General features: G+C 41.4%; 1 protein-coding gene and 1 pseudogene across 4 annotated transcripts; one reads left to right on the plus strand and one right to left on the minus strand.

The window, feature by feature from the left end:
* Positions 1-3514: 3514 nt before the first annotated feature.
* Positions 3515-50714, plus strand: TMEM170B (transmembrane protein 170B). Of its 4 annotated transcripts, none has more exons than XM_049105931.1 (4): positions 3515-3819; positions 19657-19827; positions 42213-42324; positions 48858-50714. In XM_049105931.1, the coding sequence occupies exons 1-3, from the start codon at positions 3723-3725 to the stop codon at positions 42311-42313; spliced, it is 369 nt and encodes a 122-aa protein (XP_048961888.1). In that variant the 5' UTR covers positions 3515-3722; the 3' UTR covers positions 42314-42324; positions 48858-50714. The 4 variants fall into 4 exon arrangements, with proteins under 4 accessions (XP_048961888.1, XP_035566572.1, XP_025300189.2 ...); XM_035710679.2 differs by lacking the exon at positions 48858-50714 and adding an exon at positions 45871-46887; XM_025444404.3 differs by lacking the exons at positions 42213-42324; positions 48858-50714 and adding an exon at positions 29405-37240.
* A 12422-nt stretch (positions 50715-63136) lies between these two features.
* Positions 63137-65385, minus strand: LOC118353375 (transcription initiation factor TFIID subunit 13-like; annotated as a pseudogene).
* Positions 65386-72089: the final 6704 nt, after the last annotated feature.

The following is a 72089-nucleotide window of genomic DNA, read 5'->3' on the forward strand; positions in this document are numbered from 1 at the left end:
TCATTTGATATGCCAATAGATTTTGAAAGCTTTCTTCTGGGCCCTCTCTGGACAATAAATAGGATGCCTAAGTGAGGATGTCCCCTCACTTGCAAGTGAAAAATAAACCAGAAACTGTTTGTGAATTGGGCATAAGGGCACAAGATTGAAAAACACCTCTAGGATTCATTTGGGGGCATTCCCTACTTCTGTAATGTGGCAAAGCCATTCCTTGATGGTTACATTAATTCAGTATCAAAAATCTGCAAGGAAACAAGTTATGCAAGTGACTTCTATTGGCATTAACTCGGTTTGGAGTTTCATAACTCTGGCTATTGGGAAAAGGTTCAATTCTCTTAAGAATATAGGCTTCCACATGGTGGGTATCATTAGCTTTATTGAGGCAAACACAAATTAGATGCAATGCATTAGCCTAGAGAGTAGAGACCTTGTTCATCTTCCAATCCTATAGATAATGCCTAGCATAGAACATTACGGCTAGTAGGTGCCAAAAAAAAAAAAAAAAAAGCATATTCAGCTGAACTGAAAAAGAAGGAAAATTGTCGGGTTATCAAAGCACTGATCAACTTAAGGCTTCACTTCTGTGTCTTACTATCTCATTTCCTGAAATTGCTTAGGTTTAGTTTTAAAAATTATGTGAAACAAGAAAAATGCCGACTTTTCTATGAAGTTCATTCAATTATTCATTCAGCTAATATTTATTGAATATCATGTGCCCCAAGTCCTGAATGTTTTAAATGTATGCTACTATGTTTAAATAATAGTATGTAACCATAAGAACCCCAATGGATTCCGTGTAAACTGACTTAAAAGTTCCTGATGGGAGAGTTTAATGAGCTGTTGCTACAAACAAACGCTTCATGGAATGTGCTCACGTTCTCTAATTACACTAAGCAAATAACGCCAAGTTTCTTAATGTTGCCATTAGGTCACCTGCACATCCCCATTCAAACTTTAAATTATGGAGTTAATCGCTGAGGTGAGAAAGATTGTGTCATTTGCAAGAAAGAATTCATAGACTAGGAATTCAAAAACTGGGCTCTGAAGGGGTGTCACCTCTGTCAAATCACTTAATTCTGCAGGATTAGTTTTCCGCAAGTGCCTCTTTCAAAGTCTGATATTCTATAACCTTTAATTAAAATCGAATACTTCTAAATTGTAGGAAGAAGATAAATTCTACAATGAGTTTTGACTCAATTCCTATTAATGATGCAAAAATTCATGAGAAAATGCTCTGCATCACTGGCCATCAGGGAAATGCAAATCAAAGCCACAATGAGATACCACCTCACACCAGTGAGAATGGGGAAAATTAACAAGACAGGAAACAACCAATGTTGGAGAGGATGTGGAGAAAGGGGAACCCTCTTGCACTGTTGGTGGGAATGTGAACTGGGGCAGCCAGTCTGGAAAACTGTGTGGAGGTTCCTCAAAGAGTTAAAAATAGACCTGCCCTACGACCCAGCAATTGCACTGCTGGGGATTTACCCCAAAGATACAGATGCAGTGAAACGCCGGGACACCTGCACCCCGACGTTTCTAGCAGCAATGGCCACAATAGCCAAACTGTGGAAGGAGCCTCGGTGTCCATAGAAAGATGATGAACAAAGAAGATGTGATCTATGTATACAATGGAATATTCCTCAGCCGTTAGAAATGACAAATACCCACCATTTGCTTCAACGTGGATGGAACTGGAGGGTATGATGCTGAGTGATTTAAGTCAATCGGAAAAGGACAAACATCATATGGTCTCATTCATTTGGGGAATATAAAAATTAGTGAAAGGGAATAAAGGGAAAGGAGAGAAAATGAGTGAAAATATCAGTGAGGATGACACAACATGAGAGACTCCTAACTCTGGGAAATGAACAAGGGGTAGTGGAAGGGGAGGTGGGCGGGGGGTGGGGGTGACTGGGTGACAGGCGCTGAGGGGGGCATTTGGCGGGATGAGCACTGGGTGTTATGCTAAATGTTGGCAAATTGAACTCCAATAAAAAACGATGCAAAAATTTCCCTCTCTTGGGATATCAGATAATACATACATACAACAATTACATACATGTAAAATCATTTTTAAAGTGGTCAGCAAGACCACCGTTTCACAGGTGATTCAGTCCTTCTGTGCTTTTGCCAAATATACTTGGTGATTTACCTAAAACACGAACTTCTTTCCTTCTCTTCGTAGCTTTTCTTTTCCAGGAGCCAGAGGGGTTGAAAAAGGCTGGAGGGGAGGAGGGGGTTGCCTAGTGCCTAGTGCATGTTTGCGTTGTCGCCAAAATTTGGTTTTTATTCTTCCAGGTAAAAGGTTTCACACTTCAAGGAGTTTAATTTGCTGTGGTTGTAATTCAGCTCCTGGGCCAATGCTGGACACAGAGAAAGGCAGCAAACCACGGGAAGAGAGTATTATTTCAGTCGTAGGGGGGAGTAAAAAATAACGGAGACTTTCACGATTTAGATACAAAGAAATATTGCAAAGAAAAAGGAGCTAGACCGAGGGGATGGCGTGGAGGAGTAGGACACCTGCCGATCCCTGTGTCAATAGGTGATCTCAGATGCTGGAGCCACGGGAGGCCCATGTTCTGGAAGCTGGAAGGACAGGATGAATGATAAAGCGGGTCTATTTCTGTTTTAGCGGCTGGAAAATATATTCTGCAGGTAGTGACCTCGTCAGATCAGCTGACTCACTTAAAAAAAAAAACAACACACACACACACACACACACACACACACACACACACAAAAACCTGCAAATGGATATATTTAAGACGTTGAGATCTTTACGCCCTGCAAACAACTTGCACGCCAACGTCTTTACGATCAAATGCATTTTGGGGGCCGGCGATCTGGGAGGCCACAGCACGCACCCACGTGCTCCCCCCAGCCCGGCTCCCCACCGCGCGGGCCCGGCTGCAGCGACCGGGCTCCGGGGGCGGGCAGGGGGCGGAGACTGTTCCCTCGGAGCAGCCAATCAGCAGCCGGGCCGGGCGGTGGCGCTAGTGACGTAGGCGGCGCTTCCCTCCGCCCCACTGCGGGCCGCCGCTCGGCGCCGTCAGCCACGCGAGCCCGCGCGCGCGGGGAGGGGGGGAGGGGGAGGGCGCCGGGGGCCGGCCGGCTGTCGGAGGGCGGCGGGTCGCGGGGAGGGGAGTGAGCATGCGCAGCGGCTCCGGGCTCGGCGCGGGGGGGGGGGGCGGGGGCTCCCGGGCGCGTGCGCGCGCAGCAGCGGCCCGCCGGCGGCCGCGGGCGGAGGGGGCGGTTCCTCGAGTGTCGGCGGCCGGAGGGTGGGCAGGTCGGCGGCAGGTGCCGCTGCGGCGGGCGCCGCAGCCTCGTGCGGGCCGCGGGCCTCCCGGAGCCCCGGCGGCGATGAGCTGGGCCCCGTCGGGGGCCGCCCGAGCCGTCCGCGCGCCGCCGCGGGCCTCCCCGCGTGACCTCGGCCTCCGCGCGGCGCGGGGCTGCCCCTGAGGGAGCGGCAGCGCCCGGCCCGGCCCCCGCCCGCCCGCCCGCCGTCCTCGATGTCTCCCCGGCGGGGAGGGGGCTGCCTGGGAGACGCGCCGAGCCGCCCCCCCCGGACGCCCGTCGGCGGCCGCCGCAGCAGCGCCCGGCAGCCTTCCCCGGCGGCGGCGGCCTGGAGGAGCCGCGCAGCCGCCGCCGCCCCCGGAGCCTCGCAGCCGCCGCCGCCACCCGGCGCCCGAGGAGAGGGCGGCGGGCGCCCCCCGGGGAGGATGAAGGCGGAGGGGGGCGACCACTCCATGATCAACCTGTCGGTGCAGCAGGTCCTGAGCCTCTGGGCCCACGGGACGGTGCTCAGGAACCTCACGGGTAATTGAGGCCCCGGCGCGGGGGGGGGGGGGGGGGGGCGGGGGGGCCCGACCCCGCAGGTGCCCGCCCGCGGCCCCGGGGCGTGTGGCTGCGTGTGGCTGCGGAGCCCCGGGCGCCCCCGCGGACGCGCACCCCGCTTCCCGCCGGCCGGCGAGCTGCACCTGTGAACCGTGGTTGCTCCAGGTGACTGCGGAGGTGGGTCGCGCTGGGTCCCGGGCCGGGCCCAGGGTCTCGTGGCCTCGGAGCGTGTCAGCTCTGACCCTGCATCTCTCTCCTCCTTTTCCTTTTGTCTGTCTGCCTCTGGCCCCCGACATTCGATGATTTCTTTTCCCCCCTGCGTTTGTCAAGGCTGTCAAGGGGGAGTTGGACTTAACTACATCGTAATAATTAACCTCGATTTTAGTTGCGGAAGGGAGCAGTAGTAGTCCTCTTTATCGACTCTAGATTCGGTTGCAGGTGGTTTGTTGATGTGGACATCCTTATACCCCGCGTTCTGAATTCAAAACAAACAACAACAACAACAAAACACTCTTTATTTGGAGAGTAGTGGTTAGAAGAAAGATTCGGTTGCAATTTGGTGACTCCTCCGTGTCTGCTTCTCGGAGAAAGAACTTAAAAACATACTCCGGATTTAATTCTTGAAAACGTGTAAGGCCAATTTTGGTAGGACATTTGAAATGCATTATATCACGAAAAAAAAAAAAAGAAATGCATTATATCAAACTGGTTAAGAATGTGAAGAGTATTTTAACGAATATAACCTGTCCTGACAGGTTAACTACCTGTATGTGTATGATATAGATACTGTATATCGTATATGTTTATATATGATACTATGTAGAATAGTAACACATATTTACATATTTATTATAAAACCTGGCAAGATAATGGAATTCAGATACGTGTAGAGAAAAATTTTATGGGATTTTATACCGCAGGAAGACTTTAAAGACACTGATTTTCTTGAATATGGGAACTATGCAATTAATACAGATTCTGGATTGATTTGTAGTGTCCTCACTTTTAATCTGTGGTTATTTAACTTGGAGCACACTGACCTTATGTGATGGTTGAGGATCGGGAACATGTTCTTATTTCTAAAAAAAAAAAAAAAAAAAAATTGACTTGAAGACCATTTCATGATTCAATTGAATTTGGAGATAGCCTACGTTATCTTACTTTTCTGGCTTTGCTCCTTTTTATCCACGGTTTGTAGTTCAAATGCTGTATCAGTAGTGTTTGTAGGAGTGAAGTGAAAAGTGAGAATACATATTTGTGTTTGTTAAGGACTGGTTTAGCTCATCATTTATTTAGAGAGAATTAGTTTGGGGAGCCATAGAGTAGCGTAAAATGTAACTTACCACTTGGCTAGATTTAGCAATATTTTTTAAATGTTTACTTTAGGATTCCAGTCATTATAGTGCCTTCTAGTTCCATGGGTCAACCAGTAGGCTGATAATAGTAGTTTCAACCCAGGGTTAGCTCTCATTATCTCTAATACAATTTTAATAATTGTCAGCTGCTCATTAGACTTTGCCATTTCGTAAAGGTTATGCTAAACATCCAAAACGAGTTCCTCAGGTGGGGCATGAGGACCTCTTCTAGGAAGTAACGAGCCTGAATATACAAAATTCTGCTTGTCAGGGTAGAAATGGAGGAAGATGTAAATTAAAAATACACTTCACCAGCAGGTGAGTGTACCACATGATGGGACCACTTCACTTCTAAAAAAGTGGATTCTGGATATGGTCACATTGTGATGTGATGTGGTTCACTGTGGCCTTCTCACTCATGCTGGTGACCTTAGTGATCCCACATGTGGCTTGGTCATTAGTCAAGAGATGCTCCCCACAGAGCCATTTAGAGTTTGGTCTATTAAAAACACCTAAAACAAGACTACCGCCACTTAGTGCCTGCTATGTATCAGTTACTTTACATATATTATTTCTAATCTGAAGAATAACTTTCCAAAGTAGAATTGCAGAGAACCCCAGAAAGGCAAAGGATGTTGCCCCAAATCATATTGCTAGTAAATGGCCAAGCGAAGCTTTCCACCTTGGCTTTGCCCGCAAAACTACTCTTTCTCCGTTACTTTCTTCAGGCAGAATGAGTTACTGCTTCACTCTGCTACCTCTGCTCCATATGTGTGCTTTTATTATTATATTTTTCAATGACATTATTTTTATAGGTCTCTTCTAGACTGTGAGCTTTTGGATGGTGGGTCACTGTCATAATCACGGAATTTTGGAATGTTAGCATTATTCTACATAGCACATCTAAATACTGAATACATGTTTATTGAATTGCATTTCTAAAATAATTATTAACAGTTGCATTAGTTAAAAATTCTAGTTGCATTTGTTTCCAGGTACATCTATTGGAGTGAAATGCTGTTAACTAGGAATGAGTTACTTAAGCAACTTTTATAGATAGGTGATACACCGTTAAGCTACATAAATACTTATTAAATGAACTTTTCTGTGCTAGTTATCATGCTTTCATGTATTTTATTTAATCTTTTCAATAATCTTGAAAGAGATTATTGTTTATGGATTCAGACATTGAAGCTAAGAGTAACTTGCTTAGCTCTGATAGCTAATAAGTGAAAAATTACTACCTTTTTTCAGATCATGATAACACATTAACTCAGAAGGTATGTTTGTTATCATGATAAACTTGGAAATGAAAGAGATAATACAGAAAAGAGCATAGTTTAGAACCAGGCTGATTTGGATTTATGAAATGATTATGTGAAGGATTTGCAGAAATCTGGTTAATAGAACCTTTGGTTAATTTAAAAACAAAAAACAAAAAACAAAAGGAGAAGGTATTCTCATCTCTATTTTTTTCCCTTCTACTAACAGAAATAACAGATGTCATTTACTCTTCTCTTTGTATTTTATCCTAAAAAAAGGTGAAGCGGGAAAATTTTTATATTGACTTTTTCCCCCTTAGACACTGACCTTTAGGAAACAGTGTTGTGTATGTATTACTTTGATGGAAATACATTTTTTAAAAAATTAAAAAATAAGAACTAGAAACTAGAACAAGCTTTAGAACTAGAAGTTATGTAGTTTGACTACTTCATTTTAGAAATCTGATGTATCACATCATTGAAGTGACATGGCCCAGATCCGTTATGCAGTGACAGAGGGCAGGCCTAGAGATGATGTTCAGTGACTCTTAGTTCTGTGCCTTTCGTTTTATTCCACATGGATTCTTAACTCGGGCATGTTTGGTGATAAATCTTTAGGTACTTAAGAATAGCCTGGTATTATTTGCCCCCAGAAGCCTCAGAACATGTGAATGGAGCTAGTTTTTGTCCAGTAAATAAAAGTACTGGAAAATGCAAGACATTATTGAATAATAATACTTTCCCCAAATTTTAAGTTGCCATTGCCTGTGTAAAAGTTAGTGATCTATATTTATTATATGTGTAGTTTTAGAAATTCTACCAAGTTTGGTCTGCTGTTTATTTTTTTCTCCTTTCTGAAGACACTAGTATAGAACTAATGTCTATATAGAACAGATTTTCCTGGCGATCCCATCTCCTCCTTAAATCACCATTGCTAGAGTTCTCTTCTGTACCCATCACTTTCCAAAGTGCATAATTCACAGGATTCTAAAATTGTTAATAGTGTATAGGTTATTATATGCTTCTTCAGCTTACTAGAGATAAATTCTTTCCTTTCTTTGTGAAACAGTTTTTCTTTCTCTATATATGTTCTAAATCCCACTCCCCTAATCTAAAATTACAGTCCATATGCACGTATTCTTTCAGTTTTATGAGTAATTTAACTTAAATAATCTACAGTGAAATATATTCCTTTGCTTTACTTTTATTTTCGTCAACTACTTTGGCTCCCAATTTTGTGTTCTGACCCAAATTTGGTTGCTAAGAGTTTAGAGAAAAATTTTTTACTTAGAAAAATGCAGGATCCCTAAACCCATGGGTAAACACAGAGTCAGGCTGGTACTGGGAAAAGAATAATTGGTCCCTGGGAAAAAAGGCACAGGCTGGCCTCAGGCTCATCTCCTTTCTCCATGTCAGTTGCAAATGTGGAGCAGGTGCTCCCCTCTTCTATTGGTACAGACATTGAGAAGCTGGGAATTCAAACTTGAATGAAGGTCAGATGTCTTTTTGTGTGCATAAAATATATATGTGCTTATTTTTATGTTATACATGCACACTATTATAGTTCCCTTCCAGATTTTATAGTTGCTAAGCTATTTAGTGTTAGTATTGATTGTTGGAAAAAAAAAAAAGGAAAAAGAGAAAGGTGGAGGGAAGTGTGTATCCACTGCGTGTAGTTGGGATTGTTCACACTCACACTGGTATATAGCCAGCACCTTCCTTCAGTATGCTTTCAAGAAAGTGTGCAGCTTTCTGGGATACCCTGCACCCCAGCTCCCTTGTGGATTAAGTTCCTCCTTGTAAATGCTCAATTAATTATAGGAGGTTTTTCTGAAATATAGGTGAAAAATTCTTTACTCTTTTGTGGTACAGTCAATTAACTACTATAAACTATTGTAGTTTATAGGAGTTCACTTTTTGGAAGTTTTACCTGTATATCTTACTGAGAATGAAGCTTACTGAAAATGAAGTTACTGTAATTTTTCAAAAACCAGAGTTGTCATCTGCAGGTTCTTACTGTCTTAATCTCCATCTCATTATCTTTGAATCATGTATCCATATCCTCTGGCAATAGCAAGTGAGAGGTCTAGATGACATTTCTTAAACCTAAAGCAATTTCTGGGTAAATCTTAGGACAGTGTAAGCTGTAATTCTGACTCTTTAATAGACGTAATGTAAATTATCTTTGCTTTTTTTTGATGAAAGGAAGGACCAGAAAAGTAAGATAACTTATGGAGAGTCAAAATAACTAGAGATATTTGTCTTGTAGAAAGGAAGCCTAAACAGAAGAGGAAGGGCGAGTCAGGGATAGGGAGGAGGCAGTGAAACCAGGAAAGGAAATTGAGATTAAGAATAGTTAGATGTAAATTACGAAGGTCCTGGAGAAAACAGGGGCAGTAATCATTTTGACATTGGCCATGGCAACATTTTTTTTCTAGATTTGTCTCCTTGCGCAAGGGAAACAAAAGCAAAATTACACTATTGGGACTATACTAAAATAAAAGCTTCCGTGCAGCGAAGGAAGCCCATCAACAAAATGAAAAGGGAACCTATTGAATGGGAGAAGATACTTGCAAATGATATATCTGATAAAGGATTAATATCCAAAATATCTAAGGAACATAATTAACACCAAAAAATGAATAATCCAATTAAAAAATGGTCAGAGGACGACCTAAATAGACATTTTTCCAAGGAAGATCTACAGATGGCCAACAGACACATGAAAAATACTCAATGTCACTCATCATCATGGAAATGCAAATCAAAACTACAATGACTAAGCACCTATATCTGTTAGACTGGCTAGAATCAAAACGACAATAAATAACAAGTGTTGGTGAGGATGTTAATAAAAAAGAACCCTCATGCGCTGTTGGTAGGAATGCAAACTGGTACAGCCACTGTGGAAAACAGTATGGAGGGTCCTTAAAAACTTAAAAATGGAAATACCGTATGAGCTAGTGATTCTACTACTGGTATTTACCCAAAGAAAATGAAAGCACTAGTCCAAAAGATACATGCAGCCCTATTGTTACTGCAGTTTATTTACAATAGCCAAGATATGGAAGTTACCCAAGTGTTTATTGATCGATGAATGGATAGAGAAGACCTGGTGTATATGTGCAATGTGATTATTAGCTATAAAAAAAAGAATAAGATCTTGCCATTTGCAACAATATGGATGGACCTAGAGGATATTATGCTGAGTGAAATAAGTCCGTTAAGTCAGAGAAAGACAAATACCTATGGTTTTACTTATATGTGGAATCTAAAACCAAAACAAACCAACCAACAAGCAGAAACAGACCGATAAGTACAGGGAACAATCTGATGGTTGCCGGAGAGGGAGATGGAGGGATGGACAAGATAGATAAAGGGGAGGGGGAGAAACAGGCGTCTGGTTATGGAATGAATAAGTCACCCCCATAAAAGGTATAGAATATGGAATTAGAATGGTATTGTAATAGTGTTGTATGGGGACAGATGATAGCTATACTTGTGAGTATTAGCACAATGTATAGACTTGCCCAATCACTATGTTGTGTACCTGAAACTAATGTAACATTATATTTAAACTATACTTTAAAAAGCATGTCAGAGGTAAGAAGAGAGCCCTGAGAGTGTATAGCATGTTGAATTTACCATAGTATCAGATGAGAAATTCTAAGAAATACCAAAATTCTAAAATGATTATGTTCCTTGAATATTTACTACGTGCAAGATCCTGTGCAAAGCATTTTGCATGCATCTCTTCTCCTATAATTGAAGTGGCCACGTTACTTAACGCTTTATTAAATGTATGTGATTATATCAGGTATGATAGGCTAATTGTGTTTTTAATGGCTAAATATTTTAGCAATAAAAGTTAATCATAGAATAAACAGTGGCAGTGGAAACACTCGAAAAATGTCTCATTAGACTATCAAATTTCAGTAACCTTAGCTAAATAAATTAAGCTTGAAAAGGAGATTTTTCATCAACCTTCATACAAATGTGAAGAACCAAACTTTTACCTGGGTCCAGTTGCATGTGTTCTTATAAATCTCGGGGTATAATCCAGGAGGTCTTTTTTGTAAGAGTGAAGTGGTGCAGTAGAAGCTTTTGAAAAGCAGGGGATACCTGTATACTACTCTCAAATATCAATGTCTAGTTAAGATGTTTTTGTCAGTGTTGTGAAACTGGATTTTCGTGATAAAATTCCTCCCCTCTCCCATTTACTTTAATGCAACATAGTTTCTGAACTTTGCTGCATATCAGAATCACCTGAGTTTGGTTAAAGGTGCAGATCCAGGGTCCCAGTCCATATTTATGGAATTAGGATTTTTGAAAGCAGAGCCTATGAAGCTGCATCTTTACCTAGCTCTTCTGGGTGATTCTGTTATTGAGAGGTCAAGAATTGGGAACACCTGATTTTTAAAAATTAAGTTTTCTGTGATCAATTCATAGCTGTTGTGATATATTAAGCAAATTAAAATGGAGAATTTGGTATAACTCAGGACTTACAAAATTTTCAATATAAACAATTCATTTACTTCCCAGAGGATGCTCATACCCAGTTTTAAAACAGTGACAGTCTTTTAACATGTATTATTAATATTATTATTAATATTTTAAATATTTTAATTTGTTCTTTATATGAACTATTAGCTATGAAGAAAAATTCCTATTAAATGGTTGTATTTTGAAAATTCAAGATGGCTTAGGTATATTAGACCTGAAGTATGCGGGAGAATGTGACATTAACAATATTTATGTAAACACTTAGATACTGTGCAGTTACTGGAATTTTTCCCTTCAGAATAATTTGCATTCTGTTAGTTTTTTGTATGCAAATGGAGAGCCTAAAGAAGCAATAGGACCCTTAAATTTATGGGTCAAGAAGCTGAGTTTCATACTTGACTACAACTACTTGGTTTTTGCATGTTAGACAAACCATGTTTCCCATGCTCTGGTTTCTTGTGTGTAATGCAGTCTGATGCCAGCAGCTCTCATGTTGATGTTAAGGGAAAGCTGATTTAGAAATTAGAAAGTTCAGAGGGAAAAGTTTAGTTAACTATGAGTTAAGAAAAGCACTTACCAATTTGCATATAAACTTGTTTCTTTAATCTTTAAAAATAAGAGACTTTCTTTTCAAGTGGGGCTTCCTCAGACTTTTAATAGGCTGATTCGGAAGTGTGAGGCTTAGGACCTAGAAAATCTTTGTTCTCTGAGCACCATTTAATAGCTCTTAGGATTAAGCCTTCTTAGGACTTGTTTAGGAAACTCTGGATTCAGTGTCTGCAGATCCCTTCCAGGTCTGGAATTATGTCTTTGTTTTACTTTGTTTTGCTTATCTGTGTGTGGCATAACTGCTTCCACAGGGTTACTGTCAGTGATATCCAAGCTGTGGTGCATCACTTGTTGGATTTTCTCAGTTGTGCTTTTATTTTCTGGTCTGTCATTTACTCGGTCCTTTCTTTAGATTTAAGAATTTGTTACATTGAGAATTTCATCGTAAGTTAATGCTCAGTGATGTAAAAAGTTCACATTTTTCACTGTTCAGTATCCCTTGAAAATACTGTATCATGAGATTGTAAAACATTTTATCAATTGCTGAGAAATTTTCTTTAGATCAGTGACTGATTCAAACAAACATGTTGTTACTTTTTTAGTATGGCACGTATAATTTAAGATACTTGAAGGCATATAAGTAATAACAATTGAAACCATTGTATAAGGCTATGTTATAATTTCATAATAGATTCAGATTTTGACATTTAATTCTTATACTTTTATAACTGAGTAGTGGATCAATTATGAGGAAGAACAAATTGATTGACATCTTTTAGGAAGACAGTACTATGGCTTGACTATAGAAGTCTGAACTATTTAAAATGGCCTTCACCTGATTTCTTTAAAGCAGTAATATTCTGATTGTTTTAAATTTAAAAAACTTGCTTTTTAAAAGAAATTTCTTTTACTACTCAATGATAAGTACTGTAATTTACAGTTTGAAATTATATAATTAGCTGGCAAAAGGGTAATTTAGTATAAGTGGGTAATAAGTGTTGCCATAAGCTTTGAGAAAGGCGATGTATTACGGCAGCCCTTTTAAGTATCACTATTAAATTTAAAAACTAGTGTTTTTGGTTTTTGCTCTCTTTCAGAAGCAGAAGCAGACAGCTATTAAATATTTACTATAGTTTCAACTTCTATGTTAAATGAGGTTTCAAGTGGATAAATACAGCAACTCATTTTTAAATCTGGTTAATATAGTAAGAATGATTAAAAATAAAAAAATTGTTCTTTACATTTACCTTTATTTTAACTTTATTTTTGTTCATTTCTTTGTGTAGAGTTAAGGTTCTATTTACTATCATATTCCCTCTGTCTGAAGAGTTTCCTTTAGTATGTCTTGTAGGTCTGCTGGCAATGAATTCTCCCAGCTTTTTTTCCTTCTGAAAAAAAATCTTCATTTCACCTTCAGTTTTAAAAGCTATTTCTCCTGAATATAGATTTTTGGCTTTATAGGGTTTTTTTCCCCCTTTAAGTCTTAAAAAAAAAAAAAAAGTCACTATTGTCTTCTGATTTGGTAGTTTCTGAAAAGAAGTTTGCTGTATCTTTTTATCTGTTTCTATATATGTATTCTCTCCCCTTTCAATATTTTCCCTTTATCTTGGAGTTTTAGTCATTTCACTATGTTATATTTTGGTATCTGTGTGTGGCTTATTTTTTTTATTGTGTTTCGGTTATTTTGGGAAGTCTTTATCTTGCTTGAGATTCTCTGGGAGTCTTAGATTTGTGGTTTGGTATCTTTCATTATTTTTAGAAAATTTTCGGCCACTATCCCTTCAAATATTTTTCTTCTCCGTTCTCTTTTTATTCTCCTCTGGGACTCCAATTACAAGTAAGTTAAACCATTTGAAATTGTTCCCTAGCTCTTGGATGGATGAACTCATTTTTTTATGTATCCTCCTCCTTTTGTCCTATTCTTTTTTCTCTCATATTTTAGTTTGAATAGTTTTTTTTGGCCCATCTGTAAGTTTGTTGATTCTTTGCTTAACTGTGTCAGGTCTGTTGGCGAGACCTGACAGGAATTTTTCATCTCAGATATTACGATTTTTATTGTTGATTAAAAAAAAAATTCTGGTATTTCCATTGGGCTTTTACTTGGAATTTCCATTTTTCTGTTAAAATTCCGCATCTGTTCATGTCAGTTTTCCACCTTTTCCATGATAGCCTTTAACATGTAAATTATAGTAATTTTAAAGTCCTTATCTGGTTGTTGTGAAATCTGAGTCATTTTTGACTTTGGTTCTGTTGATTGCTTTGTTTCTTGACAGTGGATTGTTTCTCCTATTTTCTTTCTTTCTTTCTTTCTTTCTTTCTTTCTTTCTTTCTTTTTTTTTTAAGATTTATTTATTCATTAGAGACAGGCACACACACAGAGGCAGAGACACAGGCAGAGGGAGAAGCAGGCTCCATGCAGGGAGCCTGATGGGGGACTTGATCCTGGGTCTCCAGGATCACGCCCTGGGCTGAAGGCAGTGCTAAGCCTTCAGCTGCCCATTTCCTATTTCCTTTACCCTCTTCTACCTCCAATATGCTTATCAATTGGTTAAATTAAAATAATTTTTAAAAATTATTTAATTAAATTATTATTTAATTGAATAAATTATTTATTTAATTAAATTAATTAAAGTTCTGCAGTAAATATTTTCAGCTTTGCAGGCCGTATGATCTCTGTTATAACTACTCAGCTTCGCTTTCATAGCTTGAAAGTAGCCATCGACACTATATATGAGTCTGACTGTGTTTCAGTAAAATTTTATGGACACTGAAATTCAAAATCTGTGTAATTTTGATGTGTTGTGAAATACTGTTCTTTTGATTTTCAACCACTTCAAAATGTAGACACTGTTCTTAGCTCACAGGCTATACATAATAGGTGGTAGGCCAGGTTTATTTAGCTCATGGACCCTACTTTGCTGACCTCTGATCTAGGGGACTTTTTTCAAATTATAAATGCATCATCTCCCTGAGAGTCTAGTAAGCCACCTATGTGGGACACATCCCCAAATTGAGAAACCACTGAGATTGGAAACTAAGGGAAGTGACTTCCATACCTTAGGTCTGCTGGAATGAGAACAGAGCTTGAGATAACTTAGTGTGAACATAGACTATTTAAACATATAATGTGGACCATTTCTATAAAGAAGGTAGAAATAATACAGCTTCAAAGTATGGTCATACTGGCATGGTATTTTCAGCTTGAGGCTCAGAGTATATTGAGCACACAGTAATGGTTCAGTATCTTTAATGATTTTATTAGAAGAGTGAGATATTCTCTGGGATTTTTTTTAATTTAAAAAAATTTTTTAAAGATTTTATTTATTTATTCATGAGAGACACACACAGAGAGAGAGAGAGAGAGGCAGAGGCACAGGCAGAGGGAGAAGCAGGCTCCATGCAGGGAGCCGATGTGGGACTCGATCCTGGGTCTCCAGGATCACACCCTGGGCTGAAGGCAGCGCTAAACCGCTGAGCCACCTGGGCTGCCCTATTCTCTGGGATTAAAAAAATTTTGTGTTTGTCTAATGAGATGGTTTTGTTTTTATGACTTTGGATTTTTTAATAAGTATCTCTGACGTAACTGTAGCCTAGAGTAGTGATTTCTATTTCTCTTGCGTGTTATTATTTGGTAGAGTTGATGAAAATGTTGTTGTTTAGGTCTTACCTCTGGAGATTGCTTTAGTTGTTCAATGGGAAATTCTCGTGAGCAGCCCGGGTTGAGAGCCTTTGGCCTAGTAGAGATCTTCTTTGATGAATTTTAGAATGAAAAATTATTTTTTAAAGATAGTATGTGGCAAAATTTAAAAAGTATTTTTCAGACAGGTGCTTAAAAAATAAAAAATGAAGAATGTATAAAATAATATCATACATCTCCTATCTTTAAGAGATAGCCATTGGCAAGCTTTCCATTTGTGCATTTTCTGTACATATGCAAACATATTTTTAAGCAAATAGGATCATACGGTATGTACCATTCTTTGACTTGTTTTTACTCAGTTAATATATTTTAGACATCTAGAGAAAATCATTTCTCATAAATAATTTTGTCCAAGGATTAAAAACAAAAGTACAAAAGATAATTTTTGAGCTACTTGGCAACGGGGGCTGATGAGAGATACAGATTGGGAGCAGGGCTATTTCTAGTATTGTTTGGAGGCCGAGACACATCACAGCTCTCCAGTGTAACAATCCAGGCAAAATTCGTTTAGGATGAAGATTATTGGACAGATTTTAACAGAGAAAAATAATGAGAGGACTTTATAAGGTGTGCCCAGGAAGAAGGAATATTTCCTTTCATGAATGAAGGCGATTGTATGGATGGCAGGCTTTATAGTGTTCTATTTTGTGCACTGTATTTTTAAAATTTTGTTTCGCATCTTGCTTAGCATTAGCAAAGTCTCCCTCTGGCCTATCCTCCTTTCACTGTTGCTCAATTGCTGGAAGCTTGGATTAGGTGGGATGTGGGTAGACCGGGAGCACTGGGCCTGTGGATGTCCACGTTAGCTGGATGCCCTAGACAATTTAAGGAAAAGTGGTGGTATCCCACGCCAGTCCTCTTAGCACCTGCCCTTCCTCCAGGGCTCTTGGACATCTGTTCTTGCTCTGCTTTTGGGATCCTGCAGTTCTCTTCACCTGAACTAACCCGGTAGGTTTCCTGTGTTTGCCAGTAGCGAGCAGGGCTTTAGACAGACTTGCTTATGCAGAATAGAACAAGATCTCCAGAGGCCCTGTCCACGGACCAGGTTGTGTGCATCTATCAGGTAATTCACAACCATAGTGATAACATGAAACCTGTTAGTTATAGATACTCTTAGCAGAGTTCAATTTTTTCCAAGATAAATAAATAAGATTGTTTTAAAAAGCTAGAAACATGAAAATAGATTTGAGTTTAGGTAGTTCATGCTCAGTCTGCTTAAGGGATAACCTGGCCTAGTCATTAGAGGACCATTTGAGGTTCTATTTTAGTTGTTTGATTCTTTGATATCTTGGGGCTTTATAAAACATTAAACATAAAATTTTACATTTTCAAATGATCAGGCAGATTTATTGTTGAGGCCAGTAACTGTGGAGTCTCTAGGCAGACACCATTACTTACAGTCTCTCACTCGTCTTAGATGGAGTCAAGAATTTTTTCACTCTTTTTGTATTTCAAGGACAGCAAAGAAAAGTGCTTTGTGGGGCAAATCTGGTAAGCTGTCAAAAGTGGGCTTGGGACACAAGGCAGATGACTGGCTGCTTATGAGTATGTGCCTATTGCTATAGAGCCTTTTTGGTCTCAGAGCTCCCTTGACGAAAATGCCCCCATGTTATTATTCCCTTATACTCCTACTTTTTAAGGATCACTTCGAAAAATTTTATCTTTTAAAATAGACACATCTTCTGAGCAGGTTAAGCCTTTTCTTTCATGCATTTATTATAAATTGAAGCTATTTGTTTGGGAGTGATAGCATGAAAACACTACTCTCCTGAAAGCTAGAAGAGAAAAACCGTAAGATGCAAGCTTCGTCTACTTTTCCTTAATGACCAGTGTCTTTCTCTCATGCCATTGGAAGCATGCATGGTACTTCAGCAAATACTGGAAAATATATCCGATGTCTCTTCCTTCCAGTGTTTTCACATTAACTGAGTCCATTCTAAGTGTTAATTCTTAAGAATTTGGCAGGGTGAAAAGGCTTTTATTTTTTACATCTGTTTTCTGTATATCATTCTTTTTAAAAAAAATTAAACTTTTTACTTTGAGATGATTAAGAGTCACATGCCTTTTGTTAACAAATAATGTGGAGAGAACCCATGTACCTTCTACCCAGTTTATGCATTGGGAGCATCTTGGGAACCACAGTGTAATATCAAAACCATGATAGTGACATTGACCCACCAACCTTACTCAGAGTTCGCTAATATTACTTGTGTATGTGTGTGTGTATTTATTATGTGTGTGTATTTATTTCTCTATGGTTTTGTCACTCATATGTGTATCCACCACTACAGTCAAACTATAGAATAGCTCCATTGCCACAAAGACTCCTGGTATTTACCTTTTTATATCCACTTCTTCTTTCCTTCCTCTGTGAGTTTTTTTTAAAAAGAGTTTATTTATTTGAGAGAACGCACACAGGGGAGAGGGGCGAGGAGCAGAGGGACAAGGACAGGCAGACTCCCCACTGAGCATGGAGCCAGCCCTAATCCCAGAACCCTGAGATCATGACCTGAGCTGAAATCAAGAGTTGGGCATCTACCTGACTGAGCCACCCAGGCGGCCCACTTCACAAGTCTTTTGTTTGTTCCTCATTTATGGTCATGATGTAAAATAATTACCTTTGAAATTTATATCCATACTTTGAAAATTCAGTTTATATTTTTTAAGTGTAGTTAAAAAACAAAGTTTACCATCGTAACTATTTTAAGTGTACGGTTCAGTAGTGTTCAGTACATTCACATTGTTGTATAACAGATCACATCTTTTTCGTCTTGCAGAACTGCAGTTCTGTACCCACTAAACAGCAACTTCTCATTTCTCTCTCCCCCAAGCCCCTGGCAACCATTGGTCTGTTTTCTCTCTATGAATTTGACTGCTGTAGATACCACATGTAAATGAAATCATACAGTATTTATCTTTTTGTGGCTGGCTTACCTCAGTATAAAGTCAAGGTTCAGCCCTGTTGTGGCATGTGCCAGGGTTTCTTTCCTTCTTAAAGCTGAGTAATACTCCATTGTAGTAGGTACAGTCCACAGTTTATTTATTCATTCATTCGTTGGTGGACACTTGAGCTGCTTCCTCTTGGTGGTTATGGTGAATAATGTTGCTGTGAGCATGGATGTGCAAATATCTCTCTGTGATCCTGCTTTTGCTTCTTTTGGATATATACCCAGAAATGGAACTACTGGATTGTATGATAGTTCTTTTTTAAACTTTTTTGGGGGAACTACTGTACTTTTCCATAGCAGCTGCACCATTTTACATTCCTGTCAACAGTATATATCTGTACTTTAGTGATGTTAGGACAAATACATTTTAATCTATCTATTTTTGTCCTCTTTATTTCATGACTGTTTTATTGACTTTTCTTTAACACTTGATAGAGAATGCTAGCATGGATAAAAGATATTTTGTATTATAGAATGTTTGCATACCAAGGACGATCCTCAAGGTGACATCCAAACATTTTGGAGTCAGCTCTTAGAGCCATAAGTAACAGAAGACTTACCTGAACTAGTTTAAATAAAAAGGAATTTTATTGCGAGGAAACTGGAATGTTACGTTGGAACTAAGGATAGTCCTATGGCAGGAATCACTGGAATAAAGGATTTGGTTGTCTCTTGTCTTTGATGGATCCATTTTTCTTTCATCCTGTTCCATGGCTCCCATCATGTGATGATGATATGGCTCTTCACCAGTCCTTCAGCTACTCAAAGACTGAGGTTCCTTGGTCCCAATCCAGAATTCCCAGGGAAAGGGAGTGATGGGCGTAGTTGGATCAGTTGCCTCCCCTGATGTACCTCACCATAGGCTTGGGCAGGGAGATGGAGTCAATGCAAGGATGCAGCAAAGCCTGCAGGAGCTGTACGAGTTGATGAGGTGGGTGCAGGAAGGGAATGAGTGCTAGGGAGACAGAATGGAAGGTGGGCTCATCAATCATAACCTACACGAAAATGAACAGTAATTATGGACACATCGAAGAAAGAACAATGGAGCTTGCAAAGGTCTGGGTAAGGACTATTAAAATGACCTGAGGCAAAGAATAAAAAGAAAAATTCTGAGTGATACTTTAGTATGTAAAATTGAGAAAATAGAAAATCATATGTCAAACAGCAATTAATTAACTTTATTCCAAGAGATTTACAAATCTATTAGGGGTATGTTATACACATTAATGTGATTACAGCTATATGACGGAGACACTTAGAGCATATTAGAGTGTAGCCTTAATGTTCTGACGTCCTGGAACTCCTTCCTCATTGAGCGTTAGTGATGATGATTGTCATTAACGTTTATTTAGTGTTACTACATGTGAGGCACTGTACTGGGCATTTTTTATATTTGGTATTTAATTTACCCTTCCTCCAAACCGTGGGTGTGCACTATTTGCTAAACCGAATTTTCTAGGATGTTTTCGACAGAACTATTAACACTCTGCTTTTCCTTTCAGAGATGTGGTACTGGATCTTTCTGTGGGCTCTCTTCTCCTCTCTGTTTGTCCATGGTGCTGCGGGCGTGTTGATGTTTGTCATGCTGCAGAGGCATAGGCAGGGGAGAGTAATCTCGCTCATTGCAGTCAGCATCGGATTTCTGGCTTCCGTAACTGGAGCAATGATTACTAGTAAGTTGATTTTGTTTTGTTTAAGGACCTAATTGTATATGCACTTTATTCTTACAATGAATGTGACAGTAGTGTAATCTCCCCTGTAGGATTATTTTCAGCACTGATCACACTTCACCTGGAAGGTAAAGATCAGTTCACTTACTCATTGAACACATTGTTTTTGTACTTCTCTGTGATGACTCGCTCTGCAAGGTTCGGTGGGAAATAGAACAACTTGTAAAAAACAGCAAAGGGCACAGAAACTCATGGGGAAATTTATCTTCTAGGGGACATAGTTTCTGCTTTAAAAGAGCTCCCTATCTAAGAAGGGAAGGAGGTAGGCACACAAATTTGACAGTGAGAATTGTCATTAAAAAAGTGAAAATATAATCCATAGGTCCTTGATGTTCCCTGCCTACGGCTACAAAATAAAATTACACTTTCTTCGTGGATACAAATTGTTAGGACACAAATCTCCCCAACCTACTAGAGATTAGCCACTTGAGAGGATCCTCTAGCTACGTGCAGCTCTTCCCCTGTGCTACCCTGTGTGCACTTCATACAGTCCTCAGGCTCATTCCCTTTGCCTTTTCTTAACTCTGGACGAGGCCCCAGCTCCACCTTGGGTTCAGTGAGTTCTGGTTTCTGCTGTGCTGGCTGCGCCAGGACTTAGATGTGTCCTGCTGAGACTGGAGAGTGCGGCAGCCGCTTCCTCCATCTGACTCTGCCAGAAATGGGCTGCTTCTCTGTGCTGCTGCTGATTTCTGCCTGAGCAGTGGACTGTAGAGGCTTACGTTGCCATTCACTTCTGGCCCACTTCCATAGGTCTGCAGCAGGTTGCTGCTGCCCCAGGAAGGACATTTCCCTTCTGGTTGGTTCGTAGCCTCCAGGATACATTAAGTCCTGTTCAAAGGCCTCCTTTTGTGTCGGGATAGTCACTTTTTCCCAGAGGGACTGGTATACCTTGCCTTGGGAGGAGAGCCCTGTTCCCATGTCTCTGTGTCTGTCCTGTGGCACAGCCATGACATCCATAAAATAGTTGTGGGATATGGTGAGTCGTCTGTTTTTTTCATCCTTTCTTCACTCACTGTTTGGTGTTTCTGTGTCACTCTGTATTAGGTTTCTGTTGCTGCATGAGCCTGTAACCTTATCATACAGTACCTCATCCATTTGCCATCGACAGGGTTTAAAACAAGTTCTCCGGTTTAGCCAAAGCACAGGGTATGCCTAGTGAAGGGATGGAGATTCAGCTGGAAAGACAGAGTGGAGCCCAGTCCTAGAGGATCTTGGAAGGCCGACCGGAAAATATGGACTTTCTCCCTGCAGGCTGTGGAAAATAGATCATTTTGAATGGGATTGGCAAGAGGCAAAGCAGTCCAATGGAAAAATTCATTTTAATAGCTGAGTATAGGTATCTGTAAACCAATAGAAAACTCTGAAAGCACGGGGACTTTGTCTTCATCACTGCTATATTCCCATCAACAAAGCAGTACTGGATCATAACAGATACTCAGAAAATACTAGTGGAGATGGGGAGGAGTGCAGATGAAAGAAAGGGAAAAACAAGGGAGGGAAGAAGGGAGAAGCAGGGGAAAGGGAGAGGCAGGAAGAGGAAGGAAGAGGCCTTGCCTATGATCTGAACTTGAAGCTGGGACCCGAGCTACAGTAGTGGCTGTGCTTGGACATGACCTAAGGACTACGGCAAAAGGAAAATATTTGAATTGGTTTTATTCACTGTGGTGGCCACAGAGAAGCTTGAAAGGGAGTGCCAGTGTTTTTGATGGGGGCCACTGTTGTGATCGTGGACACACCACGAACAGAGGAGGAAAGAAGAAACAGCCCCTTAAGAGGTTGTAAGTAGTGTGCAGATATGTGTATTTATTGACATAAATCATTGTAAAAGGTCAGAGAGCGGGAGAAATGTCATTCTACTTCTATTTATCTAATCATTTGTACCCATGTTACCTAATTTCAAGTCACCCAAGAATAAAATAGGCCAGTGATTTTAAATACTGCAGTGTTATAAAAAACATAAGTGTACATAATTTCAAGGAAAAATTTCTATCCAGGTTAGCAATAAAACATTTAAATTTCTTCTGGCTAATTTTTTGACATGCAGACACTTGAATTGAGAAAACTAACCAAAATAAGAATATTTTAGCTATATTTATTTCTTAATGCAATTTGTGTCAATACACTCATAGCTGTATACTCAAGTCGGCAAATGATTGCTTAATATCTATTTTGAATAAGAGGGTGACTGAATATAAATACACATCTATTAGATTTTGCTGCTACTTAGGTTTTATTTCCAACACAGTGATTTTTCATTTTTGTTGGTTTTGATAATTAATACCAAAATTGGGAGAAACCAGGTTTCTGTATAGTGCCATCAGCTGGCATTATATACCTGACTAATTTTAGCAAATCTGAAGGTATAAAATGACATCTCTTGGTTGGTTTAATTTGCATTTCTCTGATCACTAAAGGTTTTGAACATCTCTTCCTTTGCTTATTATATATTTAGATTTCTTTTTCTGCAAATTGCTTAAGTTACATACTTTTCTTTTGGGGTTCTTGCTTCCTCATTAAGTTATAGGGATTTCTTACACAGTAGAGGTGTTGGTCTCTTGGTGGTTTTGGACTTTGCAAATAACTTCTCAGTCTTTTATCAGTTCCCTTCATCTCTGATATTTATTGAGCAGAAATCCTTAATTTCTGTGTAATCAGCTCAAAGAGGTTTTTGCCTTTTGGTTTATAATTTAAGAATTCTTCCCCACACCAGGGTCAAAAGATATGTTGATATATTTTCTAATGTTGATTTTATAGTTTTACATTTCATACTAAGTCTTTAATTCATCTAAAATAGGAGTCAGCAAACATTTTCTTAAAGGGCTAGTTAGGAAATATGTCAAACTTTGCAAGCCAGGTGGTCTCTGTCACAGCTCTTCAGCTCTGCCATGGGAGTGTGAAAGTAGATACAGATGTGTTTTAAATGAATAGACATGGCTTTTTCTGATAAAACTTTATTTACAAAAACAGGTGTCCAGTTTCAGGCATAATTTCATAAATTCCTGATTTGTGACTTGGTCTAGAGTCTAAATTTGTATTTGCTATTAGGTGGGACTCCAGGTATATTTATTTTTCTTCCCATGTAATAAGTCAGTTTTGACCACACCATCCACTAAACACATCTATCGTTTACTCATTGATTCATCTTGCCTTGCATATATATTATGCTCAAGGCACAAGGATCTGTCTCTGAACCTTATTCTGATTTGTTAGTCTTTTTATGTGTTCTTGCAGCAAGGTCACATTTTTTTATCTATGTGGTTTTGTAGCCTTTCTTAATACCTGGTTGGGCTAGATCCCTCTCATTTTTTTCTCAAAGTTAACATAGCTGTTTATGGACTTTTATTCTTCCACATAGATTTTAGAATATGTCTGTTAAGTGTCTTAAAAATTACAACTATGATTTTTATTGGGATTTAATTGAAGGGAGAGGTTAATTTGGGTAAAAGTGGCATAGTAAACTGTTCCTCCTAAGAACATGTTATAGGTTTCCATGTATTCAGATAATCTTTTGTGTCTTTTGTTAGAGTTTAAAAATGTCCTTCTCAACAAGAGGGATACATATTTTTAGTTAATTCTTAATTTTTTCTTAGGTCATGGTGGTTGTTCATGGTATCTTTCAGTGACATCAGTTAGTTTTATTGGTGTAGAGAAACACTTCAGTTTTCTGAGTTGAGTTTATGAAAGATTAACAAAGCAAAAAACTGATTCTTTGGAAAGATATGAATAGATTGCTGGCAAACTAATTAAAAAAGAAGTTAAGGCAGAAAAGTAAAGCATAGACCAAAATAGAGTAAATAACTACAGACTCAATAATAGAGCCAGAATAAAGAATTGTAAAAATAACAGTTTTGCAAACAGTAATATATTCCTAAATATAAAACATCAAAATTGGCATAAGAAGAAACAAGATATAAATAGGACAAAAAATATATTTAAATAATTGAAGTGTTGAAGACCCTCCCCTCCCAAAGGAACTCTTTGGAGTTTTTGGATGAGTTCTACCGAATTTTGAAGGAACAGTTTAGTTCCTGCCCAAATTATTGAGGAAAAGGGAAGAGTAAAAGCTGTTCACAGCTTATTTGCTGAGGTCAAAGTAATCTTGTTAAGCAAGATAAAAAGACTGTGCGGAAATGGAAAACTATACGCTCATTTATCTTTTGAGTGTTATTCTAGGAATGCAAAGAAAATTCAGGATCAGACATGACCATGACTGTGTGCCAATAAAACGTTGTTTATGGAAACTGAAATTTAAATTTTGTATAATTTTCATGTATCATGAAATAATTTTTTTAAAAAACCATTTAAAAACATAAAAATGGTTGTTTACTCCTGTGCCACCTCCATGTGCTGTGGTATGTAGGTTGGACCTGTGGACTATAGCTTGCTGGACCCTCATCTGACCAAACAGGCTGATAGAACCAACACTGTTCAAACCAAATCAGCCTTAGTCATCCTATCTGCTTTCTCAGGAAATACGGAGGGCAAATCAGATTGCTTTCATTGGTGTGCCATAGCAGGCCCTAGTCTCTCTTGACTTTGTAAGTTCTTATCTTTTCTTAACCATGTCAATCAGCAGTGTTGCTTTCTCCACTTCATCTTCACTGCACCAGTGTTCGCTACTCCCCTGGTCCTGGGGGGAGGGGAGGGGGTCTTTCCTTATTTCTAAGTGATTCTTTCTACCATTGTTGGTAGTGGCAGTTCCAGACATGCATCATTTCTTTCAGGCATCCTGTTCTGCTTGTGTCTTCTTCATTCTTGCCTAACTTAACCTTGTATTTCACCAAGAAAATAAAGACCATAGTATTTGTATTCTTTCAACTAGCTAGTGTTCAGCAAAATCTACTACAGAGTGAAGACTAAAGTACAAACTGGGAGGAAGACATTTGTTAATATATATAAATAGAAAAAGATTACTATCCAAACTATAATCTTAAGACCTTATGAATCAAATAAGAAGAAAACTCAATAGAAAAAAGGACAAAAGATTTGACAGGCATTTCATAAAAGTAGAAAGCCCTCTTGACCTCTAATATGTGAAGAAAACTTCAGTCACATGAATTATCAGAGAAATGCAAATTAATCACAGAGATGACAACTCTTATCAAATTGACAAGGATTAAATAAAAAAAAAACAGCTTCTGAAGCTAGGGAGTATCTGGAATATAAATCAGTACAACTATTTTGGAAGCAGTTTGGCATTACTTAGTGAAGTTCAGAGTGCCTATAACATAACACTGAGCAATTCTACTTTCACCCATATTTTGAAGAGAAATTTTTGACTCTGAATGGACCACGGGTCACGCACAAGAATGTTCATAGAAGCACTGTTTGTCATTGTTAAGGATTAGAAAAAAAATGTTATTGTGTTATTGGCAGTAGAATGGAAAAATTGTGGTATGTTCATGCTTAGAATTCTGTGCAATTGTGAAAATACATGAATTGTAGTTAAAACAGCACGGGTAGCTTTCTGACCTATAATATTTGAGCCCAAATTCCAGAATACTTACAGTGTCAATTTACAGAAAATTAATTAATTAATTACTTTTTAAAATTTATTTAAAAAACAAAATAATACATATTCTAAGGATACAAGAAGGTGGTAAAGCTGACAAAAAGCAAAGGAATGTTAAAAAATTCATGGAGGGAATGGGACATAACAGTAGAGTCCATGGGAACTTCAAAGGAAATAGTGATGTTCTCTTTAGTGGGATGATGGTACTTGGGAATTTGTTGTTATTTTATAATCTACATATGTATTATTTATTTGAGAGAGTGAAAGTGGGGGAGAGAGGAGCAGAGAGAGAGGGAGAGAGAACCCCAAGAAGGCTCCATGCTGAGCACAGAACCCGATGTGGGGCTCAGTCCATGACCCTGAGATCACGACCCAAGCTGAGACCAAGAATTAGACCCTTAACCGACTGAACCACCCAGACATCCCTACAAATATTTTTATAAATACTCTTTTATGTCTGCTCAATATTCAATAGCAGTGTTTCCAAATTCATTTAATAGGCACACAAAATTGTTTTCTTGCAGATCTTTTAGATTGAAAGTTCCACTGGTATATAGTCTTCTTTGACCAGTGCTTCTGAGTGTGAAATCCTCAACATACTGGGGACTTCTGTAAATCTACTTTTTTTTTTTTTTTTTTTTTTTGGTAAATCTACTTTTGGAGGGCACTTGTAACTTCCAAAATGTTTCCTACCTGATTATCCACTGGAAAGAAAATGGTGGTTTGTTTTCTTTTCTGTATTACACTACATAGACTTGAAGGGCTTGTCCTCTGCTCTTTGAAAGATTTTAAAGAAGAATGGGTTATTTAGTAGCTTTGTTGGGTTTTCCTCAAACAACAGGGGCCTTCCAGAGCGAAATAAATCCATTTTAATCACCAGACCAGCCAAATACTAAATGAAGGTGTCAGCTTATTTGTGAAAGATGATGATAGTGGAGTGGAAAGGTTCTCAGTACTCATTTTCTAGTCCTTAAATCTCTTTCTTATTCCCTTCTCACTTTGTCTCTTAGGATGCTTTTCCATGGCTCCAGACCTCCAGTTAAATTCTAAACCCCCATGAGAGATGCCCCAAACATGCTTTCCTGGGTCCTCTACCTCCAGCCAAGAGGCCCCACCCTGAGCTTCAAAGACGCAGAAATTATAAATATAATGAAAGTTTCTTGGAATTATAGGGAAATTTAGGCAAGTTGGTGTGGGTATTTTTATATTTTTAGAATTTTAATTACATAAGTCATGTATGAGTATATATATTCTCATTGTAAAACTCAAAACATTATGGATAACACAAAGGTCTCTTTTGACTAGCACTCCCAAACCAGTCCTCTTCTCAATGTAATCCCCATCTGTAGCTTGTATTCCCCCCAGATTTTTATTTATGCATTACATTCATTCATATATACATATATCCATGTTTACATACATGCACACATGCATATGGTGGATGCATGTTCTAGTAGAGAATATATATAGCTTTAGGGTTCATTTTCTTTGCTGCATAAATGCTATGTTTTAGGTTCTTTCTGTGTCAGTTCATAAGGTTTTTATTTTTCTTTTGAAATTGTATGGGTTTCATGGTGTGGGCTTGATATAGTTTCCCCACTCCAGACTGATGGATATTGGGTTCTTGCTTTTGGTTTTGTGATATTTTTGTTTTTTGCTATTACAAAAAGTACTGCCTTGGTTATCATACATGTGCTTGTATGTGTGTGTGTACTCTGGACATGAATCAAGTATTTTTCTAGTCTGTCCCTTTATGGGTTTTGCCCTTTTTAATGTAGTTTTAAGCAGTCCCCTTTTCCTAATACCATAGGTATATTCTGTTCAGTTTGAAACTTTACATTTATAGCTTTGTTTTTAACATTTTGTTCTTTAACTATCTGAAATTTATTCTGGAGAGTAGGGTGAATTAGGGACCTAGATTTATTCCTTTCAGTGGCTGCTAGTTGTTGCAGCACCATTTACTGAAAGCTGAATCACTGATTGGAAATACCTTTCTCATTTACTAGTATGACAGTTTACTAGCCAGAATTTAGGGTACATACTAGGACCACTCACTCTTCTAAGTAGTACCTCTTCATCTTCATGCCCACCCACTCTACAGTTGAGGAAATAAGGCACAGAGAGGTTAAGTGATTGCCCTGTATAGCACATCTGCGAGGTAGTGGATTTCGGAGTTTGGACCACAAGTCTGGCTCTGTAATCCATGCTCCTCACTTCATAGAAGCATGAGGTGTTTGACCTGACACATTCGCTTACCATTGCCTAGGCAGCCTGAGCTAGCAAGTGCTTAGATTTTCCACTTCGTGGATCATTTTCGAAAACTTAGTGCTGGCGAGATGGAGACCAAGTGATGCTTTTAAAATTGAAGATAGTCATGGAAATCTAGGGTAGAGCCACATGAAAACAGTATTTCTCAGGTTTATTTTAATATTTTCATTTTAATATTTCTAATAACAAAGTATAAGATCCCTGAAACTTTTTTCTTTTTCAAAGATTTATTTATTTTAGAGAGAGTGTAGGAGAGAGCGGCAGAGGGAGAGGGAGAGAGAACCCCAAGCAGACTCCACACTGAGTGCGGAGCCTGAGTTGGGGTTCTATCCCAGGACCCTGAGATCATGACCTGAGCCAAAGTCAAGAGTCAGATGCTTAATCTCCTGAGCCATCCAGGCATCCCAGATATTTGAACCTTTTAAAGAATGTTACCTAAATCTAAAATTTGAGGATATTACTAATTTTATTAGTGAAGTTTATTACTTGATTATGTAAATGTTGGTGCCACTAGTTTTATTTAATGTTGAAAGGACTATCAGTCACTTTATGATTTTCTGAATTCCTTTTCTTTTTCACTTAGTTAGTGCATGTGTGACATGATTGAATGATTTGGGGATTTATAGCCAGACTAACGTAGATTGAAATTCCCCTCCTTGTCCTTATTGTATTTCCTTGGGCTAGTAATCGAACCTCTCTGAACCTCTGTTTTTCTTCTTTACTTAGGTAATACTGCTCTGGAGTAGACTGTTATTCAAACAAGATATTTGTAAAGTTGCTACCAAGATACGTAGTATAATGTAGTAAACATGCAATACATTTTAATTTCTGTCTTAAAAATATGTATAGATTAATAATTTGCTTTTTCCACTTATATCTCTTTAGAGGAACACAGTTACTTTTGTTTAGGAGATTTTAAGAGAACTACAGAGTTAATTCTTAGCTAATTTTTAATGAACAGATTTCTATCTCAAATAATTGTCATTTCAGTGTCTCCGAATCATTTACTTCTGGTTTTGCTTTTTGTTTGGCCACATTTTCTGGGGGAAAATTTGAAGGCCATTTCAATCTGTGGGAACTCTAATTTAAATGTTTCATTCTATATAGTATATTAGTAAGGTGAAGTGTTGAATCAGATGGGCTCTGAGACTCCTGTAAATCTGGGATCCTCGCATTCTCTGAAATGAGCGTTATCTAAACATGTTTCCCAGATCAGATTGTCGGGTTCATCTTCCATTTTTATTAGATGTCAAGATACTAGTCTCCATCTAACCTTACAGTTGTATGCTTTATTAAAAAAAAGAATAAATTACTTCCTATTACCATAGATATTCCAAAATGTAATAGTCAAGTATCCTGATATTTTACATGACATTTAAGAATTAATTTTAAAAAAATTCTTGAATAATTTAGGAACTGCATTCAAGTGTGCGGTTTTCTGTGCCTTGGTTCATAATCGTCAGTGTATGGAGTCGTGGCGCCGTCTGGCCGGTGCCGCCGGGAGAGCTGCAGGGGCGGCTGTCCTGCCGCGGGGGCGGGCGGGGCGACCTCGGGGCGACCTCGGGGCTCCCTCCCGGGCGCCCAGGCAGTGACCGTGTCCCTCTGTCTGTCCGCCCCGCCCCTCGCAGGTGCAGCCGTCGCGGGCATCTACCGAGTGGCCGGCAAGAACATGGCCCCGCTGGAGGCGCTGGTGTGGGGCGTGGGGCAGACTGTATTGACGTTGATCATCTCCTTTTCAAGGATCCTCGCCACGCTCTGAGCCCCGAGGGCAGGGCTTGCTTCACCGGAGGAGGCCGATGTACAGATGCTCGGAAGGCGGCGTGGTCGGGTCCTGGGCGGCGGGAGGCGAGGCCTCGCGCTGCGTGCGGAGACCGCCCCCTGCTGTCCGCTGCTGCACCACCGCCTGCACCTTACGTGCCTCGCCCCGGGCCGGCGCCGCCTGGGGACCCGGGACGCGGGGACCCGGGGCCGGACCGGGTCGGAGCTGCGAGCTGCCCGCGGACGCGCTGCTGCGCACTGTCCTCCCGCAGCGCCGCGTCGGGTTAGGGACGCGGGACGTGCGGAGGAGGAGCTGATTCACGTGCCAAACTCTCTCTCTCTCTTTCGCCTTTTTGTTTTGTTTTGTTTTTTTGAAAAACATTGATCATGTGACAATTTGCAAGTGTAGATGTAGATGAGTGCTGTGAACCATATTCCACACGAATTCAGGTAACAGTGAGGTTTTGTTTTGTTTTGTGACACTAAATCCCGTATGAGTGCTGAATACTGAATCATTTAATAGGCGGTAAATGCTCTTGGTTTTCAATGTCGAACGTTTCTGGGATTTAGGGCTTTAATATATGTAGGCATTTATTGTTATTTACTTTAATTTATGTGGAAAAATAATACTTAATGGCAAACTAGCTAAACTCTTTTAAGGACTCAAAGTAGACCTGTAGGATGCATCCCTTCCGCTCACCTAAATAACACTTTTACTAGTTTCCCTCCTACCTAACTACTCTATTGATATGAATTCAAAATCTCTTGTGGGTCACACACATTGGCTGTAGTTCGTGTGTCATAAAAATATAAATTGAGAATTTTCTTATAAACTTTGTAAGAAAAAAAAGTCTGAAATGCATGTTGCATTCTTTGACCCTTCTAAAGAAAGTTCTTGCCATGTTTCTCATGGAGAAAACATCTTTATAACTAATATCTCGGTGGGATTATATTACTTGTTGCATATATCTTGATTTTTGACAAAACATAAACAGTCTTTCATTCTGGAGTATTACCTGTGTTTAAAGAGTGGCCTAAATTAGGCTGTGAAAACAAAAAGCCTCATTTGTAGATAAGTAACAAGTACATTATATAAGAAGAGTAATAAACTATCTTATTGTTGGGCATGTGGTAACATAATTTTGCTAAGTAAAAATTGGGGAATATAGCAAATAATTTAAAAATTTGGCAATTTCAGCGGATTAGTACAGTGCTGATCATATATTAGAGTGGTCTGTTGTTCAGTTCTCAATTTGCACTGCTAATTAAGTCTACTCGAATCAGTGATGACATTTATTAGAATGAAAAAGTCCTTCGTACAAAACACTTGAAGAGGTTTTGACAAGATGTAGTTGTTTTCAAGAGTGCAAGGAGTAAGGGAAACAGAACCTGGTTGAATTTGTCTCCTACTGAGATTGTTTTAAATGCCAGGTACTCTTAGAATAAATGTGCTAACTCAAAAAGCCACTGCACAAGATATGAAGTCAAGGGCAATCCAAAAAATAATCTGCATACTCTAGCCTCACTGTTTTATAACCTGATTTGGTTAAAAAAAAAGAAAAAAAGGTACATTTCTATTAGGTCGCATTCAAATTTAAGACCTTCATTACCCACACCACTTTTTCTCCACCGAAAATCAGAATATATATAAATGATTTAACAATAGGGAGTTGGGGAAGGGGATACTTTTACCAGCATGGAAGCCAATTTTGGGGATGGCTTGGAAATCTGTTTTTTTAAAAAAACAATAAGCAGCTTTGCATCCCTAGAGATCTTTGAAGTAAATCTTAAAATTGACTCTTTTTATTATGTACAAGCCTAAAAATTATTTTCATGTGTTCTTTATATTCCCGATGTTTTCCCAAATTAAATTTAGGCATAAATTTTCCAAGTCAATTTGATTTCTCCTTTTCTTTTAGACTTGAATTGTGTTCTTCCTTTATTTTGGCTGTTCTGTCGGTAATTTCAAGTGTTCATATTCTTTGAGAGGAGTTACCAATAATGTGTTCACATTGTTTCAGATCTGCAGTATGGATATTTATTTTAATGTATGGTTGTTTCATGATTTAAGAAAGTTATCATGGTAAGGGAATACGAGCACATGGTTTAGAATCCAAAATTAGCTGGAAAATTACCTGGACACATTAAATCCATCAATGTGTGGACCAAAGAGATTCTAACTCCTGTTTTTGCTCTAGAACGGAAATATAATTGGATGGTTAATAGTCTACGGAGTGTCCTGCAGCTATCTCCCCATCAGGTTGCATTATGTTATGAGTTTGTGTGTGTGCGTATGTGTGTGTGTGTGTGTGTGTGTGTGTGTACTTTTAACCGTTGGGGGAATTTTTGGTTTCTTTGCCTTTTCAGCTCTTTTCATTGAGATTTTGTGCAACTGTCACTCTCTTGATGTTTTAAAATGCAGTTGAATAGTGTGAATCAATGAAATTGTCTTAAATAGCTATTTCTATGCTGAGATCTTTTTTTTTTTTAAATCAGTGGTTTTCCTACAGAGACAACAAATGCTTAATGATATATACCTACACACACATATATATCATAATATATCTATATGTAAAGCTGCTATATATGAATATAGTCTAATTGGAAAGCTTTTGTTCAGTGAACACTTTCATGTTCTAGTAGAGAATTTTATATATATTTGTTCAGTTGAATGATCTTTTAAATAAGGATGTTTGAGATTTTTGAATTTGGGGAAATTTTTCTTGGTTTATTAATGCTGGAGACCCTTGTTTGTGATATGACAAAAGCCCTTGTTGATGTGTTTAGGTTACAACTTCTTAAAATTTGTATGTGATTTGGCAGTAAACTTTCTTTGTGATAAATGCAGGAAGAAAGGGGGAAATCCTCTGGAGTTTATTCACTCCTTTATTTAAAGAAAATGTTTACGAAAATATGGCTAATGGTGAAATCAGTTCCCCAAAGAAAAGATCTATGCCAATATGCCCAAACTAATTATCATTTAGCATACTGGTTAGAACTGTCCAGAGATCAGAATCAATCAGGGAGGCCCATCAAAGCTACAAATGATGCATAAAACTTTTAGATGAAGGAGGTACAAGTGATCTGCCCCATGGATGACTCCACTGGTTGCCTAAAATAAGGGCATTTTTAAATGGTGGCTCCATTCAGTCCCCACAGCTTAATCATTCTTACTTTAGATGTTAATGTGTACTGAACAGTCTTATAGTTTGTTACTCGATGTACTTTCTTAGTGTTTGCAATGTACATTTCCACTGCCTAAAAAAGCATAAGGGTGTTGTCTGTACCTTAAGTGAGAAATAAGGAAGTGAGCTGCACTATATATCATGCATTTGTGGTATAAGGAACAGGGTTAAGTTAAAAATCAAAGAGTATTGTTGAAAAGAACTTCAGAGAAGGTCTAATTAAGACACAGGTGGCGTTGCCATGTTACTCTGCCCACAGTGGCACATGCCAACTAATTCAATTCTGTAAACATTATTTGATGGATCTACTGTTTTCAGGGTGCTGTACTGAGTATTTTCTTTAGTAAGTTGTACAAGGATGGCTGAGATGGATCCCTGCCCTTGAGTCCACCAAGAGCTAGGAAGGTGATTATAAATCATAAAAAGGTTGGGACACTTCATTTCCTGGTTCTCTTTGAGAGTTTAAGTCCTTCCCCTCCCCTGCCCCCAAGTTTGGTTTTCCCAGTTTATCCACCAAGTGGACTTCCTGTAATTGGGATATCAGTATGGTGACATGGTGGGCAGAATGCTAGACTCCGCTAAGCCAGCAACATCAACTCCAATCCAGGGCCTGTCACTTGGTGACGTTTGGTGTATGAATGCAAAGCAGTATGTATTTGGCAGTAAATGATCAATAGAAAGTCATTAGAATTTAAAAAAAAATTTTTTTTTATTTATTTATGGTAGTCACACACAGATAGAGAGAGGCAGAGACACAGGCAGAGGGAGAAGCAGGCTCCATGCACCAGGAGCCCGACGTGGGATTCGATCCCGGGTCTCCAGGATCGCGCCCTGGGCCAAAGGCAGGCGCCAAACCGCTGCGCCACCCAGGGATCCCATCATTAGAATTTTTTAAATTAACTTTTAACATCAGTTGAATATGTTGTTTTGTAAAATTTATCCACTTTCTTCCATTTCCACATTTTCCCTGCACATATTTTAAGAAGGAGACTAAACACTGTCTCTTACAATCTTGCTTCCTTCACCTCCTCTCCACCTCTTTATTCCAAAAATCACCAGATTCTCCAAGACCACCTCTGGGAGTGGGTGACGGTGGAAGTGGTGAGGGCAAGCCGACTGTTCACTGCTAGTTAAGCTAGAAAAAGAGTGAGGGTAGCCGGCACTGACTCCTTTGCCTTATCCTGCTCACTTCCTTGGATCGTTCAGCCGACATGCATTGAATCTCTACGACATTTAACCTAACTATCCTTGTTTTAGGGATGGGAAAGCGCGTCCTCTGTGTCCACTTCTCTTCCGCCATCCTGGGCTTCAGGCTTCAGGTGTCGCGTCAGTTCTGCAGGAAATGGAGCTGGGCTTCAGTGCCTACCACGTCCTTCCCTCGTGGACCAAAGGTGCATACACCATACTTGTTTCTAACTTCAAGGAAACGCTGTTATTTTTACTTTATGTCCATGTTATAGTTCACGAAGTCACGAGATGCTAAGAATATTTTCTGAAATATTCTGAAACTACTTCACTCTTGCTATTAATTTTTTTCCCCTCTTGGAAAGTCTTAATCAGAATCTCTTCAGAGTCCTTACTTGTTTGTAAAATATGAAGAACATGGAAAGTCACGAAGAAATCCTGGTAGACGTAAATTGCAGAGAAGTTGGCACCACTTGCTGGGTAGCTGTGTAAATTGCTGTTCCTTTTAATAATCAGGGGTGAGAATCTCAGTGCTGAGGGCTAGTGATCCAATTAGTTGGCTCATAATTTCTCTTAACTCCTAGTCCTTTTTTATAGCATCTCGGAGGGAGAACTCTTCAGGTACAAAAGGACATTTTTTTATTGAAGATGATAAGGTTTTCTAACACACGGTAGCATTTTGTGGCAGCGGGAAGTTTGAAGGAGGGTAGCAAGAAGGGAGGGTAAGGCGGGCAAGCCTAGGAGGACGTGAGGAAGTGCCCTAGGTGATGGGAATACAGCCTCCTCCTTGCATTAGGTTTGTAAACTACACTGTGTGAGTATTTCTGCTGCATGTCGACTACATGCCGTTTCTTTGTGAGACTTAACACAGTATTTGCAATCCAGTGGTGTGTGTGTGTGTGTGTGTGTGTGTGTGTGTGCAGTGTGATAGGTTTGTTCCTCTCACGGAGGGATCTCTGTTCAGTGTAGGCAGTACAGCGTTTTTGAGGAGGCTACTAAAGTAGTTATCTAAAAAACATATATGTGAATTTGTTTTGGGAAGGTAGTGCTTAATATATAATGTATTTTCAGTAGATGTGGAGATGTACCAGTTAATACTTTATTAAATTGATGGAAACACCCAAGTTTCTGAGTGAACAGAGAGCTATGAACTGCAACTGTCTCCTCCTCCCTTGAGTATAGAGGACTCATCTTTAAACTCATTGCACATATGTTGAACTTACATAATAACCCTTTGTCGATTTTGAGCACTAATTTTTCAGCTTCTTAAAAATCTCCCTCTTCCTTCCATTCTGTTGTCATATGGTATAATTTAAACATATGTACAGTTTGTTGATAGACTCAGAAGTTCTGGTTTAGAAGAAAATGTTCTTAACACCTTATGGTTATGCAGCTATAATCTTACTGAAAAATAAATGCTGTAGGAAAGTCAAGAGAGCATGAACCTCTTACGTGTTTTTTTGGATTATGTCCTGCACCATATCCATGCCCCTTCACTGGTACCAGGCCTGTCCCTTCTTGGGGAATGTATTTAGGTATGTAAGTGAAACTGGAAAGTGGTATCAACACAAATATATAGAAAGAGAAACTATAATTCATAATTATCATAACTGTAACCCTTTTTCTCCTAACCATATATTGATAATTTCCAAGGATCATCTCTTGTTTTAGATCCCTATAATAAATGAATGTTAACTTGACAGTACTACTGATAATGAGAAATTTCTCTTGTTTTTAAACTAAAATATTTGCACATCATCACTAAGTATCTTGGTGGAAGGACCGTTTTAAAGTTTTCTCCATAGAGAGCAAAGTAGAAGCACTTGTTTGAAAAGTAATTAAAAATTATTTCCTTTCAGTACTGGGTGAGTTAAGAGCCTGATTGTCGACACTTTCTTGGTATTTGTGGTATCAGATGCAATACACACACACACGCACTCACACACACACACATACACACAGACGTACAGACATGAGCTGTACACATTTAGATGAACAAATAAAATTCCACAGTATTTTGCATCTTAGTCTTATAAATTGGTGAAATTCATATGATTGTACCAGGAAGTATTAATCCTTGACTTTAGTCATCTTAGGATGAGAGCATCAACTTCAAGTTAACCAACAAAAGTGTCTTGATTTAAATAGCAAAAATATAGTTTACCCGATAGGTATTAAAAATTCACTTTCAAATTGCGTTAACTCTCAGATCACTGATGAATCATTTAGTGAAACAGTAGTTTTTAAAAGCTAAATGGTGCCTTAGTGCCTTGGAAGTTAAGATACTTTTGCAAAGTGAATTTGGCAGGATTCAGGATTGACACACTTGTCACTGGGATTTAGAGTTTAGGGACGGTGTAATTAACTCCTTATGGTGAATAAAAATCAGCATTTTGCCATTGACTCTGACAGATGACAACGAGTTTCATCACCTTTTCATGATGTAGTATTTGTCTATATACTTTTTCTTTTTACAAGTAAGTTTGAAATGGAGAAAAATGTAGTCAAGACAATTAAGTGTGGGATTTTAAAATTTAGTTTTGTTGTAAACTAGAAATTCTAGTGTGAACAGTGTTAGGTTTATACCGTAGTACAAGGGCAGACAGTTGTAACCTTTAGGAATATGTTTACCATCAGGGATTTATTTTTACTATAGAAATACTTAATGTACTGTGAAGTTTAAAGACAGGAAGAATAAATGTTGGACGGGGTAACGCACAAAAACATAGGCATACGTGATGAAGTACCCTACATTATGTGAACACAATTCCTCCCCTCTGTTAAGACTATAAACTACACTGTATGAGTATGTGTACTGCATGTTTACATAATACAGTTTAATTTTGAAGGATTATTTTAAAAACTATGTTTATGTATAATACCTAACAAGCTGTAAATATTGTATACTATTGATTTTTAATTTTATATAAGCGATTTTTTTATTTCCCAATTCATGTACAAATCTCACTGTGTATATAGCATAATTTCCTGGAGAACACAAATTTTGCAGTGAACTTTAATTATTTTAATTGTGGTAAGCATCAGGTTAGCCTTAGGGATGTTGGTCTTTAAGTTATTTTTCACCACTCATTTTCTTCAAAGGGCAGCAATAAACATATGCAAGTTATTTTTGACTATAGAAAGTTGGTCTGCAAACACAAGATCTAGGTTGCAATTCATTGCTTTAAAGAAAAGATGCACAATTAGTATCATCCATTGTCTCACCACAGGACCGTTTCTGAGGTCCGTGTGTCTCTCTCCTCTTTGTAATATACAGGGTGAACTCTCTACTGACACACACAAGACAACTGTTAACAGTGAATCCAGCACTTAAATGTCATTTCACAGAATTTATTGGATTAAAAATTTGTAATATACAGTATTTTAATAAAATTTCTGTATTCAATTTCATGCGCTTATATATAAATAAACCTGTCTTTAAAAGCTTTATGGGGCGTTTTGACTCTTGATGACATAACATTTCAACTCATTTGCTGCAAACCCGAATGTTTTCTCTTCCCCCTCTGTCCGTTTTTCTCGGCCGGTTTTACCTGTGGATTTTGGAAGTACTGCTGCAGGAATAAGCAAGAAGCCCAAAAGGTGAACTTGGTTGAGTTTATTGTTTTACCCAGGACCAACTGTAGGCCAAATAAACATCTTCTTATAAGAATTCTTGTTTTAAAAGGCATACTATCACTTTTATGAATAAATGACGACTGTTTATTGAGTACTATCTGTTAGATGCTTCATATGTATTTTTTTTTCATATGTATTCTTTAACGCAGTGATCCTTCAAGTTAAGTGGATTACTAAGGTTTATGAAGGTAATCCTTTACAGATAAAGCATTGGAGGTTCTGAGCAGGTGAGAAACTTCTCAAGGTCACACAGCTAATAATGCTGTGCTGGGGTTTTCTTACTCTCTTACCTGTGTATTTTCTCCAGTATGTCCTGTCAGCTTCTACAGAGCATTATGGGAGCTCCTGCCTGAATTATGATAAAATTCTCATTCTTGACCAAGACCAGATGGTGGTGTGGGGATTTGAAAAATTGCCAACTCAGGATTTGCAATCGTCAAGTTTATGAATATTTTGAATTTTGAATTTTGTTAGGGATTTCCAGGGGCTGGTATCAGGTACTCAGGCTCATCTATTTTCCTGCCTAAGAAAAAATTGAGACTGACGGAGCCCGTCACTGCACTGTAATTGCTATAAACCGCATGGGAATAAAAGCTAGGTAACTTTAAAAACTGTGCAAGCAAAATGGAAGTAAACAATTTTTCCCCCACGTACATGGGCATGCTAATTACTGAGTTGAAATATAACTTCTTTTTTTCTAGGTAACTATTTCATTCAACCATAAGAATTATAAAACTATTGTATTTCCCTTTCCTAAGTCTTAAAAAGTTCTTGAGCAAAATATAAATCTTGAGATTAAAAAGACATTTTCTCTTTTGCTTCTATTGTTTTTAGCTCTTGAAGTAATATTTTTAAATATTTTTCTAATGGGTAAACCATCTTTGGGTATTTTGATATTTACTGAGCATCAAGAGAAAATATCAAACTTCAAATTTATTGCCGCCAGCGCAGAACAAGAGCAGAGGGAAAGGTACTCTGGAGGACGGATGTTCAGGTGTTACACTGAACTAGCTCCATGATGGAGAGTGAGTCCTAGTCAGACTCGTTAAGAATAGCTGACTTACTGAATATATACTTATGCCATCTGTGTTTTGAAACTGAACCCTTGTTCATTTATAAAATAGTACCTAAAGTTTTAGGGTACAGGGAGAAAGGGAAATAGGACCTGGGGTTGATCTTTAAGGAGTAGAATTTGGGTTCACCTCCAGCTGCTGATGGAATCTTATCAGAAGAATCTTGACAGTAGAATACTTTCCATTCCGCTGTTCTTGTTGAACTGCTGCTAATTTTCCTTTATTTGTTGTTATCAGACATCTTTCTTTTGGCCAGTTTTATGAACATTCTTCAGGCTCAGAGACTTCTGGGGACGGATTGGCAAAACAATCACCATCAGGTGGTATTCTCGCAAAGCAAGAGTTTCATCACTAGATGGCGCAATGGTTCTATTTATTTTCCGCGGCTTTTGACTTCGCTTGTACCTACCAATGCACTCTACCTTTCTGTAGGATACATCCAATGTTTTTTTTTTTTTTTTTTTTTTTTTCCGGATAAAAATACACGTGATGAAATTAGATATGAGAAAAACCAAGAGCCTACATAGTATCACTAACACACTGAACTTTCCAAAGAACGCTAGTATCGTGCTCAGGGGTTTGCAAACAGCAAATCAGAAAATCACATTAATTGTATGATTTTGGTAAGTCATTAATCTGGACCTGGATTTCTGTGTTTCCCTCAATTTTTTTTTATTCTCTTACATAATTTTTAAAAATCTAGTTAATGCTTTAGTGAAAGTTATATAGTTGGTCAACTTGTGGGATGAAAAGGAACACACCAACATCTTGCCATGGGCCTTGAATCATGAGACCTGCTTATAGATTCCTGCTCTGCTGCTTAGTATGTGAACTTGGCCAAGTTATTTTCCTTCTGTGATCTTCAGTTTTCTCAGTAAACAGTGATAGTATCTCATGCTGCATGTAATGCGTGTTCAGCAAATACTCGGTCCCATTGGTGGCTTTCTCTCGTGTCTTGTGTGCACGTGGAAGGATGATGTACTTCTAGACTATGACATACATTTTGGTAGTAAGTTCGGATACCTCTGTGTCCAAGTCAGAGCCAGGTTCTATTTCCACACAGTGCACAGTGTATTTTTAGAGAGGATTTGTTTCAGGTTTACACAGTCCCATTGAACCGTGTGCTGCTTTGGCAGCAGTCTGCTCAGGGAATTTCTCAGAGACATACCTCAGTAGAAGAGAGCCTGCTCAGAAAAAAGAATGGATAAACTTGCTCAGCAAGCGAATTCCTTGCATTCTGCAAACCAAATATGTACGAGATGAGGAAGCCAGAGCAGCCAACATAAATTAAATCCCCCGACAATGGTCGTGACTCGCCTGTCAGCTGTGCACACAGTCCTCAGCACTTCAGATCCTGTTGCAAGTGGGCTTCTTGGCTTTGTTCTGCAGGGACAGCTTGTGGTTCCAACCCAGAGAAGTGTTGGGCTTTGCAGCTCCAGGGATTCTGACCTTAAAAGCACAGGCCTCCTTACAGGGCATGGCCTGTAGCAGCATGGAGACGACCATGCTTACACTCTGAAGGGCGATTTAAAGAAATTGAGACCCAACTTAAGCAACCAGAGAATGTGCCAAGCATTCTCACAAAACGACACCCCTCCCTCCTGTACCCCATTTTTAAAAATATTTATTTATTTATGAGAGACACACAGAGAGAGGCAGAGACATAGGCAGAGGGAGAAGCAGGCTCTCTGCAGGGAGCCCAATGCGGGCTTAGAGCCCAGGACCCCAGGATCACGACCTGAGCCAAAGGCAGATGCTCAACTGCTGAGCCACCCAGGTGCCCCGATAAAATGCCTTTAAGAAAAAAAAATAATCAAAGCCAGTTACCTGGTTCAATGCAAGTATTTTATGGGCAGCAGTTTGGACAAGTGCTAATAAGAACAGACCGGAAATGGCCACAGCAGCCTCCTTGCCTGGATTCAGGTAATCCTCAGGGCGTGAAGAGATCACCTTGAAAACTGATTACTTCCCAGATAATCTACGACTAGCTCCTCCTTCTTCCACAATGCTTTGGCTTAAGACATTTTCAGGAAGGATGCAGAAGGCCTATATGAATTCAACTGAGATTTTAATAAAGAGTCAACCTGTTTTCTTCCATCAGAAATCTCTTCCTTGGGATGAATATTTTTAGTCATAAGACTTACACACCAGTGTTGATAGAATGCTTATGTCATTAGAAGTGCCACCATATTAACGTTTTCCCAAGAGTTAGCTTAACTAAACAGATTATTACTTTCGTAAATAAAAAAGCGTGATTGTCAGAGACTTTTGTTTCAACTTAACTGGCCCAAGGCACACCGCAAATTATCTGGACAGGAAAAATTGCCCAGTCAAAGCAACACATTAAGTCTTCCTAGACATTTTGCATCCAAGAGAGACCAAGGAAAAAGGTATGCTTTCAGTGTCACACAGATGGGAAGCAGTGTGTTAGGGACAGCTGTAGGTTAGGGCCTGCAATAATTATCGGGAACTGACGCATTGGCCACGACAGGAGGAGTGGACAGCTTGAGTCAAGATTGAGTTAAAACACATCCACCCACGAAATCAAGGAATCTGTGGTATTTGAAACTGTATTGGGAAAAATATTAAAAGCTTGAACCAAAATTTAGATTACAGTGGTGTTCATAAATAAAGACCAGCTCACCATTATGTCAACCCACAAGAAGCAGAGATAATACATCTGTGAGTATCCCCAAAGAATTTTTGCTTGACATTGAAATCTGCACCACTTTTACAAACATCACTTTATATCTTAAAGCATTTCTTTCTCAAATGTATATAAACTTTGTCTTCATTCGCCATCTCTGGAAGGGGGCAGGAGTGGTCAAGTGTCAAAGGATTTCTTTATATGCAGACTACAGAATTAAGACAGATCAAGTAATAAGATTTTTTTGTGTGTGTTTTTGTTGTTAAAACAGCGATCCTAGAAGTTTACAAAATAAGCCCTTGAAGTAGATTCTGTGATAAGAGCAGAGCTTCTTCCATAAGCTAAAATGAGAACAATCAAGCAAAAAATAGCAAAGAATTGTTTTTTAAAAAAATACCCATTTAGTGTCTCTATTATTAGAAAATATCAGTTGTCAATTTGAGAAATGTATCAAGTCATTTGGTATGGCTCCAGTTTTTTGACGTGTACCTTAAAGTGTTCTATTATTATCTTGGCTGTGATTAAATCCAGCCTGGACTCATTTTGTCTGAAACTACCAATAACTTGGGCTTTTAATACTGTAAAAATTTGGCAAGTAAGGACCAATCTCTCTAAAATTTCCCAGTCTTTCTGCTTTTTGGGCCACAGAGAAACATGGGTTTCGTGTAGATGTAAATAGCATTTATTAACTGTGTTCCAAAGATCACTAATTGGAAGAGGCTCTTGAGAAAAAGAATTCCCTGGACAAATTAAATGACAAAACTTGCCTTCTCTATTCCTGACTCAGGCACAATTCACACAAGCGTATCAAGGACTTTGAAAAGCTTTGAGTTAAGAACCCTATTTGGCTTTGTTTCGTTGCCATGAATTCTCTGAAAAGTTGTCCACCGCAATAAGAGAAATCTCACTAGCTGATTTTGTGGCCTTTTGGAAAGCATTTCCAAACTTATTTTTAAATTTCTACTTGGTGTGCCCATTCCAAAGATCTCTGGCTCGGTCATGCTAAATGTGAAGTAGAGTTTTAATATCAAGGTTAACCTAAGTGTTTAATCCCCATTGCCCAGACTTGCTCCTCGCTGGCTTCCAATGGATGCTGCCCTGCTGGCTCCTCAGCCTCTGCCCAGTCCAGGTACCTTTGGCCGGAGGTGCCTTCCTGGCCCTATGATGTCATGTTTGGTGAGTGTATGCCAGGCATTTTTCTTTTCTTTTCTAAAAAGATTTTATTTATTTATTCATGGGAGACACAGAGAGAGAGAGAGAGAGAGAGAGAGAGAAGCCTCCATGCAGGGAGTGTGATGTGGGGCTCAATCCCGGGACTCCAGGATCACGTCCTGAGCCAAAGGCAGATGCTCAACTGCTGAGCCACCTAGGTGTCCCTCTTTTCTTTTCTTTTTAAAGATTTTATTTATTTACTTGACAGTGGGGGCGGGGAGGGAGAGCGAGGAAGAGAAAGCTTGAACATGGAGCTTGACCTGAATGTGGGGCTCGATCCTGAGATCATGACCTGAGCCAAAGGCAGACACCCAACCGACTGAGCCACCCAGGTGCCCCTTTAGGCATTTCTCTAACTAGCATACCTTACTGAGGCTTTCTGGTCCCAAGTTCCCAGGCTGGCATTTGCTATCCATGACTCAGGCTCCAGTTAGTCATATTCGGTGGGATCTTCATGTAAAATCCAAGGTTGTATCTGACAAATGTCAAGTGAGAGCTACAGGCTAAATGTCACAGCCTTTCCAGGGGCTGGGAAGGTCAGGGACAGCTCACGAGTGACATGGCATTAGGACAGGCCTTGAAGGGTGTTTCTAAAGGAAGAAGAAGTGGCCTCTGTTGAGAAGGGAAAGATGCAGGCAGATGAGCAGGAACCCAGGCTGGGGGGTTGGGATGTGCCAAGAGGGTTAGGAGTCAGAAGGGGGTGAAGTAGGAGACAGTGGAAGGTAGGCCTGGAAGGGGACTAGACACCAAATGCCAGAACCCTGCCCCGGGCACATGCACTGGAATTTTATCCTGGAGGCAGAGAGCGCCATTGAACCTTCTGGAGAAAGAAAAGCACACCTCCACCTCTTGTCTGAGACAAGAGGCAAGGAGAGTGAGGGCGCTGGTGCTCTGCCAGTCTGCTTGAGATTCTCCCTCTGCCTCTGCTTACTTTCTGTCTCTCTCTCTCTCTCTCAAATGAATAAATAAATCTTAAAAAAATTGATTTTAATCCCTCAACCCAGACTCTCTTTCTGGACCAAAGGCCTTGGTCTCATTCTCTCCTCATGGGGTAGCTTTTTTTATTATTATTATTATCACATGTCCATTTGGTGCCTTGTCCTTCTCCTGCATGTTCCACCTCCCACAGGTGTGACACCCACCATGACAACCTACTCTGGTGGGTTCTGTGCCTGGACTTGGTTTCTGGGGAAGAACTTGGACAGGCTCTGAGTTATAGGGGGAAATGCCAGTGGAGAAAGAGGGAAAGGTGACAGAGAGAGAGGGAGGGGAGGAGTGAGAGATGAAGAGAAAGAAGGAGAGGGAGAGGGAGAGACAGAGAAAGGGAGGGAGAGGGTGGGGGAAAGGGAGAAGGAAGGAGAGAAGGAGAGGGAGAGTGAGAGGGAGAGGAAAGAGGGAGGGAGAGGACAGGAGATGGAGGATGAGGGAGAAAGAGAGGGAGGCAGAGAGAGAGAAAAGGGGAGGGAGAGAGAGGAAGGGGAGAGATTGTTGGAGGAAAGTCTCAAAGGAGAGCAAGAAGGAGAGCAAGTAGCCTGGAGGAGGTCACACAAGGAGGGAGAGGAGAAAGCCTTGACCTGATGAGGCTTCTCTTGCAAGGACGGAACAAAGGAACATAAGACTGTGTGGCTGTGGGAAAGTAGGTGCCGTTGTATATCACATGATTATGAAATCACCACACACTCTCCCAGTGGAGAATGGCTCTCTCTCTCCCTCCCTCCCTCTCTCTCTCTCTCTGTAAGAAAGAAGAGCACTGGAGCAAGGGTTGGTTGTGGTGCTTCGGTTAGGGCTTCTTGCTGTTGACTCCTGCCATGGCTTTGATTGTGCATTTTCTGGGCTTATGGGGCCTGGGGTAATTTTCATAAAGAACATTGCAAGTCTACATTTCCATTCTTGGATGCCCCAGAGCCCAAATCCTGCTAAAATTTTAGAGGATGTATTTTACCTCTTTGACTTCCCTACTGATTAATTGCATTTATAATGAAATATCAGATCTTTCAAATCAACTTGATACCAGCAGGATTGTTAGAATATCTTCCTGGATTTATAAATAGGTATTTAGAGGCCTTCCAATGCTAGGCAATAAACAACCTAAACATCGTTAGATCAATAAATATAGAGCAAATAATTTGTTTTTAGTATAAATTGGTAAGAAGTTTCTCAGGAATGGTCTCTGCAGTACACAAAATGTTTTTTTTTTTTTTCTGTTTTATTACAAACATTAAACTGCTTAAAACTGTGCTAAGACTTTTAGGATACATCAGAGCCATATTTTATGGGCTGGAAATTAGCAGTGTCCTATCATTTGGTCGATTTCTTGAATTTGACAACTCTACTGTGGTTATATAGGAGGGTATCAAATATTGCTCTACTCAGGGGTAAAGGGACATCTCTCTAGTAGTTTATGGAAAATACGTGAGAATGGGGGAGTCTGACTAAGTGGACTTAGCAGGATTCTTGCTGAACTTGGACAATGCAGAGACAAACACAGAAGTCCAATGTCAAGGCCTAGTTGGGAAGAGTTTAGAAGAGCATGGGCTTGAGTTTAGTCAAAGAGAATTTGTATCAAATGGCCAGTGGTAGTTATAGAGAATAATGTGAGTTGAGTTGAATGGCCAGAATGAGTTGCTACCTGCAATTAGATCCTTTTATTCTACATGCCTTTTACTACTAAGCCTGTCCTTGACCAAATATCAGTCAGGCTCCTCTAAGCCCTCTTTACGACTAGGCCTTAAAATTGGCCCCCTTCCTGTATTTAGCCTACCAGCCCAGACTTAGCAAAGAATCCTACTAGGTCATCTAGCCAAAGTCCTCTATTCTGGTTGTGTCCTCTGAGTAATATCCAGCTGCCTTCCCTCCAACCCTGCTCCTTGTGTATAAATCTTCATGTGTCCTTACTGTGTTTAGAGGTGAGCAGAGTCTCTCTCCCACTACTGCAGTAGTCTTGAAAAAAAGTCTTGTACCATTTTAACAAGTCTTGGAATAATTTTCTCCTTAACAGCACACATTAGGTCCCAGGTCTTATTTTTATGGAGATGCTAAGACTGGTCCCAGCTTGGATGGAAGTGCTTATGGATCTAACAGGGAGAGTGAGTGTGCCATGGGTGGGATGGGGGAGGGGGACAGTTGTGCAAACAGGAAAATGACAAGAGCAAAAGTAGCAGTGGTAGGAGTCAGCTGCTGTGAGAACTTTGAATGGGGACCTTCCATGTCTTGACTCAAACAAGTGATTCCACTGGTAGGGATTCCAGGTGCTTTTTGGGGGTCCTGCTCAAATCACTCCATGGGGCACACAGCTGTTGGGCCTACCCTTGACAGTCAAGTACACTGGTACCTGGAGACCCTGCCCCCAGGAAAATGCTCATTTCAATGACCCACATGCAACATTGCCCTACCTTTGATATTATGAAGGAATTTACTAAAAAAGAACTTTGGCCCTTTGGCTCTCAATGTCAAAAAGAAATGTTTCTCTCTTTCTTTAAAAACGAAATCTTTCTTTTGGTTCTTCTGAAGGTCCTGAGAAGACCAAAGGGGGTGAAGCCGAGAAGGAAGAAGGAAAAGAGAGAGCTTGGCACCAGGGCCTGGAAAATGAGTCCTTGTGTGTGGAAAATGTTTGAGCAGTTTCTCCTAGGCAGGACTTGAAGCAAAGAAATCATGCAGAAAAGCACATGGAAATTCAAACAAAATATTTTTAGCCAGTTGACCTTTTTGTAAGAGTAGTATCTCCTTTAAAAGGAAAAATTATCAAAAGAATGTTATGGTACTAATACTTGGAAGGGAGGCACGAGTGGGAATAAGCCAGAGGTAAAAATATCCAAGTTTATGGTATATGTTTGTGGGGCCTGGGTGCACAGCACCTCATCTTTCTGGACTGGATGGGCTGGGACTCTGCTCTTGGCCTCTGGTAGTACATCCCCTGCCTGTTGGAATGTGTCTCAGGACCATTTCTCCATTCTCCAAATTCCCAAAATCCCTCCCTCCCTCCCTCCTCATTTTTCTTTACTATGCTCAGGAAAAAGCAGCACCTGGGACGTGGTGAAGCTTCTGGTTAAGAACACAGACCTGAGAGTCACCATGGCCTGAATCTGAGTCTGGACTCTGCTGCTTACTATAATGGGTGACCTTGGGCAAGTTGCTTAATTTCTCTGGGCTTCTGTTTCCTTATCTGTAAGCTGGGAAGGGTAGTCGTAGCCACCTCCCTGGGTGGCTGGGATGGTTAGAGGAGAGAACAGTACGAGGGGATTCTCAGGACAAAGAGAGGAGCTCACTAGAATCCTGTTGACCCCTCACAGGGGAGAGGAGTGTAAGACAAGCCAGCTGCTGGGGACGCCCAGGCCAGCCCCCATGGGATTTTCATTCTTTCCAGTTTCATCCCACTACTCTCAGACTTTATTCTGTTCTACCTGGGTGGATTGCTCCGACAGAAGGAACTCTAAGCTAATCCCACTCCGTGTCTGCAAAATTCTCTGATAACAGATTCTTTCTCAGAATGCTCCACTGCCCCTGAAATAAAGCCAACTCCAAGTAAAATCATGATGCCTGTAGGGCTTTGCTTTGGTACTGTTTTGTTTTTGTTCCTCTCTATCTCCTCTGTCTCTAGATTTCTCATCTCTGTTTCTTCCTGCCCCCTAAAATCCCAAGTACCCAGGGTCTTGCTCTCCAGATACCTTTACACCTGTCCAGTTACTCCTTCTTCTTCTTTTTTTTTTTTTTTTTTACCAGAATGGTCTGTTCCATTGGTCGCCTTCCCCTCAGTCTCATTTCCTAGGACAGGAAAGCCACAGGTGACCAAGCCACAAGTGACCACGTGAATGGTCTTCTTTCCCATGCCTCTCTTCTCATTTTGATTTCCAAGGCACATCTCTACTAGTGAAACAGTGACACATTTCCAGTACACCCCCAGTGGTCCCCATCATTCAGGGAATTCCCTCTTCCTGATGCTTAGGCTGGCTCCAGCCATGTCGGGGTCATGACTCTCAAGAGACCCATGGCCAGGTAGAGGGAGTGGGCTGCAGGGCTGAAAGCTAAGACAGGTCACAAAGCAGAGGTGGGAGCATGGGCAGGCCATCCAGTAGGCAGCGATCTGTCCCACGTGTTCTATTAGCCTGACTTTGCTGATTGGAGCAGTTCTTGGAATGGATACAGAGTCTTTTCCTTTTCTCGGAAAGTCTTGTTGAACTCATTTGGGCTGTTGGAAAGGAGTGAGCTTCCAGGGCTTGCGTGCTGTGATTTCAAGGGCTTTGTGGGGTCTAGACCTTCTGTGTATATTAACATTCTTTCCTATTTAACCAGATAGGGATCTTCAAACCTTTCTTTCTAAATCTGGCAAGACCAGCTGCACCTCTACTGCTCCTCCTACCTGACACCCCTCCCTCAACCAATGACCTTGGCTCATCCAGGGCAGGGGTGGGGGGCCCCTCAGCTTCCCTCATGTGCCTGTTTTCTTTACTTGTCCATCCCTCCTGCCTCTCCCCTCTTTTCAGGACCCATGTTTTCCTTTGCCTCTTGAAGGCTCATGCCTTACTCCTTGACCTTGACTTCGAGCCCTCCTACAAACCCCACCGACTTTATTCTATCATCTGTGTCTTCTCTTTTTTGTCTTGGGATGCTCTCCCTACAGATTATTATGAATAGTCTCGAGTCTTTGCAGTCTTCTTGAGTGGGAAAAAAACCTATGTCCCTTCCTCTTATGAGCTCCTGCACTTCTTCCTCTCCTTGCGAGTGGCAAAGGTCTTACAGGTGGCATTTCCACTCACAGCCCGCACTGGCCTGGAGCTCTCTCGGACTTCCACCCCTGCAAGCTTCCCGGATGCCAAGCCCAAAGCACTCTGGGTCATGGTCCTCCTCCTCTCTGATGCACTATAGTGTCCCCTTTTGAAGCTTTCTCTTTTCCTACTTCAATGGCACCTTCTCCATTGTGATTTTTTTTCTAACACTTGAGATAATTCTGTTTTCTTTACTGTGTTCTCTTCTCCCTTCCTGCTCCTGCTCCCCATTCCTCCTCAACGTGCAGGTTCTGTCCTGACATATATTCCATTTTCTCTACAGATACCCTTTTGTCCCTTTTGTTTTTCTTCTGACTCATATGCCAATGACATCTAAATGGGCACTTACCTCTTCTCCAAACTCTAGATGTCTCCACATCCTGGGCAGCACTTGTTCTTTATTTTTCTTTTTTCAATAGGAGCCATCCTAATGAGTATGAGGTGGTTTCACAGACAGTCTCCTTTTAAAACCCCTTCGAGTATTCTGAAGTATTCTTTTAATATCAGATTATTATTATATCCCTATTACTTAATGATAAAAACAAGGCATACCATTAACAAATTCAAAAATTCCCTTAAAAAAACCCCCTAAAACCAAAAAAAACCCTACCAGGCATTAGAGTGACTATAATGTTACTATAATATAAGGCTTTCTCCCAAGCCTTGCCCTACTCCCAAGCTTCTCTGACATCTTGTTCTTTTTTTAAAAAAATATTTTATTTATGTATTTGACAGAGAGAAAGAGAGAGAACACAAGCAGGAAGAGAGGTAGGCAGAAGGAGAGAGAGAAGCAGACTCTCCACTGAGCAGGGAGCCTGACACAGGGCTCGATCCCAGGATCCTGGAATCATGACCTGAGCTGAAGACAGGCACTTAACCATCTCAACCAAGCAGGTGCCCCTGTCTTCTTGTTCTTCACTTCCCCACTAGCCGCACCCCTGAAGATGACAATGGAGTTTGTGGGTGTGCACTAGCCTGATGGCTTATGGTATGTCCGTTCCCACTGGTTATTGCCTGTACCTTACTGGTTACTTGATATTTGAAATATCAGTCTTTGCTTGGGAGTCCTTACTCCTGGATACCTCAAACTCAGAACAGAATGAAGAGAGAAGTTCTGGTGCAGCAACCACCAGGCGGGGAAGCAGCTACCCTAAAGGATTTCTCATTTGGCTCACTACAAGAATCCCTTGAAGACTTTGCACAGAAGGCCCAGGTAATATGAAATCTTTCATCCTACTCTCCCCTCTCACTGGAAGTCACATCTTCCTCTTCTTTTTTAAAAAAATATTTTTATTTATTTATTCATGAGAGACACAGAAAGAAAGAGGCAGAGATGTAGGCAGAGGGAGAAGTAGGCTCCATGCAGGGAGTCCGATTTGGGACCCAATCCCAGGACTCCAGGGTCACGCCCTGGGCTGAAGGCAGATGCTCAACCGCTGAGCCACCCAGGTGTCCCAACATCTTCCTCTTTTTTGTGCTCCCACAGCACTTTATTTGGCTCTGTAATTACATATGATTATTAATAAATTCTGCCCTTTATTTGCATATATCTAGCCTCATCACTGGAATGGTTGGCTTTTTCACTCCCTTTAGTGATGGCCAGACAATCTTGCATGTAACAGGCAAAGATAAGTGTTGCTCAATTCAACTGCATTGGGGCTATTGCTCTGGAAGGTACTGGAGATTTCATCACTGTACCTGTTTGAACATGCATGCAGTATTGAGCTACCCCAGGGATGCCTGCGTGAGTTCCAGCAGCAATAGTCAGACAGCTAATGATGTGTTTTTTCAGAGCCAGAGATGCTGACTGGGACCCTGGATCAGGACTGTGGTTCAGAAATGACACCTAGAGTTGCTTCCTGGGGTCTCTGTGCCACCAAAGTCATTTCCTGGAACAGACTTTCTGTACCTCCTGGGGGTTGGAGATGGATGAGGAGCTTTTATGTAAGGAGAGAAAATGGTGATGGGACATCTGATTTCTCTTCTGAGATCATTCTCATCCAGCCCCATCCTCTGGGCCTCACTCAGGCTGATGCACAAGAATCCTGGTTAGAATCCAAAATCTTGAGACTGCAGTGTACGATGGCTCACCCCTAGTACTCTGTGGGTTGTTGGTGGCCAGACCTTGAATTCCTAAACTTTGGACTACCTTATCCATGAACATAAAGATAAGGAGTACTCTGGGATCCTACCCTGGAGAGCTGGGCCAGAGCACACATGAGCTAATCAAGATCGCAAAGCATGAAGTGACAAAGAAAAGGAACAGATAATCAGGAATTCACTCCGTGGATGGAGGCAGTGGCCAACAAATGACCTGTAACAAACATCGTTGTAGAACTGAATGTGTAGGACACTGTCTGGGTTTGGGCAGACTGTCTACGTGACTTTGAGGAAGCTGTCTCCAGTAGATAGTTGATGGCACATCAGGACATCGCCCAGTAGTAGGGGCCTGAGTGTGAGGTGAGATCACCACTTTCTCATAGGGTAGCTGTAGTGTGAGTCCCTGATATTAAGCTTTTCTTTCTTTCTTTCTTTCTTTCTTTCTTTCTTTCTTTCTTTCTTTCTTTCTTTCTTTCTTTCTTTCTTTCTTTCCTTCCTCCTCCTCCCTCCCTCCCTCCCTCCCTCCTCCCTCCTCCCTCCCTCCCTTCCTTCCTTCCTTCCTTCCTTCCTTCCTTCCTTGATTCAATTTATTTATTTGAGACAGCGAGAGGAGAGGGAGCATAACAGCACGATCAGGGGGAGGGGCACAGGGAGAAGCAGGCTCCTCACTGAGCAGGGAGCCCAATGCGGGGCTCGATCCCAGGACCCTGAGATCATGAACTGAGCCGGAGGCAGGCGCTTAACCAACTGAGCCACCCAAGCACCTGAACATTAAGTTTTTGACTGCTGAGGCCTCCATCTCACAGTCATCTCGAACAAACATGTCGCCCACTGTACAACTAGATAAAGAGCCAGGCCATAAAGCTCCCCTTTTAGAAAGCCCTGAATGCCGAACATGACACATCATTCTAGTGACCCTGCTTTTCCCTTTCTGCACTTTCATTCCTGCTCTTGTTTTAACTTTGCCCATAAAAAGTGAACCTGAGAAACCCTAGGCTCTCCAATTTTGACTCCACTGAAGCAAAACCCCAGGTCTACGAGCATTCTCTCTCAATCTCTCTCTTTCTCTCTCTCTCTCCCCCTCCCCCCACAACCTCACTATGTGGTCTTGGGCATGCTGCTGTGTACCCTCCAGGACTTGTGAGTAATAAACCTTGTTTTTTCATAGTTCCTCTATGGCTGTCACAGAGGTGCATCTTGCAATCATAACAAGGACCTCGAGGACCAGCCAAGCCACCGCACTGGCTTGGGTCGGGGAGGTGTCTACAGGGGCCCAGTGAGAGCCATAGGCGGACTGAGCTGAGAGCATGGCCAGGGACAGGCGAAGGCTGACCCAGAACAGCAGCCTGCAGAGAGCTTTTGTTTGCAGCGAGAAATTTAGCTCCTGACAAAAGCAATCCCGACAGGAGGACTACAGGTAACCAGGAAAGCGAGAAACAGAGGGAAAGGGGATATAGGAAGGGAGAGAACCGGTGGCTCAGAGTCTGTGCTGTGATGGGTCGTTTGATTTTTGTCAGCGTTAGCAAATGGTTCAAAGCAGGAGAGCCCCAGCCTCTTTCCCTATTAGGCTCCCTAGATCTTGCCTTTCAAAATCTTGTCGTGTCTATTTAAAATGTTCTTTGTGAAGAATAGGAGAGCATAAAAACCTATTCTGCCTCTAAGCCTAAAGCAGGCAACTTTTATCAGCTTCTGGGAGCTTCCTTTTTGAATAATCTGTTAATCACCTTTATTTGAGGAACTTGGAATGCATAACTGCAAAGGACTCATCCGAAGCCACAGACAGGACTTGTAAATGCGTGGAGAGGACACACGCAAACCACCACCATGCACACCCCCACCTCCCCCAGGCATCCCAGGGCAGAACCTTCGAGGGTCTCCTTTGGAGCTTTCCCAACAAGAATCTACTCTTGCTCTTGGCCTGGCTGCCCGAGGGCGGGGTACAGGAGCTCTGGGAAAGGAAGAAAACCGGATTGCAACACCGCTTGTTTTGTTTCTCCTACCCCCCGCCCCCCTTTTCCCCCTTTGGAGTTTGGGCACGCGTGGGTACCATTTGTTCCCACACAAAGGGAAAAACAGATCCGTTGTAAGTTCCCGGTGTACCTGACGCTGTTACCTGATGTTGGGATGGTTTGTTTTCTGAGATGCCTACAGGGGTGCACATTCCTTTCTGGGGTGAATGCTTTGTATAGACATAAACAGCCAGCGAAGCTGCGGGGAATAAACCTGTAGCTGACTTTTCTTTCTTTGGAGCTGCATTCCTGCAGAGATAAATATACAGAAAGACAGACAGATTATAATGGAGGAAGGACGCCGTGTCAGCATGAGGGCTTCAAAGAGAACAAAAGGGTGATCGTGTGCAGAGGCCGAAAATAGAATATAAAGCTATCAGAGCTGGGGAAACGGTGGAGGCCTCTCGGGAACCACCTGCAAAAGAAATTCTGAACCTCCCAGGGAAACAAGCCCTGAGTGGACTCGAGTGAAAGCAAAACTTGAAAAATCTGTGTTGAGTAATGCCATAGGATAGAGAGGAGAGAAGCACTGCCTTCACATTTTGCTCCCAGCAAGGCACTCTGGCCTTGGGTGCAGAGCTTTTGCAGAAGCTGCCACAGTTTGATGCAGTGGAGCTGGGGCAGGTGGGGCCTGGGGCAGGTGGGGGCCTGGGGCAGGTGGGGCCTGGGGCAGGTGGGGGCCTGGGGCAGGTGGGGCCTGGGGCAGGTGGGGGCCTGGGGCAGGTGGGGCCTGGGGCAGGTGGGAGCCTAGGGCAGGTGGGGGCCTGGGGCAGGTGGGGACCTGGGGTAGGTGGGGGCCTGGGGCAGGTGGGGGCCTGGGGCAGGCTTTCGAAATGGGCCTTGTTAACCACCCAGAGACACGTCAGTAGAGCTGCCACAGAGGGCACATTTCTAAAACAGCCTACGGTAGACTGATTTTACATTAAGACCCTTTATCAAAGCAGATGCTCTCCCCCGGCCCCTTGTTGTTTGGCAAGCTTGTTGGAATCCAATGAGCCAAGTCAAGACTGTCTTTAGCTCCGACTTTGTGCAGGATCTCTGCTCCTTTGCAGATGAAGCAGCTAATGAAAACCATGTCAAAAAAAGGTTATTTCTCCTTTTAGGCTCTATTTCGATGGGTAGTTAGCCTTGGAGTCAACCAGCTCCATACCAGGGTTCAGCTTCCTCCCTCTCCCAGACACTCCCATTTAGTGTCCTTTAATTAATTCGAGTACATTTTGTTTATGAGGCCACAAGCTGGTGTAGGATCCAGTTGGCCACCTGCCCTGCGTGACAGAGACACCCACTGAACTGCCCTAGGGAAGCTCAGCTGAGTGCAGCGGGTCAGATGAGACAAATCCAGGAAAGGAAGGTGCCCTTGAAGAAGCCTCCGCCTTCTGTTTAACGTAATAATGAAGCCATCATGCCTCTTAGAGGGTCGTTGGGCTAGCTGCTAGCTTCTCCAGACAGAAGCCTTCAGCTAGACATTCCAGCACTGCACATCCTCATCAGGGTGCCAGGGCTGAGTGCCAGGATCGGTGCCCATCCCGGAAAAATGGCTTCAGTTCTAAACACCTGTCATCTAAGCTCTTCTACTTGCCATATTAAAATCTGCCCTGTTTGTTCTATACCCCGACACCTCTTATGTCTAATCTTAATTAGTGTCTGTGAGTTGGAGCCAACCATTCTGCAGAAAATATCCCTCACCCCGTACCAACCCCGCCTTCACGTAGATCCACACTGGCCAGCAGTGTTTGCTGGTGTTGGGTGAGTATCTCTATCTGACCGAAGCTGTTGAATTTTGGAAGTGAGGCAGATGCCTCCATTCACTCATTCATCCACTTATTCGTTCACACATCAATTAATTTCGAGTGTCTAGTTTGTGCCAGTCACTGGTCTGTGCCCTTGAGATACATGAACAACAAAACTTGTTGCCTTGAAAACCCACATTATAAAAGAGGCAGGTAAGTGTGGGAGACAAATGGGAAACAATAAACAATAAGTCAATTGTGTGGAACATTAGAAGTTATAGGAACAAGGGGCGCTTGGGTGGTGCAGTTGTTTAAGCGTCTGACTCTTGGTTCTTGGTTTTGGCTCAGGTCAGGATCTCAAGGTAACAGAGATAGAGCCCCGCCTTGGGCTCTGAGCTCAGTGGGGAGTCTGCTTAAGATTCTCTCTCCCTCTCTGTCCCTCCCCCCACTATATGCAGGCTCTCTCTCTTTCTTTCCCTCTCTCAAATAAATAAATAAATAAATCTTTAAGAAGAAGTTACAGAGGGATGCCTGGGTGGTTCAGCAGTTGAGTGTCTGCCTTTGTTTGGCTCAGGTTGTGATCCTGGGATCAAGTTCTGCATCGGGCTGTCCACAGGGAGCTTCTCCCTCTGCCTATGTCTCAGCTTCTCTCTCTGTGTCTCTCAAGAATAAACAAATAAAATCTTAAAAAAAAAAAGAAGCTATAGAAATAAAATAGAAGCAAAATTGGAGCAGATTAAGTGGGATCTGGTGTGTAGTTGGACTGGGGAAAGGGAAACTAGTAAAATGTTCAACTGCAGCTTAACTGAACCATGAGAGTTGGTCTTGCCAATAAACAAGTGTTGGGACAGTGACACACATATCACTGTCTGCATAATTTAATTTTAAATTTTGAATAGAATTGAATATTAATAGAATTTAATAGAATTTAAAATTAAATTCTGCAGATATTTATATTTATTTATAAAACAATATTCAGAATATCATTTTATAATTATGTATACATTATATGTGTACACAGATACAGAAAAATAATGCTATAATTTTTTTAAAAATATTTTATTTATTTATTCATGAGAGACACACACAGAGAGAGGCAGAGACACAGGCAGAGGGAGAAGCAGGCTCCATGCAGGAAGCCCGACGTGGGACTTGATCCCAGGTCTCCAGGATTCAGGCCCTGGGCTGAAGGCGGCGCTAAACCGCTGAGCCACCCGAGCTGCCCAATAATGTTATAATTTAATTAAAAATGTACCCTCGGGACGCCTGGGTGGCTCAGTGGTTGAGCGTCTGCCTTTGGCTCAAGTTGTGATCCCGGAGTCCTGGGATCAAGTCCTGCATCGGGCTCCCTGTGAGGAACCTGCTTCTCCCTCTGCCTGTGTCTCTGTGTCTCTCATGAATAAATAAATAAAATCTTTAAAAAAAAAATGTACCCTCAAGGAACTTTGATACCACTTTCAAGTCAGGTGGATATAGATTCCCATATATATGAGATAGTTTTTTGGCTTATTCAGGAAGAGCTTTCTAGCCTGATCAACTCAGTTGGTCAGTTTGGTGACATGAACAGCAGAAGCACCTCCCTGCCTTTTGACCCTGTCCTGCTGATCAAACTTAACGCTACTTCATACTGACCTTCGGCCCAAGACACCTTTCGGGAGCAGAGGGAACTCCAGGCAAAGGGACCAGGACTGGCACATCAACAGGAGAATAGCACTCCCCACAAGGGAGGATAGGGAGCAGGGCTATTGCCCATGCATCTCCTTCTATACTCCATTCAGCTCTGAGCCCTAAGTCAGAACCCCAGTTTCTGGTTTCTTTGAAAGTATTTGGTGCACAAATAAGCAAATTTGGGATAAGGAATGTCTAGTCATTGTTCGAGGATTTTCTGGAATTCGGAGTATTGTGATTTTTGTTGTTTAGAAAGGCTTTGGTTGCCTGTTTATCATACAGTGCAGGCTCATGAATAACTTCCTGGGGGACTGGCCCACATTCTTGGTCCTGTTGGCGTCTCTTGCCCAGCAAGGCTCACTCAGGGCGTCTTCCCAACATCCTGTCTGAGAATGACCTTCTTTTCTCCACTTACTAAGCTCCAAGTCCTTATTGAAATGACCTCCTGCACAGGAAGACCCATTGTGGCGCCTGGCAAGAGAAAACAGTTCTGGTTTCTAGGAAGTTAGATACACACACACATGCACACGTGAAGTCTCGTTCTGAAAAGACAAAATGTTTGTGTTCCTCCACGGCCCAATACGGAAAACTAGCAGACATTCCAGCCATGCACAGAACAGAGGTGAGGGCAGGTGCAGGGAACACAGCTGGAAGCCAGGGAGCACAACAAGCCTCTGTCCGCAGGCACAGCAGCCCTCGTGACCCCGCCAGGCAGCTGTGGGTGCTTGAACAAAGCCAAGGGCATGTGTGCGTGTATCTGTGGGGATACTCAAGCTTAAAAATGACTCAGTGGAAAGCCTGCAAAGCCCTAAGAATTTCAGAGAAAAACAACCATGGAATTTATCTTAAGGTCTAGGAAGGATTTTGCTCTTGCCAGATGGGTTCTAAGGCTGTCAGGCTTTTGTCACTTTTACTGGTGAGAATGAGGGGGACTCCAAATAAAGGGGCAGGTGTGTTCTTTAACTTCATCGTAGCTCAGAGCACCTGGGTGCTGCAGTTGGTTGAGCATCTGCCTCTTGATTCTGGCTCAGGTCTTGATCCCAGAGCACATTGGGCTCTGTGCTCAATGGGGAGTCTGATGGAGATTCTCTCTCTTCCTCTCCCTTTACCCTTCCTTACTCATGGTCTCTCTATTTCTCTCTCTAAAATAAATAAATAAATATTTTAAAAAATAAATTCATTGTAGGCTTTAAATGAGACCTGCTTGAACATGAAAAAAGCTCTAAGGAGAATCTCTCTCTCTCTGGTACAATAATACAATTTTGGAAATAAGACCTTTGTAAAGATCATATATAGGAAACTCATAAGGACTTTGATGATCAAAGAGTTGTGCCTTGCCCTCGGTCATCTATTGGGTCATCTGCTGATCATAATGCAGAACTGTGATTCCTATGTCAGGGTGTTCAACATGCTATGTTCCCCTCTCTGGGCTGGTGATGAGGGGCGGCATCGAGGGCAGGTGATCTGTGCAGTGGTCCAGGTCCCACTCTCAGAAGGGACCCACACCTTCTGGCTTAATACTCTGCTATCACCATCTTGAAACTTTTAATAGTGTTGTCCTTGAATTCGTGTTTTGTAAATGAAGTCCAAAGGGATAGTGGAGCATGCACGTGAGCTGAGTAGTGACATGCAATGTGGATGTCCATTGGTTCTTATTGTCACTATCCATTTATACAGACCATTTGAGATGCCCCATAGGCACAGAATTCCATAGGACCCAGGACAGATCGGAGTCCAGGAAAGACTGAAAGCAAATACAAAGTTAGCACAACTATGACTAAGATGGGAGTGGGGAAGGAGGAGGAGCACAGAACTTACCCACTCCAGAAAGAAGGCAGTGGTTTTCTGAGCAACACAGATGACCACAGGACCCTGTCATGTCCTTCCTTACTACTGTTGCTTCCCTGTTTTAACCATGTACTTTGGCAGAGAATGAAGACATAGAAGGAAATGGAAAATGATAGAGCAAATGATACTTTTTTTTTTCTTTCAGTTCTTTCTTACTCACCAGTAAGACAGAGGTATAGGCTACTGGTAGAATGTGTGTATGTCATGAAATGAAATAAAAACAGTTGAGTTAGTTTTTTTCCAAATAGCATTTCCATTGCTTTGATAAGAACAAAATTAACTACAAAATATGAATTACATAATTCTGGAAATTCTGCAGATGAGTTACATGCTCTTATATTTGCATTTAAGACTGGAATTGTATGTGTAAAGAAGAATGCTATTAATTGTTTCCTTTTTCTTTACTGCAAGGACATTAAATAACAGTTAATAAAAAATACCATGGCAAGTTTGAGAGATTGCAGAAGAAAAGAAAAAGCTTTATATTATAGGATATTTTTAAAAATTCATTTTGTATTTTATTTTATCTATTTTATTTATTTTTTAAGAGTTTATTTATTTGAAAAAGAGAGAGAGTCAGAAAGCATGAGCAGGGTGAGAAGCGGAGAGAGAGAATCTCAAGCAGACTCCTCGCTGAGAGAGAGGCCTAATTCAAGGTTTGATCTCACAACCCTGAGATCATGACCTGAGCTGAAATCAAGAGTTGGAGGTTTAACCAACTGTACCACCCAGGTGCCCCTATATTATTGTACCTTTGACAGCATTTGCCTCCTCCTTTCAAACAGTTTTCATTTTGCCCTGGGCCCCACCAAATAGGTAGTTGGTGATAAATATAAATGTCTGCATAAACACCTAACATGGTTGTTAGACTCAACCCTGATCATAGATTTCTATAGTTCAGCTCTACTAGTGTTCACACCACATTTAGTTAGGATTTCATTTCAGTAATTGTCTGTGTTTGGATTCCCCAAGAAATATACCTAGGGATAAAGATTTGAGTGGAAGTAATGTATTTGGAAGATGATCCCTGAAAATGCCAAAAGGGGGAGACAGATGGAGGAGGAGAAAGAGAGAAGGAGGGAGAGAGAGAGGGAGAAGGGAGGGAGGGAGGGAGAAGGAGGGAGGCAGGGAGGGAGAAAGAGAGAGAGAGAAGGAAACCAATTAATGGTGTGCTATCAAACTAGTTATCAGTGTCGGGAACTGGAGGTCAATCCTGCTGGGACTCCCAGGAGATAGTGGTATCCCACAGTGACCCCAGATGAAGACTGAGGAAGCTGGGGTGTTTGTCTTTCAACTTTCCATCTTTCATTAGTGGAAGGCTATTCCTAGAAACATTAATTCTCTATCATTTCTGACATGTTCTGCTCATGGCTACCATGGCCAGAAACAGCCCTAAGGGAGAGTGTTGCAGATATGGAAAGGGTACCAATAGCATCAGCTATCTGTCAAGCAATAGAATATTCTATACAGATTGGTGATACCTGTTAAAAAGGCTAGTGAGACCCCCTAGAAAAAAAAGTAATTGTGTTACAATGATAAATCTTTTCTTTGCCTGGCTGAGGCTTCAGAAAAAACACAATCATAAGAGTCCTCATAGATAAGGGTCCTAGATGATGGCATTACACTTGTTTCTGGGCAGAATGTGAGATGAAGCTTTCAGGACAGTAGAGAAATATGGGGGATCTGAATGGAAGCTGCCGAGGAGTCATGCAGCTCGCACAGATTTACTAAGGAGAGCCGACAGTCCATGAGGAGGCCTGGAAAGAGAACCTTATATTCTTGCCAAAGGCCAGCTTCAGACTTTATAATGAATGTAAGTCTTTGATGGCTTTGGGCCACTGTTGGTTTCCTAATGCCCCAGCTACCTAGGGGTCAGAGATATACTGCCCAGCCCCCTGCAAAATCCCACTAGGGCCTAAATGATCCTGGCTCTATGTGTGCACAGCTCCAAGCTGCATTGGCTTTTGACCCCCCCACCCCCACCCCAGAGTTTAGTTATGTTTAATCTCATTGTATTTTAATGGTTTTATCAATTTTATTTCTTCACCTCAATGATAAGCTCATTCCTGGACAAGTTCTGTGTCTTCTTTTCTTACTCTCATGGTGCTTAGCCTCACTGGACACAAAATAGGTGAGTGATAACTGCTTCATGATCAACTGTCTCTCCCAAGGCCAGAGAGCTTCACTCAAGGCAAGCTGGGCAGTCCTGGTAGGGCCCACGGCTTCTGAACTGCAGGCCCAAATGAGATCAGGACACGTGCCACCAGGTGCCGTGAGGGGTTTCCAGGGTTCTGAGATGTTTCCTGGCATTGCAGGAATGCCAGGAGGGGAAGGGCTGCTCCCAGAAGAGTAGGGAGTGATGAGAGTCATGGGGCCAGGCAGGACTGCATAGGCATCATAGGAGCTGGTATCTGAGTCAGCTAGGGAGGAGGAGGTGATGGCATTTGGTGGTACATTGTGGGTAGAGAGGGAGCAGTTGATGGGGCATCATGCCAGGGTGCTCTGCTGCTCCAGTTGGTGCCAGGCCAGGTCCTCCTGAACACAAACTCCCCCTGTCCACATCACTGGTGTTCCATTGGCCACTGAGCTCATGGCTCAGGGTATATGCACTCTTCCACATGCAAGTTCTTCTTCCCGAAATTGCTTTCTTCTGAGTTCCATGTTGTCTTTGCTCTCCTTTCTTCTGATTCGGTATCCTCCCTGACTTCATGTTTCTGTTCCTTCTCACTATGTATTTTTTCACTTTCTCCATCATGTGCCTTATAATCCTCACCTGCTTCATTTTCTCCTTTGTTTTCTGCCTTTTCTGGATGCTGACCATCAGTATCTGCTTCCATTTCTTACCCCTCTTCAGCGACTCTGGCTCAGTGGGTCTCATGTCAGCCGTACAGCTGCCCTCCAGGCCAGAAGCACTAATGGGGGATTTCCAGAATGCACTGAGAATTGAGGGATTTATCTAGGGCCAGGAAATCACTTATACAGAGTCAATATAGGAAATACGTATGAATAGACAGGTATACAGTGAATCCTCCTGATTTGCTCTTTGTGAATGCAATGAGCCATTGTAAAATGTAATATTTATTAAATGGTAGTGGTTCAGCTAATGCCATTGGGAGGGGAAATCCATTTACTCTGAATCCTTGTGGGTTTAAAAGTTTGTATTATGTAAACAAAGGATGAGAGTATGTGTGCATGCACCCACCTGACCTTCATTTGAGATTTTTATTTTTATTTATTTTTTTAGGTGAGGAGGTTGAGAGAGAGAGAGAGAGAGAATCTTAAGCAGGCTCCATGCCTAGTGCAAAGCCCAAAGCATGACCCTAATCATGACCTGAGCCAAAATCAAGTCTGCCTCTTAACTGACTGAACCACACAGGAGCCCTTGAGATTTTTAAAAGCTCATACCACTTTTACCATTTTATCCAGTTTTCACTGTTGTATCCTGCTGGGCCTCAGGTTTGATTTTTACCTATATATAAGCTAACAAATTAGCTTGTTGGTGTTTCCTCAATGCTGGCAGAAGCTCCAAGATTCTGGGGTCAGAGAACAAGGACTCTATTACTCACGGCAGAGCTGACAACATATGCCACCTCTCACCAAAGAAACACAATGTGGCCCAGATGGGTGCGACTCAATGTGTTTGCATTGTAAGTGACACTAAACTTGAGGGATCCACTATAAACAGTAAGCTAACTTGTCCCTCACTCAGGGAGAGGCGTCGTCTCATTTCGCAAGGGGAAGAGCTGTGAAACATTCCTGAACAATTGCCTGGGTAAAGAGTGACAGGGCCTTGCAGTATAGGGGCCACTAAGTAAGAGGTGTGGAAGATATTAGAACACCCAGTATAAATGCCTTCCATAAGCTTAAGAAGTTAGAAAAAATTATGAGGATATTGAGGGAAAGCATGACATTTAGTTTAAAATAGAAAAGACCTGAGTCAATCACTTAAGTATGAAAATGCCATGTCTGAAATATGATTACGCTGAGTGGCATTAATAGCAAATTAGATATGGTGAAGGAAAACATTAGTGAACTTGAAGACTCAGCAGTAGATACTGTTTAAAATGGAACATGCGGAGGAAAGAAAATGGACAACATCAACAGAATATTAGTGGGCTCTGGATCAACCACTAGCAGCATCATGTAGGTGTAATTGAAGTTGTGGGAGGCTGAAAAAATTGGCTGAAAATTTCCTAAAATTATAGAAAACTATAATCTCACAGATCCAAGAAACTGAACAAAAATCAAGCAGAAGAAACGTTTAAAAAAAAAAGATTTGAAGGCACATCATAATCCAATTCAACTGGGTAAGAATGGTGGTGAGGATGAAGCCCATGACAGGTTTTTAAATTAATGTTAAAATTTAAAAAAAATCATGGTTAGGAGAAAATCTCCCAAAGGAAAAACATACAGATGATATACAGAGGGACAAAGATAAGAATTTTAGAAGACTTCTCTTTGGAAAAAATGTGAGTTAGAAGACAGTGGAGCCACATATTAAAGTACTGAAAGAACCAAAAAGCAAAAAGCAATTATCCACCTGGAATTCTCTACCAGCAAAAATAACTTTCAAAAACAAAGGTAAAATAGAGACTCTGTCAGACATACGGAAATTGAAATAATTCATCACTTGTTGACCTGGCCTGCAAGACATGTTAAAGGAAATCCTGGAGGCAGAAGGAAAATGCTACTTGATAAAAAGCTGGGTCTACACAAGGGAATGAAGGACGTCAGGAATGATCTCATCCATGACATCAGTCATTTCACCCATGACATCAGTTCCTTCCAATAGCTCTTTTCCAGATTTCAGTCTCCACATGGAGCAGAAATGCCCTGGAAAGCATTTGGTTCTCAGCACTGCGATGTGAACAAGAAATATGTTTTATCTGTGCTGAAGGATCAAAAGCAAAAAGATAGGAGAGGAAGTGTTAGAACTTGGAGGGGAGAGTGGCTGAGGAAGAGAGATCCCAGAGGAGAATAGCCCTTCTCTGTGGCCAGAGACAGAAGATTAAAGCTCCTGTGTGTTTGCTTCTGTAGGATGCTGGTAGTCTATTCCCTTATTGAGATTATAAATAATAGAAGGAGGTGGTGGTGAATCAGAAGAATTTAGCAACATACAGAGTTTACAGTCAACTTAAAAGTCTGACTTGATATATTTGGGGGTAGCAGGAGAAATAGTTGGACTTTGGCGGTATTGGGAAGTGGAGATAGGAATAAATCTCAGTCCCTGTAGTTGAAATTTGCATAAACTTTACCCTGACTGCCATTCCTGACACAGCTTTACCTTCCTGGGAGTAAATACAAGCAAATTTCTCTCTCCCACCATTGTTAGGTGGTTATTGAACACCCGAAGACACAGGATTCTGGCGAAGGATTCTGTTCTCAAGGATGCACTTACAAAGATGGAATATTCCCCTCCCATCTCTTTCCTCTGCATTCTACTTATATCTTTTCTTTTTTTTAATTTTTTTTAAACTTTTTAAAAATTTTTTTAATTAATTAATTTATTTATGATAGTCACAGAGAGAGAGAGAGAGAGAGAGAGAGAGGCAGAGACACAGGCAGAGGGAGAAGCAGACTCCATGCACCGGGAGCCCGATGTGGGATTCGATCCCGGGTCTCCAGGATCGCGCCCTGGGCCAAAGGCAGGCGCTAAACCGCTGAGCCACCCAGGGGTCCCTATCTTTTCTGATATTATCAGTCTCTCTTCATATCCACAGACATGGGAATAAATTCCAACATCAAGCCACAAATGATGGATTTTACAGAAATGTTGCAGGCCATTGTTTCAGAAGCAGGGAGTGGTTCAGGGAACATTTTGTGGATCAGAGAGGTTTTGAGTTGGAAAGAAATGGGATTTTGACGAACAGAGACAGAGCATAGGCACCTGTCTGGGAAGATAAAGTGTTGATTGGTAGCTCTGTTGGGCTTGAGGAGTGGATGGCTGCTTACATTAAGCTGGTTGTTTTGTTCCCCAAATAGGTCTAATCCAAAAGGGATGGAAGACAATAGATAGACATCTATTTCTAAGTTTCCCGCATAGTTAAGGTGGAGAAGGGAGTGTGGCTGGCATCTCCAAGATCTAGTCAAGAGAGAAGGGCAGATGGATCAGCACATTTATCTCAGGGGTAGGAGAGGAGCCACGAGGCAATTGCTGGGGAGTCCAGGAGGTCAAGAGTGTTGAAGGTTGAAAGGTGAGCTGTGTCCAATGATGTGGAACAGAACCTGAGAACAAGCCACCAGTTTGGGTGGGTGAAAGGGGGATTGAGAAGGAAGTTCCAGAAGAAAACCAAATTTCAGACGGCTGGGGAGGGGACTGGGTGATGAGGGGGCAGAGGCAGGGTTACATTTGCCCAGATGAAGATTTTGGACAAATTAGAGAAAGTACTCATCTGGGGAGACCAATTAGAAAAATGTGCCTTTTTTTTTTTTTTGCATCAAAAAAAAAGACATCCCAGTCTTAGGAAGATGCAGTCCTGTGCACCCCCTGCCCTGGCAAGTGGATTCAGGCCTGGATTCAGCTGTCATTCACCCCTGTCCCAAGTGTCTTTAAGCAGAGCACAACCTACAGAGTGGGTACGTGGTGGTTCTGAGCAGAGATACACAGTATAAAGTGCTCATTAGAGAATATGGATGGTGCAGGGAATGATAAAGTAGTAAAATCACTCAAGGGGGCTGAAGGGGTCACAGAAAGGTGTTTGAAAAGAAATCTGTACATCTTTCTAGGCAGAAACTATGCCCCCGCCTCTTTCCCTATCCCCTCTCTTTGTCCATTATGTCTACACCTGTGGATTTCAGAACTGTTTAGGAGGAGGTACATGTGTGAGGTTAATCCCGTTGTTATGGACTGAATTATGGCCACCCCAAATCGATACATTGAAGTCCTAACCCTAGGACCTCAAAATGTGACTATTTGGAGTTTAAAACAGTAATTAAATTAAAACAAGGTCGTTAGTATGGACACCAATCAATGTGATTTGTGTTTTTTTTTTCCAGTTCACTCTTTTAATAATTTCTTAGACTTCTGTAGTCTAAAAACTTTAGAATACACGAAACATCTTAGCAATCATAATCAATGGTGCCCTTTAGATTTCAGATATTAAACAACTATTGTATAGCCTACAAAGGCACAAATACACTCAACACCTAAATACTACTTCATCATTTAGAGTCAAAGTCAGAAGGAACTGCATGGTTTGCAAGGTATTTCAACTTACATGTGGTCATTAAAACCCAACAAGTAAATCAAGTATAGTCATATAAGGGCAGGCAATTCAAGGCTCAAATTTCACTCTAAAATTGAAGACCTGAAAATAAAAGCAGCTGAAAACTTTGTGTTTCTCCATCTTGCATATACATGGATAGATACTGAGACCTTACTGTGGAAAATATACAGTTATTATACATGGTTTCCCCAGAAAATAATGAAGCTTCAGAAAATACAGAAAGTGTCAAGATCCATAATTTGCTTCATCAAAAGCTTTTCTAGCTCGTTTCAATTCTTCATTCATAGTAAGCAAGTCTTTAACCCTAGCAAACTTCCTTGGGTCCTTTCAAATCAAGAAGACGACCTTGTCTTCCAATTGACATTGCCTTGTGAGTCATTTCAGTGATGAACTCTATGACAAGGTCTTCAAGAATATCCACTGACTCAGGATTCTGGCCATCCCCAAACCCCATACATCATACATCGCACTCTCTGTCTTGTCCAATGCTTTAGTCCGAAGGCCCAACTTAATTGCTACCATCAGCACCTGTTCCAGGATCCATCATAACCTTAGACTTGTAGTCAAGGAGTTCTGATTCTTTAGAAAAAAGTTTCTTCCTTTTACCCTGTCCACCTTCTGCACCTCCTCCACTTTCTTCATTTTCTTCCTCAAAAGTAGGGTCTTCCTCCTCGTCGGCCATGCCACCGGCCAGCCTATGGAGCCTGATTTGTGTTTTTAAAGAAGAGGAGATTAGGACAGAGACAACTCAGACTGGGCTCATTGAATGTGGGAGATACAGCAAGACAGACATCTCCACTCCAGGAGAGGGGTCTCAGGAGAAACCAAACCTGAGGGAGACTCCCAGCCTCTGGAACTATGAGGGAATACTTTTCTGCTGCGTAAGCCTCCCCAGTGTGTGGTTCTTTTTTTCTGGCAGCCCTAGCCAATGAACATACACAGTTAGAAAGAAATCTCATAAGGCAGCTGTGACCAGTTCCTTACTGAGTGGACCCCAGGAGAAATGTGGAAAGATCAGAGCTTGAGGGCATGGAAAGGCAGCAAGTCTGTAAACCCAGCTCAACGTTGGAGGAATTTTGAAGGTCAACACTGCCACTACGTAGATTTGTGACCTTGGGTGTGTTACTCTCTTGGCACCTATATTTCTGAAAGTGTACAATGAGCTTTGCAATAGTGCATGTGTTACGAAGATGCCTTCGGGATTAAATGAGAGAACACCTGCAAAGCACTTCTCTTAGCACATAGTAAGCTCTCTCAGCGTGCCAGCTTATCCTCTTGTTTTCCCGCAGTCAAAGCTGCTCCAGGGCCAGCATCGTGACCTCCTCTGCTTTCTAAAGGAAGCATTTATTAAGTGTCCCTTGTATGTCAGCCTTTTACTTTAAGGAACTGAGCTGTGGGGAACCTGGAGTCCGGTTAGGGAAGGCCAGGTACACAAGGGAAATGCTGAGGAAGAACACAAGGTTGCATAGGGCCAGGCACTCTGTCCTACGCTTGGATTAATGTCTATTTCATTTTAATTCTCCACAAAGTTATGAGCTAGAAGTCTTTTTGCCTCTTCTTCTTTAGAGATGTGAAAATTGATGGCCAGAGTGGTAGGATTTGTCCAAAGCTCACTGCAAATGAGCAAGAATCAAACCCAAGTGTGTGGGCGTCAAGCCCATCTATGTGATCACTGTTAGAATGACACCCCCCCAATGACCTTCTTAATAACCTTGGGAAGCAGGGCAGACCTAGCGCTAAAACCATCTTATGTGTTAGGAAAATATCACCCAGGAAATACTGGATCCTTCATGTACACACTCAATGTAAGAAGTTAAGTCAGTTCTTAAACCCAGTGAGGTTTCTGGGCTATGAATCTTATGATTAGATACTGTTTAGATATTCAAATTCTCAGGGATGGTGTCCATGCACCGTGGGTGGACTTGACTTTGAAGGGGGTTGTGGAATGCCACGTTTCCTCTGTGACATGAGGTTTCAGTGTCAGCCATGGTCTGATGGCCATAGACCCAGCATGGGTTTAGGGTCAAAAGGCAGAATTATGGCTCTGGCTCTGCCACAGACTGGTTGGATGACCTTGGGCACTTAATTCCTCTTGGACATGGGCTTCTTCTCTGCAAATAGAAGATACTGTGCTTAATGATTTCCAAAATTTGTTAAAAATCTTATTCTGTGATCCAGAATCATTGAATGGCCCCGAGAGACTGGTAAGAAGCCCACAGGCATATGGGGGCAGAGAGTTGCTCCCGGTCCTCCCATCAAGAAAGGAAAGCTCCGCCATGGGCAATGCCTTCTTGTGGCTGAAGGTGCCGAGATGCCATGGCAGAGATGACATCAGGGACCAAGTCCTTATTAATGTCATGATTACAGTAAGAAGTCTGCTGGGGGACTTAAAGGAATCTGATTTGTACTCCAAGTACTCACAAGTAGAAATCCTTCATGCACTCTCTCTCTTTTTTTAAGATTTTATTTATTATTCATGAAAGACATAGAGAGAGAGAGAGAGAGAGATAGGCAGAGACACAGGCAGAGAGAGAAGCAGGCTTCATGCAAGGAGCCTGACGCGGGACTCGATCCCTGGTCTCCAGGACCAGGCTCTGGGCTGAAGGCACTGCTAACCTCTGAGCCACCCGGGCTGCCCCTTCATGCGCTCTCTGGCCACAGAACAGAGAGTCCTAGAACAAAGTCTGTTTTGATCTTTTGTCTTGGTTAGGGGTGATACCAAGTCTCCAGCATAAACTATGATGCTTGTATTGTTTGCATGCCAGCAATAAAAGAGGAAAACATAACCAAGCAGTTTGGTTAGTTTTGGCATGCACAATTCAGGGTGGGAAATTCCCTCAGATTTTGGCCGATCACTTAGTATTTAATTTTTTAAGTAAGTGTGTCAGTTTCAAAATACCAGAGGTTCTTGTTGAAGGGCAATCACAAAGAACTGGACATCCTGGTGTTTGGAGCAAACATTCCAGCTCGTTGGCATCACAGCACTTACTGTAATATTAGCGATAAGAGCAGTGACTACACGGCAGTGTAGGTCCCTGGGGACCTCCCCGGGGAAGCCTTTCCATTTATGGTGAAAAGCAGTAAAGAAGTGGGGAGCTGATGTGCTTGGAGTAGCACCTCCTAGGTGTTCCAATGTCGAGATCAGCGAGTTTAAAGGAACTGGCCTCAGCCTCAGGGGCCCTGAGACCTTGACTATCAGTTGTCCAACCTGGTTTTGGAGTCCACTGTATGATCTTGGGCCGACCTTGGTCCTGGCTTTGGGAAGTGTATGACTTCCTGGTTTGAGGTCCACCTACTTTGGGGACCTTGTATGTTCTGATTCTTAAGTTAGAACATATGACTCGAGGGACACCTGGGTGGCTCAGCGGTTGGGTGTCTGCCTTTGGCTCAGGGCGTGATCCTGGAGTCGGGATCAAGTCTCACATCAGGCTCCTTGCTGGAGGCCTGCTTCTCCCTTTGTCTGTGTCCCTGCCTCTGTGTGTGTGTGTGTGTGTGTCTATCATGAATAATAAATAAAATCCTTTAAAAAAAAAAGAACATATGACTCAATACCTTGCCTGACAGTGGTCTGGGCTCTTGCAACGCTTAGTTGGTTCTCGGACCAGCAGCATCAGCATCCCCGGGGGAGCTGGCTAGAAATGCAGAATCTCAGCCCCACCCTGGATGTACCAAATCAGAACCTGCCTTTCATCATGATCCTGGGGTGATTCGTTTGCACATTTCAGTTTTCAAAGCTCTGTACCAGAATACCCAAAATAGAGGCGACCATCCTGCACATCCATGAGACAGATGAGCCATTCGCTGGTCCAGGATCATTTGGTTATAAGAAGACTTAACTTCAGGAAGCTTGATGGGTACACTCAGAAGTTTATCTGTTTTCTGCTCCGTGGTGTATATAAATGTCCTATATATATGCACACGCACGCATAAGAAAATCAGTCATGATTGTTTTTCCATATGCTTTCTGAAATAGCGCAATCGAAAAATACTAGATAAAGTCTGCTAAAAGGCTTTCTGTTAGCAGCTCTGTTTGAAAAGCATTTGCTAAAAGCGAGGATGGCAAGACGCCTTCTGCAAAATGGGACAACATGAACCAAAAGGGAGTCCAGGGGGTCAGCCAGGTGGTCAGGAACCCCTGCTTTCCTTTCGGCTTTCTTCAGGTTTCTTGGCCAGCTCAATAGCACACGTAGGACACTCTCAAATGACCCCTGACATTCTGGAGTTCACAAACGTGGCTGGCACAGGGTAGATGGGGCCAGCTGACACTGGGAGGCCACAGAATGGCTCCAGGAGGAGCTGTGGGAGGAGGGGGCTGTTTCTTAGCAAGTACTTCTTGTTACTCTACAACAGCCTTAATGTGTTCTACGCTGGAATTTTTATTCCTTCTTGGAAGACGAAGCCATAATGCAGTTGATGTCATCATTTTTCAGTTCCTCTCCAATATTTATTTGAAAAACCCCTTACTTGGCTTCCTTGATTCACATAAATGTCATCACTCTGAAATTTTCTAAAATTAAAACACACACACACACACACACATCACCTGAGCTCAATAATGCCGATGGCTTATGACTTTTGACTTTTCTACGTGCTAAATGCCCACCTGCTTGTCTTCTTCCTTTTATATTCCCCAACTTAAGTGGTGGTGTTGGAAGGTTTGGGGTCCCGTTGGTGACCAGTGCTTTCCTGTGTTGAAGAAATCTCATCTGAGGAAGTGACATAGTCATAGGCCAAGGAGGCTGTATCCTTTCCTCTCACGTGTGGGGTTTGGAGAGGGAGCACTGCCCCCCTTTTGGGACCCATGCTTCATTGTTTGTCTATGCATAGGCATTGTTATTGCTGTCATCAATTACCACAGACTTAGTGGCTTAAAACAATGTGTTGTTTTATAATCCTAAAGGTCAAAAGCCTAAAATCTGTCTCACTAGGCTTAAGTCAAAGTGTTACAGGGCTGGCTCCTCCTGGAAGTGCTAAGAGAGAATAATTCCTTTCCTCTTTCACCTTCTAGAGGCTTCCAGGTTTCCTGGGCTCATAGCTGCACCCTCTGGCCTCTGCTTCATCATCACATCTCTCTGGTACAGACCCTCCCTGTCTCCCTCTCATAAGGACCCTGTGATTTACATTGGGCTTACCAGAAAATTTAAAATAATCCACCTAACTCAAGATCCTTAACTTAATCACATCTGCAAAGTCCCATTTGCCGTAGAAGATAACATAGGCATAAATTCTGGGGATTAGGATGGGGCATCTTTAGGGAACCATTATTCTATCTGCTATGGCCTAAAAAGCAAAAATGCTGAAATTATGATCTTTCAGCATTTTCAAGCAGCTAAGGTGCAATGCTACTTATTACCTTTAACTTGAGCTGCTTGGAATCAAACCACATAACAATTCCCAGACACCTCAGAGATGAGGAGGCAGAACCATACTCTTGATCGACTTGAGAGATGTGTTTTTACCAGAAAGGAGTCAATTTGAGAAGATAAGAAGGGACAAGAATAAAATGTGGAGGCTTGAAAGAATTTAATAATAATAATAAATAATAATAATATCTGTTATTTACTGGACTTCTACTATGATCCAGGCACGGTGCTAGGTACTCTGCACACTTTATTTCATTTGATCTTCATAAATGGCTGGAAAAACAGCCATTGGTGTCTGTGTTTTAAAGATGAGAGAACCAAGCTCTACAAGTATTATGGGCTGTTTATACAGCTTCCTTCCTAGGTAGGTACGCCGGGACCACTAGTTGTCGGTAGAGATGATGTTTCTGAATTTGATTTTTAATAACTAGACTTACCTTCCATATTTATAGACTTCCCAGAAACTCTGCTGTTTGTAAATTTGGGCTAACCCCAGAGCATCAGCAGAATGAGTCCAGCCAATCATTAGAGAGGATAGTATTTATTTTGATTGCTGGGTATATCATTCATTACTTTGCTTTCTCACTCAGTTGGCCAACAGTCTATTGGGTCTGCTTGACTTTGATCAGAACAGAAACTCTAGAGTGTCCTAGTGGTTAGAATTCAAGACTCTTTCTAGAATACATCCATATTTGATTAACATTTATTGACTGCCTATCACAGGCTGTAGGTTGAGCTGGGTTCTTGGAACATAACTCGGTAAGAGTTGGAAATGGGGCTACTACTCCAGCTAAGAGGTCAACTGGCTTAAAGTGGTAAGGAGAACTTCATGGTCTGCCTACTTCCATTATTCTCTGACCTTCAGGAGAAGAGCCGAATGACTGGACCCCAACCTGGTCTTAGTATTTTTACCTCTTATTCTCCAGCCCAAGGAAGTTCAGTTTCAAAATATGTGTCTGTCTATTGTCAGGCTATACCCACCTGTCACAAAATTTTGTGTATTCTAAGGAGAAAAAATTTAAAAACCCATAATATATGAATTTAAATTTATTTCAGCCAATCTTGACATTTGTTAGCTTATCCCCAACTGGTAGTGTGCTGGAGCCAGCTTGAGCTAGCTCTTGAGAGCCAAGGGTGTATGCACATCTTTCCAGATTCTGCGCTTTAGTAATATCAGGATTGTAGCTTGAACCTGGCCATGGTAGTGCTGTTTACATGGTGAGAATCTGCAAATGCTACAAATCAGGACTTTCTCCTTCTCCTCCTTGTCCTCCTCCTCCTTTCTTCTTCTTCTTCTTCTTCTCTTCTTCTTCTTCTTCTTCTTCTTCTTCTTCTTCTTCTTCTTCTTCTTCTTCTTCTTTCTCCTTCTCCTTCTCCTTCTTCTTCTCCTCCTCCTCCTCCTCGTCCTCCTCATCCTCCTCCTCGTCCTTCTCCTCATCCTCGTCATCCTCGTCCTCCTCCTCCTCCTTCTTCTTCTCCTTCTCCTTCCTTCTCCTTCTCCTCATCCTCGTCCTCCTCCTCCTTCTCCTTCTTCTTCTTCTCCTTCTCGTCCTCCTCATCCTCCTCGTCCTCCTCTTCCTCCTCGTCCTCCTCCTCATCCTTCTCCTCGTCCTCCTCCTCCTCCTCCTCCTCCTCCTCCTCCTTCTTCTTCTTCTTCTTCTTCTTCTTCTTCTTCTTCTTCTTCTTCTTCTTCTTTCTTCTTCTTCTCCTCCTCCTCCTCATCCTTCTCGTCATCCTCCTCGTCCTCCTCCTTCTTCCTTTTCTTTTTCTTCTTTCTTCTTTCTTCTTCTTCTTCTTCTTCTTCTTCTTCTTCTTCTTCTTCTTCTTCTTCTTCTTCTTCTTCTTCTTCTTCTCCTCCTCCTCCTCATCCTTCTCGTCATCCTCCTCGTCCTCCTCCTTCTTCCTTTTCTTTTTCTTCTTTCTTCTTTCTTCTTCTTCTTCTTCTTCTTCTTCTTCTTCTTCTTCTTCTTCTTCTTCTTCTTCTTCTTCTTCTTCTTCTTTCTTCTTCTTTTCTTCTCCTCTC

This window comes from Canis lupus, chromosome 35 (assembly GCF_003254725.2).
Source record: "Canis lupus dingo isolate Sandy chromosome 35, ASM325472v2, whole genome shotgun sequence".
NCBI lineage: Eukaryota > Metazoa > Chordata > Mammalia > Carnivora > Canidae > Canis > Canis lupus.

Excerpts from the sequence above, each read along its gene's own strand:
- TMEM170B (XM_025444404.3), top strand. The coding sequence starts at position 3,723 with ATGAAGGCGGAGGGGGGCGACCACTCCATGATCAACCTGTCGGTGCAG. Across the intron at positions 3,820-19,656 it reads GGTGCTCAGGAACCTCACGG|AGATGTGGTACTGGATCTTT; the intron begins GTAATTGAGGCC and ends TTTTCCTTTCAG. Across the intron at positions 19,828-29,404 it reads AACTGGAGCAATGATTACTA|GATCCTCGCCACGCTCTGAG; the intron begins GTAAGTTGATTT and ends CTCCTTTTCAAG.